This window comes from Perca fluviatilis, chromosome 4 (assembly GCF_010015445.1).
Source record: "Perca fluviatilis chromosome 4, GENO_Pfluv_1.0, whole genome shotgun sequence".
NCBI lineage: Eukaryota > Metazoa > Chordata > Actinopteri > Perciformes > Percidae > Perca > Perca fluviatilis.
In genome coordinates, this window is record NC_053115.1 from 44,581,172 (window position 1) to 44,653,260 (window position 72,089).

Here is a 72,089-nt window from a genome sequence, read left to right on the forward strand (position 1 = left end):
AAAGGTTTGCTGATTAACATCTGGAGTAACGTATACTGTATGGTCTGAACGGTCCTTCAAGTTGAAACTATTTACTTCCCTAAATGTGGGAACCCTTGTAATGGCAAAATTGCATTTAAGCATAATTCCTCATATTTTTATGTTTTATTTCTACTTTAATTCTCCCAAATGCTGAAGGAGTCTATCTCATTTCCCACATGTACATTTTGATTCTAACTTCGTGAGATGTCCAGTCTGGAACATAATGTGAGCACTGTTTGCTTGAACAGATAAAGGTACAAGGTCACCCTAAAACTACAGTTGAAACCAGAAATTTACATACACTTCAGAAAAAAACACAACTTTTATTTCTTTACTGTCGCACATTAAATCAGAGTAAACTTTTTCGGTTTTGATCAATACATATTAACATTTTTTGCATTTGTTAAATGTCAGAATCGAGCGAGGGAGAATTTTTATGTATTTTTTTTATCACTTTAATCAAAGTCAGAAGTCTACATACACTAAGTTTATTGTGTCTTTAAACAAAAAGAAAACTCCAGATGATTCCATTCTGAGCTTAAGAAGCTTCTGATAGGTTAATTGATTCCATTTGAGTTAATTAGTGGCACGCCTGTGGATGCATATAAAGGCACACCTCAACACAGAGCCTCTTTCTTTGACATCATCATCAAGAGAAATCAACCAAGACATCAGGAAAAGAATTGTGGACCTCCACAAGTGTGGCTCATCCTTAGGTGCAATTTCCAGATGCCAGAAGGTCCCACGTTCATCTGTTCAGACAATAATACGCAAGTATAAAAAACATGGGAATGTACAACCATCATACCGCTCAGGAAGGAGACGGATTCTGAGTCCCAGAGAGGAACGTTTTTTGGTGCGAAATGTGCGAATCAATCCCAGGACAACAGCAAAAGACCTTGTGAAGATGCTAGCTGAAACTGGTAAGACAGTGTCATTATCCACAGTAAACGAGTCCTGTACCACCATGAGCTGAAAGGTTACTCTGGGAGAAGAAAGCCATTACTTCAAAACCACCATAAAAAAGCCAGACTACAGTTCGCAACTGCACATGGGGACAAAAATCTTAATTTCTGGAGACATGTGCTGTGGTCTGATGAAACAAAAATTTAACTTTCGGCCATAATGATAAACGGTATATTTGGAGGAAAAAGGACGAAGCTTTGAAGCCTCAGAACACCATCCCAACTGTGAAGTATGGGGGTGGTAGTATAATGTTGGGGGGCTGCTTTGCTGCAGAAGGGACTGGTGCACGTCACAAAATGGATGGCATCATGAGAAAAGAAAATTTTGTGGATATATTGAAGCAACATCTGAAGAGATCAGCCAGGAAGTTAAAGCTTAGGCACAAATAGGTCTTCCAAATGGACAATGACCCCAAGCATACCTCCAAATAAGTTACAAAGTGGCTTAAGGACAACAAAGTCAAGGTATTGGAGTGGCCATCAGGCGAGTGCGAGCAAGAAGGCCTCCAAACCTGACCCAGGTACACCAGTTCTGTCAAGAGGAGTGAGCCAAAATTCCAGCAAACTATTGTAGAAAGCTTGTGGAAGGATACCCAAAACGTTTGGCCCAAGTCAAACAGTTTTGGGGCAATTCTACCAAATACTAAGGAAGTGTATGTATACTGCTGACTTTGATGAAAGTGATAAAAAAAATACATAAAACTTCTCCCTCACTCGATTCTGACATTTAACAAATGCAAAAAATGTTAATATGTATTGATCTAAAACAGAAAAAGTTTACTCTGATTTAATGTATGACAGTAAAGAATTACAAGTTTTTGTGTTTTTTTTTTCTGAAGTGTGTGTAAATATCTGGTTTCAACTGTATCTCTAGTTTTCTCATGCCAGTTAAGATGTAACTGGGGGGATGACAGTCAGACAGGGAGGAGGAGGTGAGATGGCTCTGAGATGGCTCTTGTATTTCTCTGATTGTCTTCATGTGTATCAGATTTCCTGTCAAAATTGTAGCGTCATAATAATCCAAGTGTGTGTGTGCTGTCACTCTGAAGATGCATATAAGCCTCTGTTCACTCATTTGAGGGACTGACTCCACACTGGGCTGCGGCCTTTTGTGAAATCATGTTGCTCACATATTTGCATATATATATATATATATATATATATATATATATATATATATATATATATACTGTATATATATAATTAGGTTCTTGTATTTTATTAAAAAAAAATATATATATATTATTATTTTTTTTTATAAAATACAAGAACCTAATCTTGGTTTTAGTCTCAGACTGTCTTATTTGTTTCACTTTACTAAACTCTGAAAACCTTTACCCCTGCTGCAAAGGAAACTTCCACTACACCCTAAAAATGATTTAAAAGGGGGGCTATGCAGTTTTGGCCATTTCTTCTCTGTTTTCTGGCTTTTTGCTGGCAGGTTTCTCGTTTCTCTATAGAGCTCCCCCTGCAGCCTCAGAATAGATATTTGACAACACTGTCGTAAAAACTGGTTGGTGTGCTTGGGTTTGTCTCAGTTCTCGTCATTCTGAAAATGCAGGTCCAATCTTTACTCGTGTCTGACTCCTCTCTCGGTCAGTCTGCAGTTTCCTCTTTCTCCGTTCCTCTACGATGCTTTCCTAGCTTTCTGCTTCTTTTTTGCCGGCTCAGCCATGATGATCGTGTGAAAACTCCATCGCTACCTTGTTGTTCTAGCTAGCCGGTTCCAATTCGTTACATCGCGAGACCTGATATCATGCCATTCTTCCTGACGCAAAGTTTCAAGGGTGGTTTTTCTGCTCACAGGTGCTAAAAGTCCTATAACCACTGTAATGATTCTGAAGCTGTTCAGTTAAGGTAAATTAAGATAAAAAAAACTGCATAGTTTCCCTTTAATGTTGAATTAAGACTTCAGGACGGATTGTTTAGAAAAGGCTAGAAAAGATGAAAGAATCCGATGAAACATGGACTCAAAGTTTGATTTACTTAGAGAAACAGACGGCATCATTAGATTTAGTTCTAAGATATCCACAGACCCGACATCAATGCACATCAACAAACAAATTAAACATTTATTTATTGAAGCAATACAACCACATCATCAGCTAACGTTTGATATGATTCTATTTATCCATATATCTATATGTGGAGAGGATGTACTTTATATAATCTGAGGATCATTCAGGCAGCCGGGAAAAAAATATCCAATATCCTAAAATGATCCATATTTAGATATAAATTCTGTTAGAATATTCTGGGTGATCCTTGTCTGGATCAACAAAAGAACATTTCCAGGATTACCTTCCTCTCCCTGTGTGTTTCTGTTCTATAACACCAACCTCTATGTTGCTTCACTAAACACTGAAAATGACTAAATGTGGACGGTTCAACAAGTGAGGTCTGCTTGGTTCTTTCAGGGAATGATTATAAAGATTTATAAAGAATATGTTTAGATCATCTCCTCTCTAACTGGGAGGTTTTATAAAGAATATGTTAGATAATTTCCTCTCTAACTGGGAGGTTTTATAAAGAATATGTTAGATAATTTCCTCTCTAACTGGGAGGTTTTATAAAGAATATGTTAGATAATTTCCTCTCTAACTGGGAGGTTTTATAAAGAATATGTTAGATCATTTCCTCTCTAACTGGGAGGTTTTATAAAGAATATGTTTAGATCATTTCCTCTCTAACTGGGAGGTTTTGGGACTAATTGGTGGGATTGCTGTAGACGAAGAGAGACACACTGGTAATAGCTAATGAGTTTTAACCATGCATCAGCTCATTTAAATAGCTCACTTTACTGTATTGTGTCAACAGTTAACTTTATTTAATATTGTATGAAGAGTTTTCTTTTGGGGGGTGCAAATGTTCCACCAAAACCAGTTCCTTCCTGAGACTATTTGGCAGAGCCACCGTCGCTGGGTCTGGAGCTTAGAGCCGCCCAAGACCGTTGGGATTGGTTTAAAGAAATGTAAACAACCCAGAGAGTTTTTCTTCTATCCCAGAATGCATCTGTGGAGATAGAGCTGGATATGTGAGGCTACCATAGACAGTATATAAGAGTGGACCAACAGATCCCATTGCTCTGGACGGAGACCAGTGAAGGCTATTAGAAGCGCTTTCCCGGTGCTGGCTGAGCGTTACTGAGCAGCCTCCAACTGAGCTTGAAGACGTAGATGTGACGTGAGCAACCTGTCTGAAAGTGTGAAGTCTTCTGGTAGCTGTGCCGAGAGAAATCTCAATCATTCCCAATCTTACAGAGACGGAGAGCGTAGGTATATGTAAGGAGATAACATAGGCACAGGCTAATTACTGATCACTAACATGCTAGTTAACATCAGTAATTAAACCTAAACAGCTAATGGAAGTCCAAACTGCCTTCTAGCTTCTCCTGTACTATACGGTAATTCCTCTACTAGTTAGCATCAAAATGGCGCCATAGGATCTACGCATTCCAGACGCTCGCTTACCCCCTTGGAGGATACGAGGAGCCTGACAACTTCCTTATGTATTCTGTTACTTTTCCCAAAATAGATAATGTTTATAATACCAAATTGCATCTAACCGTGGATTTCCACCAGATGCGGAACGGCTCTGAAATGGCGGCGGATTTCTATTTTTGACGGACGCCGGAGAACTCCGCAGCAATTCAACACCATAGACAGTATATAAGTTCAACCAACACACGGCCGATAGTGCGGGACAGGAAGTCGAGCACAGAAACAAAATAAATATCCGGTTAATTTTCAAAATAAAATACACTGTGCTCATGGCGGATCATATTTCCCTGCACTAGACCTTGAAAACACAGCTCAGAGTCGTTTCCCCTCTACTCCTCTGGATGGAAACTAACTGGTGGTGGTTTTGTGGTTCTATTCTACCTGAATTTGTGAGATCTCGTTGGGTCCTCGTGACTACAGCTGTCAGTCACGGCCGCAGCCGTTCCGCAACAAATCCGGACCCGGTGGGTATTGACGGACGGCGGAGCACGCAGCAGACACGCAGCAGAGCCGGTCCACAGCTGTTACGCATCCAGTGGAAATGAGGAGTAAGAATGTTCCTGACATCTCCAACAGAAACCATTGGTCAGCATCCCGTTAAGCTTAGAGGGAGTCAAATAAAATCAACTCGAGCTGCAGCTACAGGTTATCTTCTGGATGCATACATCAGTTATTTGGTCTCTAAAATGTCAGAAAGTTGTAAAAAATGTGGATCAGTGTTTCCTAAAAAGTCCAAGATGACATCACAACTCCAAGATCTTGAGTTTCCTGTCCCAGAAGAGAGAAGAGACTAGAACATATTCATATTTAACAAGTTGACATCATACTAGTTTACCTGTTTTATCATCAAAAATGACTCAAACTGATTCATGGATTTATCACAATAGTTGGAGATTAATTTAATAGTTGATGACTAATCCATTCATCTCTACAGCTCTAGTATTAGCTTATGATATTTATATATTTCCTGCTAGTTGACTGTTCCTAATCACTCAGCTGATCCTCAGCTTTTCACAGATTGTTAAATGTTTTTAGGAGTCGATGATGTGAAGAAGTTTGGAAGCCACTGTTGTGCAACAAAGCTGCCCTTTATGCTATTAAAGGAAATATTAAAATGTCCATCACTGGATTCTTGCCTTGAATGATTTGGCCTTTAGTAATACAGTCTCAAATCAGAAATCAGACGGCCAGACGGTACCAAGGACTTGGTACCCTCCTAGTGTCTTCTGTTTTCTGTTTATAAGCATAAAGTATAACTCCTCCCCCAGTTCTGTGTTACATCTTCTGTTCAACTTCATTCCAACCTATTACTACTATAGTTTCACACGTATTTATGGAATTCATGGTAAAAAAAACTAATTTATATCAAACATATCTAAATTTGGAGTAAAATAAGCAGAACATTTGAATTATTTTGACTAATAGTTATGATAATAGGAATGTTTGTTGATTGATTGTTACATATTTGGGCAGTTTGTAAGAAACCCATATTTCTGATATAGAACCTTTGTAAATGGGTCATGATCTGACCCGAGGACAACATGAGTTATAAAGTAAGTTGGACAGTCTGTTGTTTTATTCTTACTATCCTCAGAGCCCCTAAGCAACATTTCACCTGTTTTTGTTACTTTGTTGTATTCTTCTTATTACCTTTAACTTTGCTGGTGGACTGCCGTCGCCCCTAGCATGTGCCTATCCTGCCTATGTTACAAGCCGGCCCTGACTATCGGTTTATGGACCCATCTGTGTTATTTTTGGGCAGTTTGTTTGAAGAAACCCATATTTCTGATATAGAAACGTTGAAATGGGTCAAACTCTGAGCCAAGGACAACATGAGGGTTAATGTAAGTTGGACAGTCTTTGTTTTCTTATTCTTACTATCCTTTAATGTTGTCAGTAAGTCATGACTCCGCCTCCTCTACCCGACACAGCCCAGTCCGCAGCACGCTGGCTGGCAGCATCCGGCCATCTTGTTATTGGAGACAACCTCGACCTCCATCAGCTCCTCCAGGGTGACGTCCGGTTCGTCTCGTTCGCCGTAAGCTTCAGCCCAGGCCGGCTGGGTCGCCTCCACCGCCCAGAATGCCACAGGAACCTGCAGAACAATTAGACAAGTACTCACCAGGAACCTGCAGAACATTTAGACAAATACTCATCAGGAACCTGCAGAACATTTAGACAAATACTCATCAGGAACCTGCAGAACAATTAGACAAGTACTCATCAGGAACCTGCAGAACATTTAGACAAGTACTCATCAGGAACCTGCAGAACATTTAGACAAATACTCATCAGGAACCTGCAGAACATTTAGACAAATACTCATCAGGAACCTGCAGAACAATTAGACAAGTACTCATCAGGAACCTGCAGAACATTTAGACAAATACTCATCAGGAACCTGCAGAACAATTAGACAAATACTCATCAGGAACCTGCAGAACATTTAGACAAATACTCATCAGGAACCTGCAGAACATTTAGACAAATACTCATCAGGAACCTGCAGAACAATTAGACAAGTACTCATCAGGAACATGCAGAACAATTAGACAAGTACTCATCAGGAACCTGCAGAACATTTAGACAAGTACTCATCAGGAACCTGCAGAACAATTAGACAAGTACTCATCAGGAACCTGCAGAACATTTAGACAAATACTCATCAGGAACCTGCAGAACATTTAGACAAATACTCATCAGGAACCTGCAGAACAATTAGACAAATACTCATCAGGAACCTGCAGAACATTTAGACAAATACTCATCAGGAACCTGCAGAACATTTAGACAAATACTCATCAGGAACCTGCAGAACAATTAGACAAGTACTCATCAGGAACCTGCAGAACAATTAGACAAGTACTCATCAGGAACATGCAGAACAATTAGACAAATACTCATCAGGAACCTGCAGAACATTTAGACAAATACTCATCAGGAACCTGCAGAACAATTAGACAAATACTCATCAGGAACCTGCAGAACATTTAGACAAATACTCATCAGGAACCTGCAGAACATTTAGACAAATACTCATCAGGAACATGCAGAACAATTAGACAAGTACTCATCAGGAACCTGCAGAACAATTAGACAAGTACTCAACAGGAACCTGCAGAACATTTAGACAAGTACTCATCAGGAACCTGCAGAACATTTAGACAAATACTCATCAGGAACATGCAGAACAATTAGACAAGTACTCATCAGGAACCTGCAGAACATTTAGACAAGTACTCATCAGGAACATGCAGAACAATTAGACAAGTACTCATCAGGAACCTGCAGAACAATTAGACAAGTACTCATCAGGAACCTGCAGAACATTTAGACAAATACTCATCAGGAACCTGCAGAACAATTAGATAAGTACTCATCTGGAACCTGCAGAACATTTAGACAAGTACTCAACAGGAACCTGCAGAACATTTAGACAAGTACTCAACAGGAACAAACCCTCCACAATACAAGACACTCAGGTACGTAAGGGTATTGCCCCATGAGGAGTCCATTATCAGGAATCAATGGACGACGGGGAGGTCAGAAGTCCATTAGTCACCTGATAACCAGACCCAAACGTAATCAGCAGATTTGTGTTTTGTTTTACAGTTTTCAGTGGTGATTCAGAATGAAAATCCGCAGAATTTATCAGACTATTTTTATGCTCGGGGTGTTCACGTTTGTGCCAATTACAGGGGTATCACAGTTCTCAGCCTTCCTGGTAAAGTCTACTCCAAGGTGCTGAAAAGGAGGGTTCGGCCACTAGTCAAACTCAGATTGAAGAGGAACAATGCTAATTCCACCCTGGTTGTGGAAAAATGGAGAGCAGTTCTCGGCAGTAAGTCAAACTTGTTCCAAGGGGGTGTTGGCCTCCACCAGGTCTGCACTTATAGTCACCAATCCTGTTTTCAGACAAACACTTCCGTTGGGTACCAGACACGCCTCAACAAGCTCTATGCCCTGGTAAGAATCAATTCTACCTTCAGACAGGAACTTTGTCATGTTTAATCTAAACAGAAAGTGTTTTCTCTCTCTGGTCCTGTCTCACCCTCAGCTGCATCTCACTCAGCATGGCTTCCAGTCCTGCGATGTGATTGGTCAGATCTGGGCTCGGCTCTTCCTCTAAGGTGAGCCATGGTGCTTGGACTAAAGCCACTCGAGCTGCCACACCTACCACGCCATCAATACATCCTGGAGAGAAGAGAACAGACAGACAGACAGACAGGTGAGAGGTTAGTAAAACATATAAGATTGTCAGGATTACGGCTGCAACTAACTATTTTCACAGTTGATAAATCTGGATTAATGGATTAGTTGTTTGGTCTATAAAATGTCAGAAAATGGTGAAAAATGTCAATACTGTTGTCAAGATCAATATTAACTTTATTGTCCCACAAGGTGGGGCATTTGTCTTGGGCACTTAGCCTATGCTGCAGCCATAAACAACACAAACAACATGATACAATACAACAAACAATAATATTCTTCTATCTAAATGAAGAGAAGAGGAGGCTCTTCGAGACCTCGATGAATGTCTTTTGGCCCGCAAGGAGATCCATTAAGGACAAGTATCCTGAGTCGAACCTCAGTTTGAAGAGGAACAGTGTGGATTCAGTCCTGATCGTGGAACACTGGACCAGATCTTTACTCTCGCAAGGATCCTGGAGGGAGCCTGGGAGTATACCCATCCGGTCTACGTGTGTTTCGTGGATCGGGAGAAGGCGTATGACCGGCTCCCCAGGGAGATACTGTGGGAGGTGTTGCGGGAGTATGGGGTGAGGGGGTCTCTTCTCAGGGCCATCCAATCTCTGTACGACCAAAGTGAGAGCTGTGTCCGGGTTCTCGGCAGTAAATCAGGCTCGTTTCAGGTGAGGGTTACCAAGCAGCAGCTATATGAGCCCAGAACTCCAGTTTGGGCAGGTAGGGTTGATCATTGACTGAGTATTATAAGAATTAATAAGAGTGTGGTGTTGACCTGCTCTATATGAAAAATGCCCTGGGATAATTAATGATGCCAGATGATTCGGCGCTACCGTAATGACACTGACTTGACTTGATCAGAAAGCTTTGTAAAAAGGAGAGATTTGTCCTGAGAATTATGACAATTTATAAAATGTGATTTAGTGTCAGAAGCAGAGCCAGTAGTGTGCATTAGGGATAGCTGCTGTCAGTGTGGATGGCACATCTACTGTAAGCTGTTGTATCACAGTGTGTGAACAAGCAAACATGATCAGATTAGCTACAATACAATCACTTGTACAATCACTATGACCAAATATTACTTGTGACCCATTATGAAAGTTGTACGAAATATTCAAAGGAAAAAATAGATTATTAGAAAGTGCAATACAATGTATCTTGTTCTTTATTTAATCTGTGATTACTTATTTGCACAGAAACAGATTCTGATAGTGTTCAACATCATTGGGTTGTTGTTAAGATGTTAACTTTTCTAATAAATCTACATTGTGAGGCAACACTTGGAAATAGTGATATTTTACAAAATACACCGAATTACAAGGATTTAGAGGACAGCGCGCTATTGCAGACTTATATACTAAGGTTTTGATTAAATTTTTTTTAATATAGTCATTCGTGAAGTAAAGTGGGCCGGTCTAAGGCATGAAAATCCAGGGCTGAAAATGAGTCCCAATCCGGCCCTGCCTATGTATTGCATCTCAAGAAGGTTTTCAGTAAGGCTGGAAGTGTCTTGTGTAGGAGTATTTGTACCTGAAGGAGTGTTTGTAAAAGTGGGCCTTGAAGGATTTGCTGCACTCGTGATAATGTTACATATTCTTGAGGTGGTTGTATGATTCTTTAGAGAAGGCTTGGGGTCTTCCAGGGATCCTAGGTGAGGTTCAATCTTAATTTAGAGATTTTCTGGAGAATGTACCAGACCTTGTTTGTGTTGTTCCTTTGGTTGACAATAAATTATTTAATTTATCCTTAAACTGCGTCTGCCTGACCCTGGTGTCGCCCCAGGTTTAGTTAAGTGTTAATTCTCCTCTTTTAGACATTATAGACATAACACAGAACTTTGGGAAAATGTTAGGTATTCCTGAGGAAACCGGGGTCATTAAGGATATCTATTGGTCGTCAAAAACATTTTTGGCAACAGCAATGCTCGAGGCAATAGTGAATTAAACACTGATGCAAAGTTCTACCGTCAGTGATCCTGGTAAGTTTGACTTTTTAAATCAAATCAAGTCGTAAGGAAGGAAGGTGAAGAAATAAGGTAGGAAAAACAGTAACATATGGCTGAGCCAATCACAGAGCTCTCACAGACAGGAAGTTGAAGCCATCAGCTGACCTGTGTTGACTAGCGAGCGTCTGTCATAGCGCTGCCTCAGAGGGAACCGTCCAATCAGATCGCAGGCCTTACGGAGGTCAAACAGGAAGTTCTCTAACGCCGACAGGAAGAGAACCCACAGACGCTCTGACACCTGTCTGTCCTCCACACCTGGGAGAGCGGAGTCACAGTGAGACAGCAGACGCACCAGACGCTTGGACAGGCCTGTGGACAGACAGACAGGTGAGAAACAGGCCTGTGGACAGACAGGTGAGAGACAGACCTTCCGACAGACAGACAGGTGAGAGACAGACCTGTGGACAGACAGGTGAGAGAGAGACCTGTGGACAGACAGACAGGTGAGAGACAGACCTGCAGACAGACAAGCAGGTGAAATACAGACTTGTGGACAGACAGACAGGTGAGAAACAGGCCTGTGGACAGACAGGTGAGAGACAGACCTTCCGACAGACAGACAGGTGAGAGACAGACCTGTGGACAGACAGACAGGTGAGAGACAGACCTGTGGACAGACCGGGGAGTAGGGTTGGGTATCGTTTGGGTTTTTTCCGATACCGGTGCTAACACGATAATTGAACCTAGGGCTAAGTTAAAATAACCCATTCTCCAAACTTACATTTCCCTAACCTAATTGATATTTTACCACTGTTAAAATCCTTTCCAGTGAAATTCAGACACAGGTTAGACTGTTTGGCTGTTAGCATTTTAATCGTGTTTAATCCAGATGCTAGCTAACGGTAGCCTGGTCTATAGCGACGACGATTCATTTACAGGATTGCTCCAGTGCCACCTGACCCACCGGATATCCCTCATTTTGGGCCGGATGTCCGTGCCCTTCCTTTGTGTCTTTGTGTTGGCGTTCTAACCTCCAGTGGATTTGTGAGGACTATGGTTAACTGCTCCTCAGATCTCTGCAGGGTAAATCCAGACAGCTAGCTAGACTATCTGTCCAATCTGAGTTTTCTGTTGCACGACTAAAACTACTTTTGAACGTCCACATGTTCCACCAAAACAAGTTCCTTCCTGAGACTATTTAGCAGAGGCACCGTGGCTCTGTCCGGTCAAGATGATTGTGATTGGTTTAGAGAAATGCCAATAAACCAGAGCACATTTTTCTCCTTTCCTGGAGTCTTGTGTGGACTAGCCAGACCTGGTCTGGTAATGCAAGACTAGTGGTAGGCTATTGTTACCTGCTGCCAGGTGTAGCGTTAACTAGCGTTACATGCAGCAATGTTTCTGTTGCCTGTCCGTTTCAGAGCACCAGAGGGCAGCACAGGCAAATAAGTGGCACCGCCGAAATCTACGTTGTCATTCGGTAGATACCATTCATTTAGCAATCGCTGCCATATTGACACCTACAGGTGAGACACAGACAGACAGGTGTTTGGGTGGACGTGTCTGTACCGCTGCAGATTCGGTGTGCGAGCCCTCTTGCCTCGTCCATCTCATCTCGCAGGAAGCTGCAGTCTGCAGAGCTGCCGAGTGATGCTACCAGCTGCTGGAAACAGGAAGTGGCCCGACTGAGAGCCTCCTGAGCGCGCTCACACTCGGCCTGCTGCCGCCGCAACCCCAACTCGTCCACCGAACGACGCCACCGACTCATCATGTCATCAGGCACCTGTCAGGGAGGAGGGACAGGTAATGTTGTTTAAGGGTTCACTTTCTGAGTCTACACACATCTGCAAATAAACTGCTGACCACAGCTGCAAAGATTAAAGGAATACGCCACCGTTTGTTGAAATAGGGTTATTTACCGTCTCCTCTATATTTATATAGGTGGGCAAACGCATTTTTGTCTCAGTGCATGCATTGTCTTAGTCCGACAGTAGCTCCCAATATAGTCAATATCTGCCTAGGAAATTGTCTAGTCTTAATCTGCATTGCTATTTGTACTCGTGAATACGCAGGCCACAATAACTAATTAGGTTGCTAACATGTTAACCGGCAAAAAAGGATTCAATTCACTACGCTAAGCTAAGCTTGCGCTGGCGCTGCAGGACTAAGACAATGCATGCACTGAGACAAAAATGCGACAGGGAATAACCCTATTTCAACAAACAGTGGTATATTCCTTAAAGTAGTAGCTTAGTAGTAGTAGTAGTAGTATTACTAGTAGTAGATTAAGTAGTAGTTTAGTAGTAGTACTAGTAGTAGATTAAGTAGTAGCTTAGTAGTAGTAGTAGTAGTAGTACTAGTAGTAGATTAAGTAGTAGTAGTAGTAGTAGTAGTAGATTAAGTAGGTTTCACTACTGTTGATACACGGAACAGCCATGTTGGATTTTGAGATTGGTTAGTTAGGTTCTCTTTTTTTATTATTTAACCAGGTTAGTTTCATTGAGATATGATATCTCTTTTTCAAGAGAGACCTGGCCAAGATAGCAGAACAATTTAGTTACATATAAAAACAATGTACAATCACAAAACAAACACAAAAGAGGCAAAAACAACTCAAGTGCATTTCAATTAGCTAAAAGTGCCATTAGTTAAAACATTTGCACGTGTGGATGGACTCATGTTCTATGGTTTTAACAAAACCTTTAAAATCATTTAAGGAAATTAGAGTAGTTTGAGTGTTTTTTGTAGGTCTTCCAAGTAGAAGGTGCAGCAAACATGAAAGCCTTTTTAAACAACTCTGTCCAGGCTTGAGGTAATTACAATGAAATAGTGTTCAGGGACCATAAACCATAAGTACTCTGTGTAAAAGAAAGAAATTTGGATATGTAACATGGGAGCCTGCCTAAAATGCCCTTATATATGAAGATATAAAGGTGAGTCAGCCGGTGATTTGACAGAGAGGACAAATTCACAGTGGAGTAAAGTGTACAGTGATGAGTGAGGGGTCTGCAATTTGAAATGAACCTTAAAGCTCCATGATACACAGCATCCAACATCTGAAGACACTTTGATGGGGCATTCATGTAGAACAGTAGCCTGACGTGGTCCTACTCAGATTCTAGTCAGAATGTGAGTCTGAAACCGCTCCACTGGGCTGTGATTATGGGGCGTGTTCCAACCGAACCAGGAAAGAAAATTCCTCTGCATTAATTGGATAGACCTACAACCAATCAGAGCAACAGAACTCAACTCAACTGTCAATAGAACTCAACACTGTGTATCGTCTCCATAGCAACCACTCTTTGCACAATTCTAACTTCCAACTTTTAGACCTTTTTGAAGCTGGATATATCATTTGTTGCGTGTAAATATAAATGTGGATAACGTTAGTGATAGTGACATGCTCGCTACAGTCGCATTTCTAGAGATGAATCGGTGTTTTATTTCTCTGATTCACGGCTTCGCTTGTAACGCAGAAATAAAATGGATTAATGATAATTTTATTCATATAGTTTATATTTGACTTTACCAGCTGATTTCTCAACAAATTCAACCCAAGCGCTCTTTGGTGACGTGGTTGATTCTGTTACTGTTGATCATCTGTCCGACAATTTGATTGGTCCGAACAGATCTTGTTCGAGCATAATTGCTCCTCAACGGATCAAGTCCAGACCGAACTTCCCGACCTCGAATGTTGTGGGCGTGGCTAAGTTCAGCTGGCATCCAGGCTAGTAGAACAGATCACCATAATCAATAATAGAGAGAGATGTGGCATCAACTAGCATTTTTCTGGAAAAGAAAAGGAAAACAAGATTTGTTCCTAAAGAAAAAACCTAGCTTCAATTTCAACTTTTTTTACTTTCTCTGTCTTTCCGAGTCAGAAATCAGACTTAAGTAGCCATTTTTGTTGAAATTTCTGACTTAGAACTCGGAAATTCCAACTTCCCAGTTCAAATAAAACGCACCATTAAATGTGCCCTGCCACATGTATTTCATTACTTTGTGGTGATGTCTGAAGTTCTACCAATGCCTTGGTTACCTTGTTTCAAGCCATTCTAGCGTGGTATAGAAAGCCCGCAGAAAGATTTCTGCCAGTTCTCATTAATATTCAACAAGCTAAGCTGCTTGACTCTGATTGGCTATCAGCTAGCCAATGAGAGCCTGGCTGTCAGAATCCTTTACCCAGCCCAACTGGGCAACCTCATGAATAGTAATGAGCTCAGGCAATATGATGTCAGACTGACCAGCTTTTGTAATTGGCCTGATTTCGCCGCTTATTTCTTTTCAGTGGCTAGAGCTGACAGAGGGGGTAGCAGTTCATTTTGACATTCACAACATAACACAACCACATATGGAGCTAACATATTGAAAAAAAAATACAAGTACAAACGGTTTTGTGTGGCAGAGCACTTTTAAAGGTACACTATACAAGATTTATACCTTAATATAACAGCTTCGAAGTCATTTCGATGGTAAACAAACTCGTATCAGGGCTAATCATCCCGTTCTCAAAGCAGGGGAGGGACGCCTCTCAGAAAACCAGCAATGCAGGTTTTGTAGGTGGCGCCCCGCTAAATCGCGTGAGAATCACAAACTGCTTTACTACTGTCGGTTCTGCGAACATCCGCTACATCCGCCAGAACCTTTTGGACATCTGTGACCAGCACAACATCCAGCAGACAGAGGAGGGAGAGGAATAGCGGGGCTGCAGGTCCGGTGTTATGCTAAAGCTAGCATAGCACACAAGCCACCTCTACAGAGCCTGTATCTCTCCAATGCCAAATCCCTGGTGCATAAAATTGACGACTTGGAATTACAACCCGCTGGAAATCGCTATGTTCGTGACTGCTGTGTTTTGATTATCACTGAGACCTGGCTTCACCCGGGGATACCCGATGCTAGCATGCAGCTAGCAGGCCGCACTCTGCTCTGCTGGGACAGGACCGAGAGAAGAGGAGGGGGGCTCTGTATGTACTGTACGTGCATGAGAACTGGTGTAATAACGGGAGATAAACACTGTTCCCCTGACCTTGAGTACATGTCTGTAAGATGCTGGCCTTTCTTTCTACCGAGAGCGCTAACAGTAGTGATCGTTAGAGCTGTGTGTATTCCACGCGGCGCCAATGTAAACATGGCGCTCTCTCTCCTGCTGATCACTATAAACGAACAGCAGCGGGCCCACCCCGATGGTGTTCATATAATCGCAGGAGACTTTAATAAGGCCAACTTAAAGGGATGGTTCGGAGTAATTTCACCCTAGGGTCCTTTGCACCATGACCTCAAGCCAAACCGTTAAACCGGGCATTGAAGAACCTGTGTGAGAGTTTCTGAGAGAGATCAGAGAGTTTCAGAGGCTCTCTGCAGTCTGAGAAACTCAAACTCTTCTGTCTGGACCATCAGCAGCCAGTGTGTCTCGTCTGCAGAGATTCAGAAAAACACTCCAACCACAGATTCAGACCCATCGATGAAGCTGCCCGACAACACAAGAAGAAACTTCAGGAAACTCTGGAGCCCTTAAAAGAGAAGTTAAAGGTTTTTGAACAAGTTAAAGTGGAGTTTGATCAAACAGCAAAACACATGAAGGTCCAGGCCCGACACACAGAGAGACAGATTAAGGAGCAGTTTAAGAAGCTTCACCAGTTTCTAGAAGAAGAAGAGGTGGCTAGGATGGCTGCACTCTGGGAGGAAGAAGAGCAGAAGAGTCAGAGGATGAAGGAGAAGATGGAGGCTCTGAGCAGAGAGATAGCAGCTACAACTACAAGGCTGCAGTGGAAAGAGTCCAGCAGCGCCCCCTGCTGGATGATCCACAGCTGCTCTCAGGAGCTCTGATAGACGAGGCCAAACACCTGGGCAACCTGAGCTTCAACATCTGGAACAAGATGAAGGAGATGGTCTCCTACACTCCTCTGGTTCTGGACCCAAACACTGCTGGTACAGAACTCATCCTGTCTGAAGATCTGACCAGTGTGAGACAAGGAGGAGAGAAAGGGTTCAATGAAGGTAAATACATATCATGGTGAGCACCAGGTCCAATCACTGATCTTAAAGTGCAGAAGAAGCTCCAGAGGATCAGAGTGACTCTGGACTGGAACAGAGGAAATCTGTTGTTCTCCGATCTTGATACAAACACACACATACACACCTTCACACACACTTTCACTGAGAGGATGTTTCCATATATTGACAATGAGGATAAAGTCCCAGTGAAGATATTACCACTGCAAGTCTGTGTGACTGTACAACAGGAATAAATTAGAATTAATTAATTTTTTTATTTTATTAATTAATTAATAAATCTTAGAGAACTACAACTTACTGACTTTTGATAATTTTGGTAAATTTTCCTCAATATGCTTAATTTATAAAGTGTTACATGGCTTGGCGCCACCCCCATTGCAAGAATGTATTAAATACAGACAGACTCAAATTACTAGAGCTGTTGTAAACAATGACTGTGAGGTTCCTTTTAGAAAAACTTCTTTTAGTCATAATGCACTATCTATTAAAGGTAGTGCATTATGGAACACACTACCCCCAAATATAAGGGAATGTCCCACTCTGGCCACCTTTAAAAGCCAGGTAAAGGTGTGGCTTAGAGCTAACCAAACGTGCAATCACCTCTGATTGCATGCTGTACCGTATTAGCCCAGTAGAGTGTGCTAATGAATTGCGTCTTTGTCTTAACACTTACTAATAAATTGTCGTTTGTTTTTCTTTCATTTTGTTTTTCCCTGCTTTATATAACAAATGCCCCTATTAGAAGATATAGAGTGAGGGGCAGAGATAATCCCTGGTTAAATGAATCTATTGCAACAGCTATTAGAGAACGGAATTTGCATTCCATTTGCATGGATCAAAGCAAAAAGAAATAATAATGATAAATGTTGGTTAAGCTATATGGTATTAAGAAACAAATGCACAAGACTAATAAAAAGTACAAAAAGTGAACATTATTTTAATTTAATAAATAATAACCTTAATGACCCCCAAAAATTTTGGAAAGCAATTAAATCTTCTTCAGGTGACGTGCCACCCCCCACTATCCCTGAGGTTATAATAGCAAGCCAAGGTGAAGTAAGGGGTAAACAAAATATAGTGAATACTTTCAACAAGCACTTTATTAATTCAGGAATAGCTACTCAGTCAACACTCCCAGCCAACACCACAAATAGTGTAACCTCTATCACAGACTTGTCTAATGTAAATTTGAATAATTTCAACTTTGCTTCTATATCTGCCTCTGAAGTACGAAAGGTACTGTTAGGCCTGGACTGTAAAAAGTCTGCTGGCCCAGACCAGATTGAGCCGTATTTCTTCAAAACTGCTGCAAACTTGATTGCTGACCCTATCTCCTCCATTTTTAATCTTAGTATATACAGTGGTTCTATTCCCAAGTCATGGAAATCTGCATTTGTCCTCCCACTATTAAAAACTGGAGCCCCATCGGCTTTAGACAATTACCGGCCAATCTCCAGACTATCTGTCATGGCTAAACTGTTTGAGTCTCTTATAAATGAGCAACTAAAACATTTTTTAGCTGACAACTGTAATTTAAGTTCCACTCAGTCTGGTTTCCGACAAGGACACAGTACAATTCCGGCTGTAACCTCTGTTGCAAATGATATTGTTAATGCTTTGGATAACAAAATATCTTGTGCTGCTCTATTCATTGACTTGACTAAAGCATTCGACACTGTTGACCATCATCTTCTTCTGCAAAGATTGCAAAGCATAGGTTTTAGTAGCATTGTGCTAAATTGGTTTTCCAATTACCTGAGTGGTAGAACTCAGTGTGTGGCATTAGACAACTGTACCTCATCCATGCTAGAAGTAAAAATGGGTGTCCCCCAAGGATCAGTTTTGGGTCCTAGTTTATTTTCTATTTATATAAATAATTTAGATCTGGATTTGAATCAAACAAAGGCTCATTTTTATGCAGATGATACTATTTTGTACACCTCTGCTACATCAGTGAAGGCAGCCATTCATCATTTACAGTCGGCTTTTACTCAGGTACAAAAATCTCTGGTAGGATTAAAGTTGGTATTAAACGCTAAAAAAACAAAATTAATGTTTTTTACACGTTCACATTCTCTTATAGATTTTACTATTTCAACACAAAGTGGTACTCCAATAGAGAGAGAGAGAGTAACATCCTACAAATACCTAGGTATTTGGTTTGATGATAGATTGTCTTTTGGGGTCCATATTGAGAGCCTTTTAAAAAAACTTAGACCCAAGTTAGATTTTTATTTTAGATTAAAGAAGTGCTTTCCTTATTCAGCAAGGAAAAGGTTGGTGCAGAGCACATTCTTATCGGTGTTGGATTATGGTGACATCATTTATATGCACTCTACTTCATTTTTATTGAAACTGTACTATACCACTCAGCCTTGCGTTTCATTACAGGTGCAGCATCTAGAACTCACCACTGCATTCTGTATAAAACTGTACAATGGTCCTCCCCCTCCCTCAGAAGGAAATTCCATTTATTGATTTTCATTGCTTAAAGCACTAATGGGTAAATTACCCCTCTACATTTCAAATTTGCTTACCTTAATAGTGTTTAGAGAACAAGGTCATAAAAAAAAATACTATTAAGTACTCCATCAACAAGAACAGAACTTGGTAAAACAGCTTTTTCATCACATGCACCAAATGTCTGGAATGAACTCCAAAACACCTTAAATCTAGAATCATTTCCACCTTTCAATACTTTTAAAAACCTTTTAAAATCAACTTTGACTGAACAGTGTAATTGTTTTTAACTATGTGCCCTTTAAGTTGTATGTCTGTATAGTGTATATATAGAGATTTGTGGTGTAGTATGTGACCATTGTCCTGTCTTTTATGTGTTTTGAAACGTATTGCCGCCTGTCTTGGACAGGAATCCCTGGAAGAAGAGTTAGTGTAACTCAATGGGACTTTTCCTGGTTAAATAAAGGTTAAATAAAATAATAGGACGTCAATTGTCCAACTTCTATTTACGTTCATAAAAGTGCTTGTTTTGCCACTGACTGACTCTAATATTGTTTTTAATATTAGATTAATATTGTTAGTGTCTGACAACATCATAGAAACGATTTCTAAGGAGGTCGATCTTTCTGCTAAAGAGTAAGATCCTTTTGTAGAACATAAAAAGTCCGCGAAATTGCGTTCGCTAAACCCACCAGACTCCATGTAAATAAACAGTTATTTTAGCATCGTAAAATGGGCATCTAGAACATCTTTGACCTCTGAGGCTTGCTCTGGCTGTCTTGAGCCTGTGCGTGTAGGGTGCACGACTATTTCATTCCGGTTTTCACTATGTCAGTCACAGTGAAAACCGATGACATTTCTAGGGACAACTCCAGCCGGGGACAGGTCACCGAAACCGGGGACATCTGGTCACCCTAGCTTAGACTGCTTTTTGACACTATACGTTTTTTTTATGATTTTTTTTTTCACTAACTGATGGGTAGTGCTAGCCTGGGAAAACCCTGACAAACTTCTGGCAAATTTGAGATTAGCTCTGCAAGTCAGTCTGGCCAAGACCCCATTCAAGCCCATTTCCAATTTTTCCAAATCGAGGAAACAATCACAACCGTTGAGGTGGGCTTTACACCAATCGCAGCCGTTGAGGTGGGCTTTACACCAATCACAACCGTTGAGGTGGGCTTAAGACGATGACGATAGCGCAGCGACGGCGAGCAGCTTTTTGTTTACATTCAACATGGTGGCCACCGAAACGCAGCAACCCGTTGATGCCGCTGTTGCTGCTAAGTCACCCGGATCGTTGGTCTGATTGGTTGAAGGACTATCCAATGCGGCCAGAGGCATTTCAGTAGCGTCCGTTGGTGACGCCCCTTTGGAAATGGGCTGTGAATGAAGCTTCCCCAGACCCTTCTCAGTTACAACTGAGAAGGGTCTCGTGTCAACCAGGCTAGGGTAGTGAGTTTTTAATGTCATATTAATAGCTGACTAACCCTCAACTCTGTCTCCTGAGTTAATCTTTCCACGCAGCACAATATATAACGTTATGATGTGGGCAACAATAAACTGTTAAAATAATATTATTTCAATAATATTTTGAAACTTTAAAAGGTATGACAAATAAGAAAGCCATGCGGATTTACAATGCCTTACAACCTCTTTAATGTAAATTTCATGCGCCCCTTTTTTGTGTATGTATGTATGTATGTATGCATTTATTGTTGTTATTGTTGTTTATGTTGATGAATCTTTTAGTCGTTTATCTTATGAATTCATATGTTCACAGTGTGGTGATTTACATCCTGTAACTTCAATAAGTATAAGAGTATGAGAATAAGTTCTTCCGTGCATAGGACACCTGCTATGGCTAAGTTGATTAGCAACAGACATCGAACTATTGACATTATACTGCTATATCAAATTTAACCAACCTGACATATCAACGTCCTGGGCAGCAGCAGCCTTTCTGTTTATATCTCTATAGCCCTCATTCTATCGGACACTGATAGAATGAGTCCAACATTTTCTTTCTACTCGCTTCTGACGCTTTCAACGGTGTAGTCCGACGTCCCCTGGGGGCGCACTGCGTGTTACGGAGCTGATTTCAAGTGCCAGTGTGAAGGCGACGTAACTGATTGGTAGTGAGTGTTTAATGTCAAATAAACAGCTGACTAAAGCCCTATTCGCACGGGATAAGTATTATCTAGGGACCTCGTGTGAATTATAAATTACCCCCCCACGTCTGAGTTTCATCTGGCGCATTCGAACGGGATAAGCGAAGCCTGTGATTTTACTCGAATTTACTGACATTAAGCAACAGTAGAAACATGGGTGTGGGTAGCTCTGCTACGTGTGTTTGTGTGTGGTCAGATCTCGAGGATACACACACACACAATCTCAACCGGGTAGTCAGTCATCGTCCGAACTGCGACCTCTCCTTTTTCTTTCTCTCACTTCTTTCTCCGGGTGGTGTCAAGCAGGGTCCGGTTAGATGGATAAAACTAAACATTTCACCAGGTTAAGATCTATTAGCTCAAGCTTTACGCTTGATTTATTTGTAACATTAACCTCTAATTATGAAGTGAGCCCCCTCGCTTGATTGTGCATTATTTTTGATAAGCTATTGCTTGGAGATGTCTTGTTGTTATCTCTATATGTATGATACAAACATAAAAAATATATTTACCGCATGCTGCTATACATGTCATCCATCGCCATCTAATCATTCTTTTTGTCTTCGCACTTGTGGTGGTTTTCATCTTTCTCTTTCTGCAAATTGTATATGATGTATAGCGACATGACCCAGCACCCAAAACACTGTCAAAACACTCCAACGCACCCTCCATTCTTCGCCAAAGATGGATAAAAAGGCGCAAAAGAAGGAAATAGTTACCTTGAAAAAACAAAAAAGCCCCGCCAAATCCTGGACAAATCAGAGATGCCGATTCGCACGGGACTAATATTATCACATGACCTCCGTTTTCAGCGAAATATGGTAGGTCATTTGCGGGGGAATTATTACTTTACAAATTACAGACATGACCGATTCGCACGGGATTAAGATCACAGACAACCTCCGCAATTATTACAAATGACCGGAGGTCACCAGGTAATACTTATCCCGTGCAAATAGGGCTTAAGTCTGTCTCCTGAGTCAATCTTTCCATGCAGCTCTCCACAATATAAAATGTTATGATGTGTGCAACAATAGACTGTTAAAATAATACAACCCCATCCTCCAAACCATCAGCCTTTTCCTCAAACAGCGGTCCACTGGTGGCCTGTAAATCCAGACCCAAATCCGAAAAATTAAGGGTCTGGCATTGAGTAATGAAAATGGCCCAACTTGAGGGGCGGCACCAAGCAGGCATTTGAAAATCTCACTGCACGCAATTGGATACCACTACGACCAATCACAACAATCCACCGGGTGATGTATCCAGAGCGTATGCATATGCTTAGCTACCAGCAGAGCTAACTGGTAGACAGATTATAACCTGACTCCGCCAGATGGATTGCTTCGCATTTGCTCGGCATATCCATCTGGGAACTTTCCGGTGGAGAACTTTTGGGAAGGGGTGAAAATACTGGTTAGCTGATTGGATAAACTATCTGTCTATCACCTATGTTGGTGATAGACGGGCCAAATCAACCAATCAGATCAACGAAGCGTATGAAAATACAACCACAAGCCCCTGCTGCTGCAGGCAAAGCATAGCTCGTTAGCTCAGCAAGCAAGGGTTTGGGTAAAGGATATTTGCTGTTTGTATAACGAGAAAGCCGTTTCCGTAGCCATCTTGCGATGTTTACTAATGACTTGGACGTCGCAGCGCTGTCGTCATCTGTTTAGCTCGCCTCTGGCCCGCCTTTACAAGATACACCGATATAATTGGTGCAGCTCGGCTACAAGGGCATAGTTAATGAGCATCATTCTGAATGCCAGAGGGACTCGCTAAGCAAATTACAATTGTGCTCCCGCGAGAACTCTGGATTTCCAGGGTAACGTTTTATCAGAATATCTGTTTAAATATAAATGATGTTGTAATGTTTCCAGCTAATGTAATGGTGTCTAACTAAAGAGCGGTCCATTGGTGCCCTGCCAGAAGATTCGGTAAAATATATATAATATATATATATATATATATATATATATAATAATAAATAAAATATAATATATTAAAAATAATATATATAATATTTAAATTTAAAATTCAGAACAGCGTTTCTCAAACTGTGTGCGAGCGTTTCCAAAATCTAAGAGTGAGGAGCACAGATGTGGTGTTTTCGGATCAAGGCACCTAAAACATGAACCATGTGACCTCAAGTCTCTACCACCCTGAAAGCCAGGGGGCGCTAATGAGATTTCTTCAGACTGTGAAATCCATTTCATGCAAGAACTGTAATAAGTCACAGAAGTATTTGGGATGACAGTGTTCCCTTTGTTTAGTGTGAAGTTGTACAGGAGTCTCTAGGTTTCGGTCCTGCTGAACTAGTGTTGGGACACGAGGTGAAGGGTCCTTTAACCCAGCGGTTCTCAAACTGTTTTCAATAATGCTCCCCTTTGAATTGTGGCAACAAACTTTAAAAAAGACAACTTTGAAAAATAACGACAAAAAGATGGTAGAAAGAAGGAAGGAAGTAAGGCAACACTAGGTCGACAAGTGACAAAACATTCAAAAAAAGTCACAAACTTTAAAAAAGCAGAAAATAACTCCAACAGCAAAAAATCTCATGTACCCCCTGCAGTCCTCCAAATTACCCCTAGGGGGACACCTACCCCCGGTGTCTTTTTCCAGAGTACCCCTAGACGGACACATACCCCCTGCAGTCCTGCAGAATCAAGTGCCCCTGACTGCAGTACGCAGATCGGGGTTGGGCTAAATGTGTGGGCGGAGCCAGTGGTGTAGTCTATGTATTGTAGTATGTATGCTGTACTATATATATGAATATATTGGCCTATATATATAGGGGAATGGGGGGCATATCATAGTGGGGGGTCTGTCCTCCCCCAGGGAAGTTTTGAGCGTCAACAACTTCATTTCCTGCATTTGGATACACTTAATGCACCAATTTATGGTGTAAATATACTTTTATATTGTCTATGCGAAGAAAAAGAACACAGATGATATTCAACATATCAAAAATATAATGGAAAGTATGTTGTTGCGTGTCATTGGACATTTTAAGTGGGTTTACGGAAATCCTGGAGCTTTCTTTAGTGAGTATACTGCGTATACCTGCGTATCACGTAGACTACACCACTGGGCGGAGCTAAATGTTTGACTCCGCACGGGCGCCATCTGGTGAGCGCAGGCAGCAGTTGGGTAGGAGAAGAAGAACGGGGAAAGCAAACGTGACTCGCGCGAAAAGAGCCCCGGTCTCCGGGGGAGGCGAGACAACAACGGACAGTTGGGTTAAGGAAAACACAACAACGGAGAAAGCAAACGTTCTCTGGTCTCCGGGGTGAAAGTCCTGTGTTTTTCCCTCAGACACACATTCTTACTCCTCCGGTTGCTATTGGGCAAGTGTGCGGAGTCAAACGTTTAGCTCCACCCACGTTGAGACACTCCTCGATCTGCGTACTGCAGACCCCAAGGGGGACACATAACACCCTACAGTCTTTATAAACTATCTTTTTAACAAACTGTACGCTTATAAAGTGTACAATGCTTCGGTGGAAGTGTGGTGCTATTTTGAGCCTTGTTAGTGGTATAAATAGCGATTTGTTTTTACTTTACCCTCTGCCCCTACGACTAGCGTTGCAGGTGGTTTGTGCTAAAACTGGTCACGTTCGATTAGCATGAAAACACATCCCAGAGAACGGTCGACTCGGTACCCATGTGTTATTAACCCCTAGGTTCATTTTGCGCCGGAATTGTCCTTTAAGGAGCATCTGGTCCTGCCAGAGGAAAGAGTCAGAAGTCTTCCAGAGTTTGTTGCCAGGCTCACCGATGACCTCCACCAAGAGATTATCATATTATTGTCCCCGGTAACATCAAAGGAGACATAACAATATTAAATAAATTCATATCTAAAAGCAATGAAACGCCTCCAGTTTAGGCTACATCACAAATGATCAGCGAGACATCTGAAGGAAATACAGAAGAAGAAAGTTCACAGAGACAAAGAGTGACTCAGCATTGCATTTAGCTGTAATTTGTTATTAACTGTTGAAGTAGGAGGCCTGATGTTTGGCTGGTAGGTGGTCTGTGAGCTTGTCATATTAGATGTAAGTCGTACTGTTGGTTTCTCTAATATGGTTTCATGCTTCTAAGGAATCGTAACTGTACGACACCCAGCTTTGGACATAAACAATATGTTAATAAATGATATAATTTACATGTTTACAACCAGAGAAAGTCATCCTACCTGCTGCCGATCACTTCTTCTTCTGTCAGGCAGGTTTCTATTAACACTCTTGTTGTTCTTCTGCTCTCGGGATGCTAGGTGTTTTTAATTAACAGCTGAGCTTGTCTCCGGAGACTTGGGCTCTGCTCTGTCAGGGATTCACCTGTGCAGGTAGACTGCGTCAGGAGGTTATTCTCAGACACAGGAACCCCCCCACTGCTGCTCTTTTCCATCCCTTCTGCTCCTTCCTGTTTGTCCTAATGTTTCAAACTGTCTTCATCAGGAATATGGCCCAAAACAACACGGATGGTTCCATAAAACCATAAAATACTGACTAAATATCACTATGTTCATTGAATTCTGGGTGTTTAATTTAATTTTACAGCATTTGTCTTATATGTCTTATAATCAAAATCTGTGACAATCCATAAACAAACTTTTATCTTAACTATAAGTTAAAATAATTTTTTTTTTTACTTAAAACTAAATTAGGATTATTGACCATGAATTGCAAGAAGAGTAAAACTATATATATATATATATATAAATATAAAGATGTAACACAGAACTGGAGTGATAATTTATACTTTATGTCGGGAGCCATATTAAAATGTTAATCAGTGTGTCATATCACACACACACACACACACACACACACACACACACACACACACACACACACACACACACACACACGTGGATGACTCGAGGAACAGTTTAATAACAGACACATAACAGCATTTTACTGAGTTATTACTAACTACTGAAACAACATATAGTTCAGCTGACACAGGCGAGCGTTAGCTTAGCTCAGCATCAGGACAGGAACATGAAGGATTAACGTTTCCTCTTCAACACGTTGGTAACAGTCAAATATTGTAAAAGACATTTATCATCTGTGAAATGTTATTCCATGTCGCTATGTTTGGCTTTTCTTCTCATGAACTAATAAGTCATTTTCTCTGAGTCTTTATGGTCCCAACGGGTCAGATGTCCAGAGACGGTATCTCACAGCCGGAGGCAGCATCTACGTTTATATATATATATATATATGTATGTATATATATATATATATATATATATATATATATGTATGTATATGTGCGTATGTGTATATATCTCTATATGTATATATAGAGATATATACACATATGAATGGTTAGCATCAGCGCCACATGGAGTCTGCAGAAGACTTTAAACAACTTTAAGTAAAACTCAGAATGTTAACACATCTCCTCCCCAAAACAGAAGACAACCATTAGTTTCAACATTTCAAAAAATCTGAATATTTTGAGAAAAAAAAAATCAGATTATTTTGAGAAAAAAAGTTCAGAAGAAAAATTTAAATATCTTCAAAATAAAAGTCGGAATATTGTTAGAATAAAAGTAAAATTTCTTCACAATAACTAAATAAAATTCTGCAGTGTTTCATCCTGGATGTGTTGTTGTTGTCGTCGTCATGGCAGCAAGTGCGTGCACGCGGCGAGTTTCTCCCTCAGCGCCGTGCACAGCTCCGTGCACACGCACTGACAGAAGCCGTAGAGGACGAGCAGAAGCAGCGTGGAGGGAACCAGACTCACCATGGCAACGCCGAGACACAACCGACCAATCATCAGCAGGTAGATCCCCAGAGGAAGAGAACTGAAGTATACCTACACACAGACACACACACACACACACACACACACACACACACACACACACACACACACACACACACACACACACACACACACACAGGTTAGGGTTAAAGCCCATGTTGCAGGGTTTATTTTTTTCTAACGAATTTTTGCAATTTGCTTGTTGGTAATAAACATTTAAACTGTTACCCAACAACATCAAATACAAAACGGAATAAAATACGAAAAAGTAGTACTATTTTACAGCGGTTTGCAATGATTCTCCTTTTCCCCACAATGCATTGCATTACGTCACGTTGGGGAGACGACAGACGAAAGCCCCATCTCGATTTCTGCCATTGGTCTTGCCAAATATGGCTTTTGGTCTCGCGAGTCCAGGTGTCTTTATTATGTTTATAATAATATAATAATATTGGAGGGAAAGTGAAACACAGCTTGGACGGGGATGCTGTTCGGCTTTTCACAAGTTTAGACAGCTAGCTAACACTATGCCAACGTTTGCTAACGTTAGCCTAGCCTGCTAGGTAAATATTACGACTGCCTTCGGAGTTTCCTATATCTGCGTCCACGTTGTCAACATAAGACCTGTGGCGTTAGTGCTCCTTTTGTACCATAATTTTTTTGAATGAAATATTGAGCTTCGCTCCTCTGAGATGGGTGGGTTTTTGTTACGTTACACACAAAGCTAACTGGCTATAGTTAGCCTGTACGTACGCTAGCAGACATTAGCTAACGTTGCGTAGCCAGCCAGCAACTTCGGCAGTAGAGTTTCGGCGAGCTAACCACGACAGTATTGTCGCCCACAATCAACCTCTGCTGCTAAAAGCAGTCAACCTGCAGTGATGTTTGAAATGGAGACACATATCGTGCCTCCCTGGAGATCGTGGCCATTACGTTCAGTTATCTGGACGTTAAAGACAAAGGAAGAGTAGCCCAAGGGCGCGCGGCCTGGAGAGACGAGTCCTACCACAAGTCGGTGTGGAGGGGGTGGAAGCCAAGCTACATCTGCGGCGAGCAAACCCGTCTCTGTTCCCCAGTCTGCAGCCCAGGGGAATAAAAACGTTCTGATTCTCAGTTTAAGACCAAGTCTGATCTAGCTACGTGATTCAAGGGATGCCGCACATCGAAAGCCTGGACTGGATGTTTCCACCTCACAGACAACGGACTCGGACATGCCTTAGAAAAGCTTTTCAAGGATACAACGGTGTACAAATGCTTGTACTGTGGAGTATACTGTGAAAATGGTTCTTACGAAATTCTCAGCTAATCATAATCTGTCAAAAATGCATTTTCAAATAGATGTAGAAGTAGCAAAAAGGACAATCTGAAAAAAACAGCAACAATTTTACCTTCCAACATACTGCATTACAACGGCAACAGCAGTACTGTCTACAACATGCTCAACCAACAAAGCTCAGTCTAAAAAGTTTGTACACAACAATATAGATAAAAAGCCTGTCGATTTTAACCTATTCAGGCTAAAATATATTTGCACAGGCAGAACTAGCAGCATTGGCTCTGCACAGCACTGTTATAAAATTAACCATTTTATAGCACAAAGAGGCAACTAAACATGAACCCACACAGCAGAGAAGGCATTTACATACTGCATGACATAGAATCAGACCGAAATCGCACATGTAACAATGCAACAGCATTGTTGCTTCAGGACTACGGTCAGATCATGAGCAGCAAATGGCTACCAGCAGTAAAAGAAAATCAAAGAATGAAAACCTCCAGCCAAGCATTTGAATTATGAAAGATATAATGAAAAGTGGCCAGCAAGGCGCCAAATCTTAGACAGTGTGTCGAGTCCACGGCAGTGACAGGATCAAAGAAAACTAAAAACTAGGTCACTCACAGAGAAGTTAACTTCTTATTTAATGTGGGCACAACACAAATGCTTTTCAGCTAGAAGCCATCATCAGTATTCACCATTTCTTACTAAAATAGGAAGGTTACTAGGTTACTTAAATAATAACGAAAGAAGCATGAAACCCGTTGGACTTAATGTTACCTCTGTGAGGGCCTCCTCTCTCTCTGATTGGCTGTCAGCTCCGCTGGGGAAATGTCTGCACATGCTGCAGAAGAGCTGGTCCTTATTTCCACTGGACTCCATCCAAGAAAACTGTCCGGACCACTTTAAAGAGAAGCCACTGTTGTCGCGGTAACCTTTAACAGTGCATTGCTTAACACATCCATGGTACGTTGTCTAAACAGCCAGCTAGCTAACGTTAGCTGCTGAAGGCAACCCGGAGAGTCTGCCTGTTGTTACCATAGCAACCACATACGTTCCGAAGGCTTCCTAATTTTTTGATCCTTATTCTATGGTTTAAACAGTTTCGTTTTAATCAGAAGAGAAAACACACTAAACACACACAGCTAGTTCTGTTACTATTTCTTTTTTACATACGTTTGAATATTTTCATGAGAAAACAAAACGTATTGATCAAACTTGGCCAGTGCCGCCCTGGCCTATTACTGGCTACGCGCCTGGTGTGTGTGTGTGTGTGTGTTTTTGTGTTTTTTTGTGTTTTCTTCTTCTACAGAACTGTTCCTGAGAGAGGTTTAGTGGAGTACTGACCAGGCAGAGCGCCCCCAGCAGGCAGCGGGGGATGCTGCAGGACTTCCAGGTGCCAAACTTGTTCACTGGCAGGTTGGCGGGCAGCAAGTCGCGGCCGGTCGGCCGAAACAGACTGAGCATGCTCGGAGAGTCCTCGGTGAGCGCCATGACGGAGATCAGCATAAAGTCTGAGTCCACGCTGCCGCCTGACAGACAGAGAGAGAGATTATTAACCAATCAGGAGACAGTCTGACTCCACGCTGCCGCCTGACAGAGAGAGATTATTAACCAATGAGAAGTGAGAGGGTGTTTACCGGGGAGACTGTGGGGACTCAGCAGCATCTCTTCTCCTCTCTTGAATTGATCCTGATGGGACAGAACAGCCAGCATGTAGCGGTCGTCCTCCATCAGCCACACCTGGTAGAGACAGACAGGTTAGAGTCAGACAGGGTAGAGTCAGACAGGTTAGAGACAGACAGGTTAGAGTCAGACAGGTTAGAGACAGACAGGTTAGAGAGAGACAAAAAGCGTCATTGAAAACGGGGAATTTGCACCAGTGGTCTCTCCTCTCTGTTAGTAAAGTGATGATAAAATGTCGGAAAAAAGCGCATCAAAAATCAGTAGAATATGTGTTAACAAACCAAACTTTAGGAGAGGACGATACTGATACAGGAAGTGAACCAAAAACATTTACTTCTCACCTCGTCGTCGGGGACGCGGGTCTCATGGCGACAGAATGGACAGCTGATGATGCACGGCGAGGACTCTCCTGAAAACCAATCAGATCACAAGAGTCACATGGCACTCTGGGTGATTTCAGAATCATGTGATCAGCGATCTCATTAGCTGAATATTGTTGGAGTCCTTAAGTACAAGTTCAAGTCACATCTCTGGAGTTTTCTCTCAAATCCACCAGACTCCATGTAAATAATCAGGACTTTTAGCGTGTATAGAGCCAGCATATCTCCACCAGACTCCATGTAAATAATCAGGACTTTTAGCGTGTATAGAGCCAGCATATTTCCACCAGACTCCATGTAAATAATCAGGACTTTTAGCGTGTATAGAGCCAGCATATCTCCACCAGACTCCATGTAAATAATCAGGACTTTTAGCGTGTATAGAGCCAGCATATCTCCACCAGACTCCATGTAAATAATCAGGACTTTTAGCGTGTATAGAGCCAGCATATCTCCACCAGACTCCATGTAAATAATCAGGACTTTTAGTGTGTATAGAGCCAGCATATCTCCACCAGACTCCATGTAAATAATCAGGACTTTTTAAGCGTGTATAGAGCCAGCATATCTCCACCAGACTCCATGTAAATAATCAGGACTTTTAACGTGTATAGAGCCAGCATATCTCCACCAGACTCCATGAGTCAAATAAAATTCACCACAGTAAATAATCAGGACTTTTAGCGTGTATAGAGCCAGCATATCTCCACCAGACTCCATGTAAATAATCAGGACTTTTAGCGTGTATAGAGCCAGCATACTTCCACCAGACTCCATGTAAATAATCAGGACTTTAGCGTGTATAAGCCGCATATTCAAATGTAAATAATCAGACTTTAGCGTGTATAGAGCCAGCATATCTCCACCAGACTCCATGTAAATAATCAGGACTTTTAGCGTGTATAGAGCCAGCATATCTCCACCAGACTCCATGTAAATAATCAGGACTTTTAGCGTGTATAGAGCCAGCATATCTCCACCAGACTCCATGTAAATAATCAGGACTTTTAGGGCGCGTATAGAGCCAGCATATTTCCACCAGACTCCATGTAAATAATCAGGACTTTTAGCGTGTATAGAGCCAGCATATTTCCACCAGACTCCATGTAAATAATCAGGACTTTTTAGCGTGTATAGAGCCAGCATATCTCCACCAGACTCCATGTAAATAATCAGGACTTTTAGCGTGTATAGAGCCAGCATATTTCCACCAGACTCCATGTAAATAATCAGGACTTTTAGCGTGTATAGAGCCAGCATATCTCCACCAGACTCCATGTAAATAATCAGGACTTTTAGCGTGTATAGAGCCGCATATCTCCACCAGACTCCATGTAAATAATCAGGACTTTAAGCGTGTATAGAGCCAGCATATCTCCACCAGACTCCATGTAAATAATCAGGACTTTTGTATGTATAGAGCCAGCATATTTCCACCAGACTCCATGTAAATAATCAGGACTTTTAGCGTGTATAGAGCCAGCATATCTCCACCAGACTCCTACAGATTATATTAAATAATCAGGACTTTTAGCGTGTATAGAGCCAGCATATCTCCACCAGACTCCATGTAAATAATCAGGACTTTTAGCGTGTATAGAGCCCGCATATCTCCACCAGACTCCATGTAAATAATCAGGACTTTTAGCGTGTATAGAGCCAGCATATCTCCACCAGACTCCATGTAAATAATCAGGACTTTTAGCGTATAGAGCCAGCATATTTCCACCAGACTCCATGTAAATAATCAGGACTTTTAGCGTGTATAGAGCCAGCATATCTCCACCAGACTCCATGTAAATAATCAGGACTTTTAGCCGTATAGAGCCAGCATATCTCCACCAGACTCCATGTAAATAATCAGGACTTTTAGCGTGTATAGAGCCAGCATATCTCCACCAGACTCCATGTAAATAATCAGGACTTTTAGCGTGTATAGAGCCAGCATATCTCCACCAGACTCCATGTAAATAATCAGGACTTTTAGCGTGTATAGAGCCCGCATATTTCCACCAGACTCCATGTAAATAATCAGGACTTTTAGCGTGTAGAGCCAGCATATCTCCACCAGACTCCATGTAAATAATCAGGACTTTTAGCGTGTATAGAGCCAGCATATCTCCACCAGACTCCATGTAAATAATCAGGACTTTAGCGTGTCTAGAGCCAGCATATCTCCACCAGACTCCATGTAAATAATCAGGACTTTTTAGCGTGTATAGAGCCAGCATATCTCCACCAGACTCCATGTAAATAATCAGGACTTTTAGCGTGTATAGAGCCAGCATATTTCCACCAGACTCCATGTAAATAATCAGGACTTTTAGCGTGTCTAGAGCCAGCATATCTCCACCAGACTCCATGTAAATAATCAGGACTTTTAGCGTGTATAGAGCCAGCATATCTCCACCAGACTCCATGTAAATAATCAGGACTTTTAGCGTGTCTAGAGCCAGCATATCTCCACCAGACTCCATGTAAATAATCAGGACTTTTAGCGTGTATAGAGTCAGCATATCTCCACCAGACTCTATGTAAATAATCAGGACTTTTAGCGTGTATAGAGCCAGCATATCTCCACCAGACTCCATGTAAATAATCAGGACTTTTAAGCGTGTCTAGAGCCAGCATATCTCCACCAGACTCCATGTAAATAATCAGGACTTTTAGCGTGTATAGAGCCAGCATATCTCCACCAGACTCCATGTAAATAATCAGGACTTTTAGCGTGTCTAGAGCCAGCATATCTCCACCAGACTCCATGTAAATAATCAGGACTTTTAGCGTGTATAGAGTCAGCATATCTCCACCAGACTCCATGTAAATAATCAGGACTTTTATAGTGTATAGAGTCAGCATATCTCCACCAGACTCCATGTAAATAATCAGGACTTTTAGCGTGTTAGAGCCAGCATATCTCCACCAGACTCCTTAATGTATATAATCAGGACTTTTAGCGTGTATAGAGCCAGCATATCTCCACCAGACTCCATGTGTAAATAATCAGGACTTTTAAGCGTATAGAGCCAGCATATTTCCACCAGACTCCATGTAAATAATCAGGGTCTTTAGCGTGTATAGAGCCAGCATATTTCCACCAGACTCCATGTAAATAATCAGGACTTTTAGCGTGTATAGAGCCAGCATATCTCCACCAGACTCCATGTAAATAATCAGTACTTTTAGCGTGTATAGAGCCAGCATATTTCCACCAGACTCCATGTAAATAATCAGGACTTTTAGCGCGGTCTAGAGCCCGCAATCTTCCACCAGACTCCATGTAAATAATCAGGACTTTTAGCGTGTATAGAGCCAGCATATCTCCACCAGACTCCATGTAAATAATCAGGACTTTTAGCGTGTCTAGAGCCAGCATATCTCCACCAGACTCCATGTAAATAATCAGGACTTTTAGCGTGTATAGAGTCAGCATATCTCCACCAGACTCTATGTAAATAATCAGGACTTTTAGCGTGTATAGAGTCAGCATATCTCCACCAGACTCCATGTAAATAATCAGGACTTTTAGCGTGTATAGAGTCAGCATATCTCCACCAGACTCCATGTAAATAATCAGGACTTTTAGTGTGTATAGAGCCAGCATATCTCCACATGTAAATGGGTGAATTAAGAGTCTATTTCAACCAAACCAGAGTGGTGATTGTTGGAACAGTGGAAAGATGAACCAAGACGGCTTTTGGTAGTTTTATTTAGTTTCTGTCCACTTTGAATGAAGTGTGTTTTACGATGAGAAAAGTAGTGATTATTTACATGGAGTCTGGTAGAAAGTCTGTTTTCCCTGCCAGATGTATTTAGGGGAACTCACCCATGTTGACCATCTTCTTCAGGCAGCGGGCGCAGATGAGGTGTCGGCAGCGCAGCAGTTTGGGTTTACGGCTGCGAGCGTCGTAGCGGCTGAAGCAGATCTTACACTCCAGTTCCTCCAGAGATGGAGCCCAGGTCTGCACCTGAACGCACCATAACTACAGTTAATCAGGTCTGCACCAGAACGCCCCATAACTACAGTTAATGACCCAGATCTGCACCTGAACGCACCATAACTACAGTTAATCATGTTTGCACCTTAATGCACCATAACTACAGTTAACCAAGTCGGCACCTGAACGCTAAATAAAAAAAAAAAAAAAAATAAAAAAAAATACCTATAATATATTAATTTTTATAAAAAAAAAAAAATCTGCACCTGAACGCACCATAACTACAGTTAATCACATTTGCACCTGAATGCACCTTAACTACAGTTAATCAGGTCTGCACCTGAACGCACCATAACTAAAGTTAATCAGGTCTGCACCTGAATGCACCATAACTACAGTTAATGACCCAGCGTTGAAAGAAAGAAGGAATCTAACCTTGGTATCCATCTCTGGTCCAGGCTCCGCCCCCTTCAGCAGACTCATCCTATTGGCTGCTGTCTTCACCTGAACCAGGAAGGTGAGTTCAACTGTCAGCTGACTGGAAGACAACCAATCAGAAAGCACCGCGGGGTGAAACTAACTTTCTGACTCAGCAGCCAAGAATCTTTTTTACTGGCCAAAATATTAAATTTAATGTTGTTTCAAACCAATCTTTGTGGTTTATCCTCTGTTTTAATTGCGCTTATATTTAGATAAAAGATATATAGATGTATATATAGATATATAGAAGGCTAGCTGACTCCACAGACTGGCTCATCATCACAAGCTAAACGCTGTATTCTTCAATGATGATTGGTCGGAGTAGCAGGTACCTACCTGACTCCAGATCAGCTGAGCAGTCTGACAGTCGGAGAGGACGCCCATCTACAGAGACAGAGAGAGACAGACAGGTCAGAGAGACAGACAGGTTAGTGAGAGACAGACAGGTTTGCGAGAGAGACAGGGAGACAGACAGTGAGTATCATCTTGTACTAACCATGTACAAAAGCAGAGTACAAAGGTAGGCTATATATTTATTTTGTCTCCTCAGAAACACACTCACACACACACACACACACACACACACACTGCAGCTGTGATGTAACCGGGGAAGGGGACTCTGGGGATGCTGATGTTGCTATAGCAACAGCTCTACCTGCAGCTGAACCACCAATGAGATCAGATCAGCTGGTTCCCGGCAGACCAGACTCCATGTAACTTTATCAAGATTTAATCATGTATTCTCATGTTTACACAATATGATCTCACTTGTATTTATTTCATGTACTAATATTTACAGTATGAGTAGTATAGTGTGTAAGAAACCCAGAACTTCAGTTTTTATAAGCTGCCGACCCCAAAAACTGAGCTTTAATGAAGACCAAAGTGGAAACAGAAGTGAGGAATCAGCAGGGAGAACATGGACAGACACTAAGATAACGTGATGTCCGTTACGTGTTAGTCAGCTAAAGCATTTTGTTATCAAGTCAGATATCTAAATGTCAGTTTTATGCTATATTAGTCTATATCCTTGACGTTCCCCTACAGGGATTGCTCCGGTGCTGCAGGAAAGTCCGCTGGATGCATGTATTGTCCGTCCCCTTCCTCTGTCTCTGTGTTGGGGTTCTAACCTCCGGCTGATTTGTGAGGACTATGGTTAACTGCTCCTGAGATCTCTGCAGGGTAAATCCAGACAGCTAGCTAGACTGTCTGTCTGCCTGTCTGTCTAACTGCTCCTGAGATCTCTGCAGGGTAAATCCAGACAGCTAGCTAGACTGTCTGTCTGTCTAACTGCTCCTGAGATCTCTGCAGGGTAAATCCAGACAGCTAGCTAGACTGTCTGTCTGTCTGTCTGTCTGTCTAACTGCTCCTCAGATCTCTGCAGGGTAAATCCAGACAGCTAGCTAGACTGTCTGTCTGTCTGTCTGTCTGTCTAACTTGCTCCTCAGATCTCTGCAGGGTAAATCCAGACAGCTAGCTACGACTGTCTGTCTGTCTGTCTGTCTGTTAACTGCTCCTCAGATCTCTGCAGGGTAAATCCAGACAGCTAGCTAGACTATCTGTCTGTCTGTCTGTCTGTCTGTCTAACTGCTCCTGAGATCTCTGCAGGGTAAATCCAGACAGCTAGCTAGACTGTCTGTCTGTCTGTCTGTCTAACTGCTCCTCAGATCTCTGCAGGGTAGATCCAGACAGCTAGCTAGACTGTCTGTCTGTCTGTCTGTCTGTCTAACTGCTCCTCAGATCTCTGCAAGGTAAATCCAGACAGCTAGCTAGACTATCTGTCTGTCTGTCTGTCTGTCTGTCTGTCTGTCTAACTGCTCCTCAGATCTCTGCAGGGTAAATCCAGACAGCTAGCTAGACTGTCTGTCTGTCTGTCTAACTGCTCCTCAGATCTCTGCAGGGTAAATCCAGACAGCTAGCTAGACTATCTGTCTGTCTGTCTGTCTGTCTGTCTGTCTGTCTGTCTGTCTGTCTAACTGCTCCTCAGATCTCTGCAGGGTAAATCCAGACAGCTAGCTAGACTGTCTGTCTGTCTGTCTGTCTGTCTGTCTGTCTGTCTGTCTAACTGCTCCTCAGATCTCTGCAGGGTAAATCCAGACAGCTAGCTAGACTATCTGTCTGTCTGTCTGTCTGTCTGTCTGTCTAACTGCTCCTCAGATCTCTGCAGGGTAAATCCAGACAGCTAGCTAGACTGTCTAAATCCAGACAGCTAGCTAGACTGTCTGTCTGTCTGTCTGTCTGTCTGTCTGTCTGTCTAACTGCTCCTCAGATCTCTGCAGGGTAAATCCAGACAGCTATCTAGACTGTCTGTCTGTCTGTCTGTCTCACTGCTCCTGAGATCTCTGCAGGGTAGATCCAGACAGCTAGCTAGACTGTCTGTCTGTCTGTCTGTCTGTCTAACTGCTCCTCAGATCTCTGCAGGGTAAATCCAGACAGCTAGCTAGACTATCTGTCTGTCTGTCTGTCTGTCTGTCTGTCTGTCTAACTGCTCCTCAGATCTCTGCAGGGTAAATCCAGACAGCTAGCTAGACTGTCTGTCTGTCTGTCTGTCTAACTGCTCCTCAGATCTCTGCAGGGTAAATCCAGACAGCTAGCTAGACTGTCTGTCTGTCTGTCTGTCTGTCTGTCTAACTGCTCCTCAGATCTCTGCAGGGTAAATCCAGACAGCTAGCTAGACTATCTGTCTGTCTGTCTGTCTGTCTAACTGCTCCTCAGATCTCTGCAGGGTAAATCCAGACAGCTAGCTAGACTGTCTGTCTGTCTGTCTGTCTGTCTGTCTGTCTGTCTGTCTAACTGCTCCTCAGATCTCTGCAGGGTAAATCCAGACAGCTAGCTAGACTATCTGTCTGTCTGTCTGTCTAACTGCTCCTCAGATCTCTGCAGGGTAAATCCAGACAGCTAGCTAGACTATCTGTCTGTCTGTCTGTCTGTCTGTCTAACTGCTCCTCAGATCTCTGCAGGGTAAATCCAGACAGCTAGCTAGACTATCTGTCTGTCTGTCTGTCTAACTGCTCCTCAGATCTCTGCAGGGTAAATCCAGACAGCTAGCTAGACTATCTGTCTGTCTGTCTGTCTAACTGCTCCTCAGATCTCTGCAGGGTAAATCCAGACAGCTAGCTAGACTATCTGTCCAATCAGTTTTCTGTTGCACGACTAAAACTACTTTAGTGTATGTGTGTGTGTGCATGTGTGTGTGTGTGTGTGCGTGTGTGTGTGTGTGTGCATGTGAGTGTGTGTGTGTGTGCGTGTGTGTATGTGTGTGTACGTGTGTGTGAGTGTGTGTGTGTGCATGTGAGTGTGTGTGTGTGTGTGCATGTGAGTGTGTGTGTGAATGTGAGTGTGTGTGTGTGTGTGAGTGTGTGTGTGTGTGTGCATGTGAGTGTGTGTGTGAATGTGAGTGTGTGTGTGTGTGAGTTTTATTGAAATCTCAATATGGACTAGTGCAATATCCAATATATATATATATATATATATATATATATATATACCTGTATATATATACCTGTGTGATGCTGTAGATGCTGTGTATTAATATATATACCTGTAGATGCTGTGTATAATAGAATATAATATATATGTACCTGTATAAGTTGGAGTCTGTCAGGCTGAAGCAACACCGCGGCCGTCGCTCGTCATCAGTCTCAGTAATGGTGAGGGTCTCGCGCCTCAGCAGCTGCGGGGAAGCTAACAGGCTAGCAGGCTAACGGTTACCGTAGTTACTGTGTCCGTAGTGTCTCCGGTCCGTCGGTCTCTGTCGGTGACTCCCCGTCTGTCCTCTGTCTCTCTGCTGCTCACTGACTCACTGCAGCGCGCGCCCGGAGGCAGGAGACGGGGTTACCATGGCAACCGGGGGTCTAGAAGGGCTACAGCTAACACCAACACGACTCATTACGTTCAGATTACGTTTAGGAAAAAGATTAACGCACTCCCTGAAAGAAAGGGTTTAAATGTATATTACTGTATTTGTCTAGTTTAATTTTGCGTCACTTCCGGCCGTAGATGTAACCCTTCCAGCCATTCATTTATTTATTTCCATGGTATTTTCTTCTCTTGTGTCCCTGTTTATTAATGTCTAATCTATGTTTGTACCTTTGTATCAGAACTTCTGTACAATAAAGAATTAACTAGAAAAAACAAAATAATTAATACTTAAAACAGAGAGTTTTTGTTATAAAATGAAATCCCTGGAAATAAATAAAAGTGTGTATTATTATATTTATATAGTATGACTGTGTTTATTGAATAAACTGTTACACAGAGGGAACCATGTGTGTGAAGGTAGGAACTCTTTACTGTGTGTCCTTGTTTGGGTCGGATCGCTGCCGTACGTCACTTCCTGTGAATCTCTGATAAAGAAGAGCCTGGCGGCGGGAACTCCGCAGGTTAAATTTTTTGGGTTTGTTTGGTGAATCCGTCTGAATCGGAGCCATCAGAACCGCAAACATGGTGAGTGTTTACCGGGCGGAGTATCCGCTACCTGTGGGCTGCGGGGGTTACCAGATTTATACCGGATTTATACGGGTTGACTGTAATAATGGCGGAAGATTTGGATGAACGTCGGTTGATCGTCAGCCTCCTCGCGCCGTCTCAAACAGTTGTTAAACCCATCAGATATCCCATCAGCAATCACACAATGTTCAGTCTTTCGCTACGTTAACGAGTTTCTGTCTGTAAACACCGCGTTTAGCCCGTTAAACGGTAGCGCTGCGGTGTTGTGAGAACTTTGGTTTCATGAATGAAAACTGCCTCCATGTTTGTTTTAACTGCGCCGTTAACGTAACATTTACCGGGTAAATGTTTGTTCACACCGGAGACCAACGTTTCCGGGTGTAGCATCACTAATAGAATATAATACTGTAACCTCTTAGCTACATGCTATCGGAGCTACAAGCTAACCGATACTACGCATGCGTTGATATGAATGCATCCAGTAATAAAGTATTGACCCGTAGAGTCACTGTACTCAGGGCTAAGGCTTATATCAGTGTATATGTTAGTGTGTCTGGCCTGGCAGATACTTATCAATATGATTAGGGTTATAGGTTGTTTACAGCAGTGATAGGGGTCAGCCATCTTTAACTCCTGGAGCACGTTCAGCCAGACCAAACTAACACCCTGTTGTGTACGAGCACATGCTCAACCTGTTTAATACCATCCTGCAGTGATTTTACTCGTTTGAGGAAGACTTAAGTCTGATTTATGGTTGTGTGGAGGCTTCACACAGAGCTTTCTCCAAAGCCTACATTAGTATTATAGTATTAGAGTCTTTCTTTCTTGTGTGTGTGTCTCTCTGAGATTGGAAGTTAAAGGGTCCGTCTGATGGTCTCTGGTTCTGTGTTGGTGCTGATGTCATAGTAACACATGTCTCTGATTGGTTCCAGACGGTGGGTAAGAGCAGTAAGATGCTGCAGCATATTGACTTCAGGATGAGGTGCATCCTGCAGGACGGCCGAATCTTCATCGGCACCTTCAAGGCCTTCGACAAACACATGAACCTCATCCTGTGTGACTGTGACGAGTTCAGGAAGATCAAGTAAGTCTCATAACTCGGAGGTTAAAGGTCGTCAACGCACACATTTATTAACCCGGTAGTTTAAAGGGGATAAGCTTCGCTTCAGAACTCAAACCTCCTATGTCGCCATTTTGATGCTACAAAGCCATCACCTCCCGTTAGCATCCCATTGGCTCCCATTCATTCTGACGTCACTTTGACAGAGAATAACTTTACATCTGAAGCGTTTAAAGACTCTATTTGTCCGTTGTTTATTTCTAAAGAAACACAACAATGTATAAAAGGCTCCATTACCTTGTAGCTCACGTTATGGCTCCGTAGCAGACACTTTTATAACAATAGGCTAACGATTGGGTCATAACCACGAGACTTACTGTCACACAGTAGAGGAATTACAGTACAGGAGAAGCTCACAGGCAGTTTGGACTTCAATTATCTGTTTAGGTTTAATGACTAATGTTAACTAGCATGTTAGTGATCAGTAATTACTAATGTTAACTAGCATGTTAGTGATCAGTAATGACTAATGTTAACTAGCATGTTAGTGATCAGTAATGACTAATGTTAACTAGCATGTTAGTGATCAGTAATGACTAATGTTAACTAGCATGTTAGTGATCAGTAATTACTAATGTTAACTAGCATGTTAGTGATCAGTAATGACTAATGTTAACTAGCATGTTAGTGATCAGTAATGACTAATGTTAACTAGCATGTTAGTGATCAGTAATTAGCCTGTGCCCATGTTATCTCCTTACATATACCTACGCTCTCCGTCTCTGTAAGATTGGGAATGATTGAGATTTCTCTCGGCACAGCTACCAGAAGACTTCACACTTTCAGACAGGTTGCTCACCTCACATCTACGTTGTCTCTCTCAGTTGGAGGCTGCTCAGTAACACTCAGCCCCACCAGGAAAAGGGCTTCTAATATCCTTCACTGGTCTCCGTCCAGAGACAAGGGATCTGTTGGTCCATTCTTATATAGTCTATGGGTAGTTTGGGCAAAATCGCCCACATTTGGTTCACAACTATGTGAGTAGATTTGCGTAGACCCAATACAGTCTGCTCAAATTATTTAAAGCTGCTTTGTTTTTTTTAACACTGAGCTACAGACAAAAGGCAGACAGATCAGTATCAGGGGACACTAAAAGTTTGATCAGAGAATATAATAGGAACTTAATCAATGAACAGGAAAGAGGATAAAATGAGACTAAAACTGTTCCAGAAATCATTTGTCCAGCAGCCTCTTAATGTCGCAGTTCCGAACCTGTCGCGCGACAATGTGGCGTTAAAATGCCGTAGAGCTCGCCGGCGCGGCAGTATTTAAAGTGTGCGACCAGAGGTACGCGCAAGACAAAGCGGAAACGGGAAGCATGGACTGGTTGAGGGTAACGTGATGCCAGGACTCTCGGAGCGACTGCAGGTCTCTCTAGTAAACTTACCTGGTTAAGATGAGTTCTTTGATAGTGAATGAAGGGCTTGATCCGATGAAGTAGGTCATTGAATCGTTGTGCAGACATTCTGAAGTATTCAAAGTGCTTCTCTTCGTCTATATCCTCGTTTGTTTCACCAGGATATTGATATTTGTCTGGGTTTATTCTAAGGACCAACAGTCCACCTTCTTTTTCTTAGCAAGAAGGCTCTGAATCAGCTGTTCTTCCTCATCCATTGACTCCAATATCATCTGAGCCACTGACGTCAGTGCTGCTGCCAGTTCTGCCCTTTTTCGTCGGTAGCCTTTCCTCATTAGCGCCACCTCTGTTCAGGAGAAGACTGCAACTGGTGTCACGACCACCACGCGTCAGTATAAATGGTTACGGTGCTCCCATGATGTCACAATGTTGCGTGACAGGTCGGGAATGGCGAGTATACTGGTTGTCTGGGGTCAGCACTGAGGCATGCTGGGTAATGGTTGTGTGTTTGTGTCCTCCAGGCCGAAGAACTCCAAGCAGCCGGAGCGAGAGGAGAAGAGGGTTCTAGGTCTCGTTCTGCTGCGGGGGGAGAACCTGGTCTCCATGACGGTCGAGGGCCCGCCCCCTAAAGATGTAAGAGCCAATCAGACGGACTGAAATATTTCCTTATGAAACACTTTATCATCATATTTATACAAATATCAAACGCTTCGACTCAAACACCATGACATGGTCAGCATGACATCTTTAAATCTAAACTTCCTCATCCCTCCCTCTGTCTGTCTGTCTCGCTCACTATCGGTCTCTCACTGTCTCTCTTTCTTTGTCTCTGTCTCTCTCTCACTATCGGTCTCTCACTGTCTCTCTTTCTTTGTCTCTGCTCTCTCTCACTATCGGTCTCTCACTGTCTCTCTTTCTTTGTCTCTGTCTCTCTCTCACTATCGGTCTCTCACTGTCTCTCTTTCTTTGTCTCTGTCTGTCCCTCTTTGTCTGTCTCTCACGGTCTTTCTTTCTTTGTCTCTGTCTCTCTCTCACTATCGGTCTCTCACTGTCTCTCTTTCTTTGTCTCTGTCTTGCTCTCACTATCGGTCTCTCACTGTCTCTCTTTCTTTGTCTCTGTCTCTCTCTCACTATCGGTCTCTCACGGTCTCTCTTTCTTTGTCTCTGTCTTGCTCTCACTATCGGTCTCTCACTGTCTCTCTTTCTTTGTCTCTGTCTCTCTCTCACTATCGGTCTCTCACTGTCTCTTTCTTTGTCTCTCTCTCACTATCGGTCTCTCACTGTCTCTCTTTCTCGCTCGGTCTGTCTCTGTCTCTTTCTTTGTCTCTGTCTCTCTCTCACTATCGGTCTGTCTCTGTCTCTTTCTTTGTCTCTGTCTCTCTCTCACTATCTGTCTGTCTCTGTCTCTTTCTTTGTCTCTGTCTGTCCCTCTTTGTCTGTCTCTTTCTCTGTCTTTCTGTTGGTCTCTCTGTCTCTCTAAAAAGCAGTTTACAGAAAATGCATATATAGTACACAATCGCATATTAAACACATAGTAGGTGTCTCATAGATTATATACTGCACTCATAGGCATACAACACATTACAAAACCATTACATAACACAATATAATGACTGTACAATCCATACATGTCTCTCTCTCTTCTTTGTCTGTCTCTCAAATTCAAAGAGCCTTCATTAGTATGACCATATTCAGACAAAGTATTGCTGAAGCACATTTACATATTTTAAGATCCAGTTAATAAACTGTCTCTCTCTCTCTCTCCCCTCAGACGGGAATAGCTCGCGTCCCATTGGCCGGTGTGGCCGGAGGTCCCGGTGTGGGCCGTGCGGCTGGTCGTGGTGTCCCGGCCGGTGCTCCGATGCCTCAGGCCCCGGCCGGACTCGCCGGCCCCGTGAGAGGAGTAGGCGGGCCATCGCAGCAGGTAACCATGGCAACATTAACCGGCGCCGTGCTCGGCCGTGTGCGAGTATTCGGGTGTTAACGGCTTCCTGTCTGTCTGCAGGTGATGACTCCGCAGGGCAGAGGGACGGTTGCTGCGGCAGCAGCCGGAGCCAGCATCGCCGGCGCTCCCACCCAGTACCCTCCGGGACGCGGAGCCCCGCCCCCGATGGGCCGGGGAGCCCCACCCCCAGGTAGACATCGGATTCTGATTGGCTGTCATAGCATAGGAAAAGGGAGGCTGAACTTACTCCTTTTTAGATCTGAGTCTGTGTGCTGATTGGTTGTTTCCCTGGCCCCTCCCCCTGCAGGTATGATGGGCCCGCCTCCCGGCATGCGCCCACCAATGGGTCCTCCGATGGGGATGCCTCCGGGCAGAGGAGCCCCGATGGGGATGCCTCCCCCAGGCATGAGGCCGCCTCCGCCCGGCATGAGAGGTAACACCATGACACGTTCAGGGACTTTAAATAAAAACAGACAGGCGTCCTCCCTCAGGAAAATGTCACGTTTCCCCCGTACATTTAGTCTCTTTGGGGTTGTTTGGAGTCTCTGGTGCCAGTTTGATTAATCATGTGACCTTCTCTTTTTCAGGACCACCTCCTCCCGGGATGAGACCGCCCCCCCGGCCCTGAGGAAGTCCCTGCCCCCTCACACTCACCTGCTGTATAGATATTTCTTTTTTTTTTGGTTTTTTTTAAAATCTTGTTTGTTTTTTAATAAAGTTTCTCCAGGATGGTTTAAATTCTGCTTTCTGTTTCTGTCTCTATGGTAACCAGTTCAATAAAAGTCTGGACCAATCAGAGCTCAGATGAACTCTGATATTCAAGTCAACTAGTGTTAATTTTGTCACCTATATTTTTTTTTTATTTAGACTTGTGCCATTTGTCCTTGTTGGATTTAGTCATTCACATAACTTTGTTTTGTTAGTCTAGTTTTAGTCAACATATTTTAGTCTTTTAAATTATTTCTGATAACCTTTTTCAGTCAAATAGTGTTTCACACATCTCAGATACTGGTCAAATGTTCTAAACCACTTACTGAATGATTTTTGGTGAATGCAGCTTTGTTAAATGTGTCTGGTTTTCTGATTTTAAGAGACACATTCACAGATGATTAACTTGTTCTGAAGAGTATTTTATTTTGAACAAACATAATTCAAAAGCTGAACTGACTTGACAAGTTACAATGTTTATGCCTTCTCATTTTTCTGTTCAGAGCAGAAATAAAGAATAGACCTAGTGTACTGTAGGCCTAAAATATAATCTATTAACATTCAGTAAGTCACTTGTTGGCACAAAGGAACAGTTGTCTGCTTTGTTAGGGATTCAACCATAGACTTAATATACAGGGTCAGGACCATAGACTTAATATTATACAGGGTCAGGACCATAGACTTAATATTATACAGGGTCAGGACCATAGACTTAATATTATACAGGGTCAGGACCATAGACTGTTATTATTATACAGGGTCAGGACCATAGACTTTTATATAAGGGAATAATTAAATATACAGGGTCAGACATAGATTTATTATACAGGGTCAGGACCATAGACTTAATATTATACAGGAGATAGATAATTATAAGGCGACCATAGACTGTTAATATTATACAGGGTCAGGACCATAAACTGTTAATATTATACAGGGTCAGGACCATAGACTGTTAATATTATACAGGGTCAGGACCATAGACTGTTAATATTATACAGGGTCAGGACCATAGACTGTTAATATTATACAGGGTCAGACATAGATATAATAAAGAAAATATATAAGGTCAGGACCATAGACTGTTAATATTATACAGGGTCAGGACCATAGATTTAATATTATACAGGGTCAGGACCATAGACTGTTAATATTATACAGGGTCAGACCATAGACGTTAATATTATACAGGGTCAGGACCATAGACTGTTATTATACAGGGTCAGGACCATAGACTTAATATTATACAGGGTCAGGACCATAGACTTAATATTATACAGGGTCAGGACCATAGACTGTTAATATTATACAGGGTCAGGACCATAGACTTAATATTATACAGGGTCAGGACCATAGACTGTTAATATTATACAGGGTCAGGACCATAGACTGTTAATATTATACAGGGTCAGGACCATAGACTGTTAATATTATACAGGGTCAGGACCATAGACTTAATATTATACAGGGTCAGGACCATAGACTGTTAATATTATACAGGGTCAGGACCATAGACTGTTAATATTATACAGGGTCAGGACCATAGACTTATTATTATACAGGGTCAGGACCATAGACTGTTAATATTATACAGGGTCAGGACCATAGACTGTTAATATTATACAGGGTCAGGACCATAGACTTAATATTATACAGGGTCAGGACCATAGACTGTTAATATTATACAGGGTCAGGACCATAGACTGTTAATATTATACAGGGTCAGGACCATAGACTGTTAATATTATACAGGGTCAGGACCATAGACTGTTATTATACAGGGTCAGGACCATAGACTGTTATTATACAGGGTCAGGACCATAGACTGTTAATATACAGGGTCAGGACCATAGACTTAATATTATACAGGGTCAGGACCATAGACTGTTAATATTATACAGGGTCAGGACCATAGACTTAATATTATACAGGGTCAGGACCATAGACTGTTAATATTATACAGGGTCAGGACCATAGACTGTTAATATTATACAGGGTCAGGACCATAGACTTAATATTATACAGGGTCAGGACCATAGACTGTTATTATACAGCCTATGGATTAGACTAGGTCAGGACCATAGACTGTTATTATACAGGGTCAGGACCATAGACTTAATATTATACAGGGTCAGGACCATAGACTGTTAATATTATACAGGGTCAGGACCATAGACTGTTAATATTATACAGGGTCAGGACCATAGACTGTTATTATACAGGGTCAGACCATAGACTTAATATTATACAGGGTCAGGACCATAGACTTAATATTATACAGGGTCAGGACCATAGACTGTTAATATTATACAGGGTCAGGACCATAGACTTAATATTATACAGGGTCAGGACCATAGACTGTTAATATTATACAGGGTCAGGACCATAGACTGTTAATATTATACAGGGTCAGGACCATAGACTGTTAATATTATACAGGGTCAGGACCATAGACTTAATATTATACAGGGTCAGGACCATAGACTGTTAATATTATACAGGGTCAGGACCATAGACTGTTAATATTATACAGGGTCAGGACCATAGACTTAATATTATACAGGGTCAGGACCATAGACTGTTAATATTATACAGGGTCAGGACCATAGACTGTTAATATTATACAGGGTCAGGACCATAGACTTAATATTATACAGGGTCAGGACCATAGACTGTTAATATTATACAGGGTCAGGACCATAGACTGTTAATATTATACAGGGTCAGGACCATAGACTGTTAATATTATACAGGGTCAGGACCATAGACTGTTATTATACAGGGTCAGGACCATAGACTGTTATTATACAGGGTCAGACCATAGACTGTTAATATACAGGGTCAGGACCATAGACTTAATATTATACAGGGTCAGGACCATAGACTGTTATTATACAGGGTCAGACCATAGACTGTTAATATTATACAGGGTCAGGACCATAGACTGTTAATATTATACAGGGTCAGGACCATAGACTGTTATTATACAGGGTCAGGACCATAGACTGTTAATATTATACAGGGTCAGGACCATAGACTGTTAATATTATACAGGGTCAGGACCATAGACTGTTAATATTATACAGGGTCAGGACCATAGACTGTTAATATTATACAGGGTCAGGACCATAGACTGTTAATATTATACAGGGTCAGGACCATAGACTTAATATTATACAGGGTCAGGACCATAGACTGTTAATATTATACAGGGTCAGGACCATAGACTGTTATTATATTACAGGGTAGGACCATAGACTGTTATTATACAGGGTCAGGACCATAGACTGTTAATATTATACAGGATCAAGACCATAGACTGTTATTATACAGGGTCAGGACCATAGACTGTTATTATACAGGGTCAGGACCATAGACTGTTAATATAATACAGGATCAAGACCATAGACTGTTATTATATAGGGTCAGACCATAGACTGTTATTATACAGGGTCAGGACCATAGACTGTTATTATACAGGGTCAGACCATAGACTGTTATTATTATACAGGGTCAGGACCATAGACTTAATATTATACAGGGTCAGGACCATAGACTGTTATTATACAGGGTCAGAGACATAGACTGTTATTATACAGGGTCAGGACCATAGACTGTTATTATTATACAGGGTCAGGACCATAGACTTAATATTATACAGGGTCAGGACCATAGACTGTTAATATTATACAGGGTCAGGACCATAGACTGTTAATATTATACAGGGTCAGGACCATAGACTGTTATTATACAGGGTCAGGACCATAGACTGTTATTATACAGGGTCAGGACCATAGACTGTTATTATACAGGGTCAGGACCATAGACTGTTAATATTATACAGGGTCAGGACCATAGACTGTTATTATACAGGGTCAGGACCATAGACTGTTAATATTATACAGGGTCAGGACCATAGACTTAATATTATTATACAGGTCAGGACCATAGACTGTTATTATACAGGGTCGGACCATAGACTGTTATTATACAGGGTCAGGACCATAGACTGTTATTATACAGGGTCAGGACCATAGACTGTTAATATTATACAGGGTCAGGACCATAGACTTAATATTATACAGGGTCAGGACCATAGACTGTTATTATACAGGGTCAGGACCATAGACTGTTATTATTATACAGGGTCAGGACCATAGACTTAATATTATACAGGGTCAGGACCATAGACTGTTAATATTATACAGGGTCAGGACCATAGACTGTTATTATTATACAGGGTCAGGACCATAGACTGTTATTATTATACAGGGTCCGGACCATAGACTGTTATTATACAGGGTCAGGACCATAGACTGTTATTATTATACAGGGTCCGGACCATAGACTGTTAATATTATACAGGGTCAGGACCATAGACTGTTATTATACAGGGTCAGGACCATAGACTTAATATTATACAGGGTCAGGACCATAGACTGTTATTATACAGGGTCAGGACCATAGACTGTTAATATTATACAGGGTTAGGACCATAGACTGTTAATATTATACAGGGTCAGGACCATAGACTGTTATTATACAGGGTCAGGACCATAGACTTAATATTATACAGGGTCAGGACCATAGACTTAATATTATACACGGGTCAGGACCATAGACTGTTAATATTATACAGGGTCAGGACCATAGACTGTTAATATTATACAGGGTCAGGACCATAGACTGTTAATATTATACAGGGTCCGGACCATAGACTGTTAATATTATACAGGGTCAGGACCATAGACTGTTATACAGGGTCAGGACCATAGACTGTTATTATACAGGGTCAGGACCATAGACTGTTATTATACAGGGTCAGGACCATAGACTGTTATTATACAGGGTCAGGACCATAGACTGTTATTATTATACAGGGTCAGGACCATAGACTGTTAATATTATACAGGGTCAGGACCATAGACTGTTATTATACAGGGTCCGGACCATAGACTGTTATTATACAGGGTCAGGACCATAGACTTAATATTATACAGGGTCAGGACCAGAGATGGGAGTAAGTCACACATGGGCAAGTCCCAAGCAAGTCTCAAGTCTTAACCTTCAAGTCTCAAGCAAGTCCAAGTCATTTTTTGTGACAATCAAGCAAGTCAAGTCAAGTCATAGCTTTGGTCAAGCAAGTCACAAGTCAAGTCATACCAAAGTTTCCATTTTTAAACGAGCTAAAGACAGTGATTATGAACTGCTGGAGTTTTATTTGCATTTTTTACTCAAAAGACATTGCGTCCACATACATTGAAGAGTTTAAATTAACACATAAAAAAAATCACAGCCTAAAACTGATATTAGGCCAACAATAAATCAACATTGTTCAATATGCCTCAACCATGACATTAAATCATGAAATTCCTTCAAACAATTAAAGTATAATGGTTCCTAAGTCAAATAATATTCTTCAAACATGGCTCACTTTTATGACAGAAACACATCCTTTAACCTTTCCTTCTCTTAAAGAACAAAACATATTCTTTAGGAGGAGCTTGAATCCCACCACATTTGCTTATCACATGGAATGGAAAGTATATGGTGATATTTGACAGTGTATTTGTGGAGTGAATGTGTGCGTGTTTGAGAAAGAGAGAGTGAAAAGTTATTAATATTGGTGAGTGAATGTGCTGTGAGAGTGCAGAGTGTGTTGTATGTGTGCCTAGCTTTAATTATTCACATACTTATGTCTGCATGTGTGTGTGTTCATGAGAGAGAGAGAGAGAGGGAGATAGAGCAGTTTGTTGTGTGCCTAGTTTTATTCGGCTCAACAAAGAGGGAGGGTGTGCTTATTCATGGCCAAAAACTGAAGGGACTTCAGTCCATCGCAAACGTCCAAATAGTGGTTCAGCTGAATATGGGGACTGGAACCCGAATCTCTCCGATTTAAGTGTCTGATGAAATTCGACGTCGGAAATAAGTAGCTGCAGCTGGGCTCCTGCTGCTGTATGCATTTACTGGAAGTCTGATGACCTGCTCATGGGTAGCTTGTTGTGCAGTAAATCAAAGAGCCTTAGTCAGTTGTCATTATGTGTTATTGTCCTGATCAGGCCCCAAACCTACAGGCTTTGACCTTGACTAAATTAATAGTTTTACTGCAGACCTTGCAAACTGCCATATGTTTTCTCTTTGCCTGGTCAGATGTGTAATCTTTATAGCCAAACTTTATTATTTTCTGTGCAGAGGGATAGGCGCCGATTTATGTTTTCCTCCGTGGGTGCTCACACGCGCACACCCTTTACAAAAAAAGTGTTTGCATTTCAGAACCTACGGACAGCGCAACAAACACACACACCGTAATAAAGCCAGGACAGCGCCACCTCTCACAAATACAGATAGGATTGGAGATGGAAAGTTTAACTGGCGAACGTAACCGATCAGCTTCGTGGGAAATTAAGAATCAATGCCACCGACATAACCAATCACACTTACGACAGACGCTCCACAACTGCAGTGTTTAATTTTAAATAAACGTAAAATGAACTGGCAGTCTGGCACTCGTGGGCGGTCAGTATTTTCCGGTGGGAGCACCCACGGTATCGGCCTATGAGGGATCCATGACGTTAGGCTACTAGCCATAGCCAGTGTTGTTTACTGACGGTCTGCCTCCCGCCACCGTCCATCATATCAACGGTTCCGCTGCGCGCGCAGCACCTAAAATCGTAAAATGAACTCCTCCTCAATATCAGAAGGGAAAAATATATTTATTAAACAGAAAATCAAGTCATTTCAAGTCATTTGACTCAAAGTCTAAGTCAAGTCTCAAGTCATGAATATCAATTCAAAGTCAAGTCGAAGTCTTTTATGAATGTTAATCCAAGCAAGTTTCAAGTCCTAAAATTTGCGACTCGAGTCTAACCCGAAGTCAAGTCATGTGATTCGAGTCCCCCATGTCTGGTCAGGACCATAGACTGTTATTATACAGCCTATGGATTAGACTTAGGTCAGGACCATAGACTGTTATTATACAGGGTCGGACCATAGACTGTTATTATTATACAGGGTCAGAACCATAGACTGTTATTATTATACAGGGTCAGACCATAGATTGTTATACAGGGTCAGGACCATAGACTGTTATTATACAGGGTCAGGACCATAGACTGTTATTATACATGGTCAGGACCATAGACTGTTACGGGTCCGACCATGACTGCTGGCTATTGGTGGGTCAGAACCATAGACTGTTGGTATTATACAGGGTCAGGACCATAGACTTAATATTATTATACAGGGTCAGGACCATAGGACTGTTAATATTATACAGGGTCAGACCATAGACTGTTAATATTAAGGCTGGTGGGTCAGGACCATAGACTTTAATATTATATTGCGGGTCAGGACCATAGATCTAGAATATTATGCTGGTGGTCAGGAATATAGACTGCTGCGTTATTATACAGGGTCGTGTCCAGGACTGTTATTATTATACAGGGCCTGACCATGTAGGACTGTTGGCTATGCCAGGTCAGGACCATAGACCGTGTTATTATACAGGGTCAGGACCATGACTGCCATTATACAGGGCTTCCACCATAGACTCTGGTTAATATTATACAGGGTCAGACCATAGACTGTTATTATTATACAGGTCAGGACCATAGACTGTTAATATTATACAGGGTCAGGACCAGACTGTTATTATTATACAGGGTCAGGAACCATAGACCGTTATTATTATACAGGGTCAGTCAGTAATCCATAGATCAAGCGGCTATACAGGGTCAGGACCATAGACTGTTATTTACTGTTATTATACAGGGTCAGAACCATAGACTGTTAATATTGGGTCAGGACCATAGACTTAATATTATACAGGGTCAGACCATAGACTGTTATTATACAGGGTCAGGACCATAGACTGTTAATATTATACAGGGTCAGGACCATAGACTGTTTATATTATACAGGGTCAGACCATAGACTGTTATTATACAGGGTCAGGACCATAGACTGTTAATATTATACAGGGTCAGGACCATAGACTGTTAATATTATACAGGGGGTCAGGACCATAGACTGTTAATATTATACAGGGTCAGGACCATAGACTGTTAATATTATACAGGGGTCAGGACCATAGACTGTTAATATTATACAGGGTCAGGAACATAGACTTAATATTATAAGGGTACAGGACCATAGACTGTTAATATTATACAGGGTCAGGACCATAGACTGTTATTATACAGGGTCAGGACCATAGACTGTTATTATACAGGGTCAGGACCATAGACTGTTAATATTATACAGGATCAAGACCATAGACTGTTATTATACAGGGTCAGACCATAGACTGTTATTATACAGGGTCAGGACCATAGACTGTTAATATTATACAGGATCAAGACCATAGACTGTTATTATACAGGGTCAGGACCATAGACTGTTATTATACAGGGTCAGGACCATAGACTGTTATTATACAGGGTCAGGACCATAGACTGTTATTATTAATATCAGGGTCAGGACCATAGACTTAATATTATACAGGGTCAGGACCATAGACTGTTATTATACAGGGTCAGGACCATAGACTGTTATTATACAGGGTCAGGACCATAGACTGTTATTATACAGGGTCAGGACCATAGACTGTTAATATTATACAGGGTCAGGACCATAGACTTAATATTATACAGGGTCAGAATCCATAGACTGTTAATATTATACAGGGTCAGGACCATAGACCATTAATATTATACAGGGTCAGACCATAGACTGTTAATATTATACAGGGTCAGAACATAGACTTAATATTATACAGGGTCAGGACCATAGACTGTTAATATTATACAGGGTCAGGACCATAGACTGTTAATATTATACAGGGTCAGACCATAGACTTAATATTATACAGGGTCAGGACCATAGACTGTTAATATTATACAGGGTCAGGACCATAGACTGTTAATATTATACAGGGTCAGGACCATAGACTGTTATTATACAGGGTCAGGACCATAGACTTAATATTATACAGGGTCAGGACCATAGACTTAATATTATACAGGGTCAGGACCATAGACTGTTAATATTATACAGGGTCAGACCATAGACTTAATATTATACAGGGTCAGACCATAGACTGTTAATATTATACAGGGTCAGGACCATAGACTGTTAATATTATACAGGGTCAGGACCATAGACTGTTAATATTATACAGGGTCAGGACCATAGACTTAATATTATGCAGGGTCAGGACCATAGACTGTTAATATTATACAGGGTCAGGACCATAGACTGTTAATATTATACAGGGTCAGGACCATAGACTTAATATTATACAGGGTCAGGACCATAGACTGTTAATATTATACAGGGTCCGGAACCATAGACTGTTATTATTATACAGGGTCAGGACCATAGACTTAATATTATACAGGGTCAGGACCATAGACTGTAATATTATACAGGGTCCGGACCATAGACTGCTAATATTATACAGGGTCAGGACCATAGACTGTTAATATTATACAGGGTCAGACCATAGACTGTTATTATACAGGGTCAGGACCATAGACTGTTATTATACAGGGTCAGGACCATAGACTGTTAATATATTAGGGTCAGGACCATAGACTTAATATTATACAGGGTCAGGACCATAGACTGTTAATATTATACAGGGTCAGGACCATAGACTTAATATTATACAGGGTCAGGACCATAGACTGTTAATATTATACAGGGTCAGGACCATAGACTGTTAATATTATACAGGGTCAGGACCATAGACTTAATATTATACAGGGTCAGGCCGTAGACTGTTAATATTATACAGGGTCAGACCATAGACTTAATATTATACAGGGTCAGGACCATAGACTGTTAATATTATACAGGGTCAGGACCATAGACTGTTAATATTATACAGGGTCAGGACCATAGACTGTTAATATATAGGGTCAGACCATAGACTTAATATTATACAGGGTCAGGACCATAGACTTAATATTATACAGTGTCAGGACCATAGACTGTTAATATTATACAGGGTCAGGACCATAGACTTAATATTATACAAGGGTCAGGACCATAGACTGTTATTATTATACAGGGTCAGGACCATAGACTGTTAATATTATACAGGGTCAGGACCATAGACTGTTAATATTATACAGGGTCAGGGACCATAGACTTAATATTATACAGGGTCAGGACCATAGACTGTTAACATTATACAGGGTCAGGACCATAGACTGTTAATATTATACAGGGTCAGGACCATAGACTTTAATATTATACAGGGTCAGGACCATAGACTGTTAATATTATACAGGGTCAGGACCATAGACTGTTAATATTATACAGGGTCAGGACCATAGACTTAATATTATACAGGGTCAGACCATAGACTGTTAATATTATACAGGGTCAGGACCATAGACTGTTAATATTATACAGGGTCAGGACCATAGACTGTTAATATTATACAGGGTCAGGACCATAGACTGTTATTATTGCGGGTCAGGACCATAGACTGTTATTATTCGGGTCAGGACCATAGACTGTTAATATACAGGGTCAGGACCATAGACTTAATATTATACAGGGTCAGGACCATAGACTGTTATTATACAGGGTCAGGACCATAGACTGTTAATATTATACAGGGTCAGGACCATAGACTGTTAATATTATACAGGGTCAGGACCATAGACTGTTATTATACAGGTCAGGACCATAGACTGTTAATATTATACAGGGTCAGACCATAGACTGTTAATATTATACAGGGTCAGGACCATAGACTGTTAATATTATACAGGGTCAGGACCATAGACTGTTAATATTATACAGGGTCAGGACCATAGACTGTTAATATTATACAGGGTCAGGCCATAGACTTAATATTATACAGGGTCAGGACCATAGACTGTTAATATTATAAAGGTGTCAGACCATAGACTGTTAATAAGGGTGATACAACTGTTATTATACAGGGTCAGGACCATAGACTGTTATTATACAGGGTCAGGACCATAGACTGTTAATATTATACAGGGTCAAGACCATAGACTGTTATTAAGGGTCAGGACCATAGACTGTTATATACAGGGTCAGGACCATAGACTGTTATTATACAGGGTCAGGACCATAGACTGTTATTATTATCTGGGTCAGACCATAGACTTAATATTATACAGGGTCAGGACCATAGACGTTATTATACAGGGTCAGACCATAGACTGTTATTATACAGGGTCAGGACCATAGACTGTTATTATTATACAGGGTCAGGACCATAGACTTAATATTATACAGGGTCAGGACCATAGACTGTTAATATTATACAGGGTCAGGACCATAGACTGTTAATATTATACGGGTCAGGACCATAGACTGTTATTATACAGGGTCAGGACCATAGACTGTTATTATACAGGGTCAGGACCATAGACTGTTATTATACAGGGTCAGGACCATAGACTGTTAATATTATACAGGGTCAGGACCATAGACTGTTATTATACAGGGTCAGGACCATAGACTGTTAATATTATGCAGGGGTCAAAAAGACTTAATATTATACAGGGCAGACCATAGACTGTTATTATAGGGTCGGACCATAGACTGTTATTATACAGGGTCAGGACCATAGACTGTTATTATACAGGGTCAGGACCATAGACTGTTAATATTATACAGGGTCAGGACCATAGACTTTAATATTATACAGGGTCAGGACCATAGACTGTTATTATACAGGGTCAGGACCATAGACTGTTATTATTATACAGGGTCAGGACCATAGACTTAATATTATACAGGGTCAGAACCATAGACTGTTAATATTATACAGGGTCAAGGACCATAGACTGTTATTATTATACAGGGTCAGGACCATAGACTGTTATTATTATACAGGGTCCGGACCATAGACTGTTATTATACAGGGTCAGGACCATAGACTGTTATTATTATACAGGGTCCGGACCATAGACTGTTAATATTATACAGGGTCAGGACCATAGACTGTTATTATACAGGGTCAGACCATAGACTTAATATTATACAGGGTCAGGACCATAGACTGTTATTATACAGGGTCAGGACCATAGACTGTTAATATTATACAGGGTTAGGACCATAGACTGTTAATATTATACAGGGTCCGGCCATAGACTGTTATTATACAGGGTCAGGACCATAGACTTAATATTATACAGGGTCAGGACCATAGACTTAATATTATACAGGGTCAGGACCATAGACTGTTAATATTATACAGGTCAGAACCATAGACTGTTAATATTATACAGGGTCAGGACCATAGACTGTTAATATTATACGGGTCCGGACCATAGACTGTTAATATTATACAGGGTCAGGACCATAGACTGTTATCGGGTCGGACCATAGACTGTTATTATACAGGGTCAGGACCTCTATTATACAGGGTCAGGACCATAGACTGTTATTATACAGGGTCAGGACCATAGACTGTTATTATTGAACGGGGTCAGGACCATAGACTGTTAATATTATACAGGGTCAGGACCATAGACTGTTATTATACAGGGTCCGACATGACTATTATTATACAGGGTCAGGACCATAGACTTAATATTATACAGGGTCAGGACCAGAGATGGGAGTAAGTCACACGTGGGCAAGTCCCAAGCAAGTCTCAAGTCTTAACCTTCAAGTCTCAAGCAAGTCCAAGTCATTTTTGTGACAATCGCCAAGTCAAGTCAAGTCATAGCTTTGGTCAAGCAAGTCACAAGTCAAGTCATACCAAAGTTTCCATTTTTAAACGAAGCTAAAGACAGTGATTATGAACTGCTGGAGTTTTATTTGCATTTTTTACTCAAAAGACATTGCGTCCACATACATTGAAGAGTTTAAATTAACACATAAAAAAAATCACAGCCTAAAACTGATATTAGGCCAACAATAAATCAACATTGTTCAATATGCCTCAACCATGACATTAAATCATGAAATTCCTTCAAACAATTAAAGTATAATGGTTCCTAAGTCAAATAATATTCTTCAAACATGGCTCACTTTTATGACAGAAACACATCCTTTAACCTTTCCTTCTCTTAAAGAACAAAACATATTCTTTAGGAGGAGCTGAATCCCACCACATTTGCTTATCACATGGAATGGAAAGTATATGGTGATATTTGACAGTGTATTTGTGAGTGAATGTGTGCGTGTTTGAGAAAGAGAGAGTGAAAAGTTATTAATATTGGTGAGTGAATGTGCGTGTGAGAGAGTGCAGAGTGTGTTGTATGTGTGCCTAGCTTTAATTATTCACATACTTATGTCTGCATGTGTGTGTGTTCATGAGAGAGAGAGAGAGAGAGGGAGAGAGAGCAGTTTGTGTTGTGTGCCTAGTTTTATTCGCTCAACAAAGAGGGGAGGGTGTGCTTATTCATGGCCAAAAACTGAAGGGACTTCAGTCCATCACAAACGTCCAAATAGTGGTTCAGCTGAATATGGGGACTGGAACCCGAATCTCTCCCGATTTTAAGTGTCTGATGAAATTCGACGTCGGAAATAAGTAGCTGCAGCTGGGCTCCTGCTGCTGTATGCATTTACTGGAAGTCTGATGACCTGCTCATGGGTAGCTTGTTGTGCAGTAAATCAAAGAGCCTTAGTCAGTTGTCATTATGTGTTATTGTCCTGATCAGGCCCCAAACCTACAGGCTTTGACCTTGACTAAATTAATAGTTTTACTGCAGACCTTGCAAACTGCCATATGTTTTCTCTTTGCCTGGTCAGATGTGTAATCTTTATAGCCAAACTTTATTATTTTCTGTGCAGAGGGATAGGCGCCGATTTATGTTTTCCTCCGTGGGTGCTCACACGCGCACACCCTTTACAAAAAAGTGTTTGCATTTCAGAACCTACGGACAGCCGCACAACAACACACCGTAATAAAGCCAGGACAGCGCCACCTCTCACAAATACAGATAGGATTGGAGATGGAAAGTTTAACTGGCACGTAACCGCGATCAGCTTCGTGGGAAATTAAGAATCAATGCCACCGACATAACCAATCACACTACGACAGACGCTCCACAACTGCAGTGTTTAATTTTAAATAAACGTAAAATGAACTGGCAGTCTGGCACTCGTGGGCGGTCAGTATTTTCCGGTGGGAGCACCCACGGTATCGGCGCCCATGAGAGGGATCCATGACGTTAGGCTACTAGCCATAGCCAGTGTTGTTTACTGACGGTCTGCCGCCACGCGCCGCGTCATCATATCAACGGTTCCTGCGCATGCAATAGCACTAAAATCGTAAAATGAACTCCTCCTCAATATCAGAAGGGAAAAATATATTTATTAAACAGAAAATCAAGTCATTTCAAGTCATTTGACTCAAGTCTAAGTCAAGTCTCAAGTCATGAATATCAATTCAAAGTCAAGTCGAGTCTTTTATGAATGTTAATCAAGCAAGTTTCAAGTCCTAAAATTTGCGACTCGAGTCTAACTCGAGTCAAGTCATGTGATTCGAGTCCCCCATGTCTGGTCAGGACCATAGACTGTTATTATACAGCCTATGGATTAGACTAGGTCAGGACCATAGACTGTTATTATACAGGGTCCGGACCATAGACTGTTATTATTATACAGGGTCAGAACCATAGACTGTTATTATTATACAGGGTCAGGACCATAGACTGTTATACAGGGTCAGGACCATAGACTGTTATTATACAGGGTCAGGACCATAGACTGTTATTATACATGGTCAGGACCATAGACTGTTATTATACAGGGTCCGGACCATAGACTGTTATTATACAGGGTCAGAACCATAGACTGTTAATATTATACAGGGTCAGGACCATAGACTTAATATTATACAGGGTCAGGACCATAGACTGTTAATATTATACAGGGTCAGGACCATAGACTGTTAATATTATACAGGGTCAGGACCATAGACTTAATATTATACAGGGTCAGGACCATAGACTTAATATTATACAGGGTCAGGACCATAGACTGTTATTATTATACAGGGTCAGAACCATAGACTGTTATTATTATACAGGGTCAGGACCATAGACTGTTATTATACAGGGTCAGGACCATAGACTGTTATTATACAGGGTCAGGACCATAGACTGTTATTATACAGGGTCAGGACCATAGACTGTTAATATTATACAGGGTCAGGACCATAGACTGTTATTATTATACAGGGTCAGGACCATAGACTGTTAATATTATACAGGGTCAGGACCATAGACTGTTAATATTATACAGGGTCAGAACCATAGACTGTTTATTATACAGGGTCAGGACCATAGACTGTTATTATAGGGGTCAGGACCATAGACTGTTATTATACAGGGTCAGGACCATAGACTGTTATTATACAGGGTCAGTAGTTAATATTATCAGGGCGGACCATAGACTGTTATTATTATACAGGGTCAGGACCATAGACTTAATATTATACAGGGTCAGGACCATAGACTGTTAATATTATACAGGGTCAGGACCATAGACTTGTTATTATACAGGGTCAGGACCATAGACTTAATATTATACAGGGTCAGGACCATAGACTGTTAATATTATACAGGGTCAGGACCATAGACTATTATTATACAGGGTCAGACCATAGACTTAATATTATACAGGGTCAGGACCATAGACTGTTATTATATACAGGGTCAGGACCATAGACTTAATATTATACAGGTCAGGACCATAGACTGTTATTATTATAGTAACAAAAAGAAAAAATGTTATATTATACAGGGTCAGGACCATAGACTTTAATATTATACAGGGTCAGGACCATAGACTGTTATTATTATACAGGGTCAGGACCATAGACTTAATATTATACAGGGTCAGGACCATAGACTTAATATTATACAGCCTATGGATTAGACTAGGTCAGGACCATAGACTGTTATTATACAGGGTCAGGACCATAGACTGTTATTATACGGGTCAGGACCATAGACTGTTAATATTATACAGGGTCAGGACCATAGACTGTTATTATACAGGGTCAGGACCATAGACTGTTATTATACAGGGTCTGGACCATAGACTGTTATTATACAGGGTCAGGACCATAGACGACCATAGACTGTTAATATTATACAGGGTCAGGACCATAGACTGTTAATATTATACAGGGTCAGGACCATAGACGACCATAGACTGTTAATATTATACAGGGTCAGGACCATAGACTGTTAATATTATACAGGGTCAGGACCATAGACTGTTATTATACAGCCTATGGATTAGACTAGGTCAGGACCATAGACTGTTATTATACAGGGTCCGGACCATAGACTGTTAATATTATACAGGGTCAGGACCATAGACTTAATATTATACAGGGTCAGGACCATAGACTGTTATTATTATACAGGGTCCGGACCATAGACTGTTAATATTATACAGGGTCAGGACCATAGACTTAATATTATACGGGTCCGGACCATAGACTGTTAATATTATACAGGGTCGGGACCATAGACTGTTAATATTATACAGGGTCGGACCATAGACTGTTAATATTATACAGGGTCAGACCATAGACTGTTAATATTATACGGGGTCAGGATAATAGACTGTTAATATTATGCGGTCAGGACCATAGACTGTTAATATTATACAGGGTCAGGACCATAGACTGTTATTATACAGCCTGGATTAGACTAGGTCAGGACCATAGACTGTTATAAATTTGCCGGACCATAGACTGTTATTATACAGCCTATGGATTAGACTAGGTCGGACCATAGACTGTTATTATACAGCCTATGGATCAGACTAGGTCAGGACCATAGACTGTTATTATACAGGGTCCGGACCATAGACTGTTATTATACAGCCTATGGATCAGACTAGGTCAGGACCATAGACTTAATATTATACAGGGTCAGGACCATAGACTGTTATTATTATACAGGGTCCGAACCATAGACTGTTATTATTATACAGGGTCAGGACCATAGACTTAATATTATACAGGGTCCGGACCATAGACTGTAATATTATACAGGGTCCGGACCATAGACTGTTAATATTATACAGGGTCAGGACCATAGACTGTTAATATTATACAGGGTCAGGACCATAGACTGTTAATATTATACAGGGTCAGGACCATAGACTATTATTATTATACAGGGTCAGGACCATAGGCTGTATAATATTATACAGCCTATGGATTAGACTAGGTCAGGACCATAGACTGTTATTATACAGGGTCCGGACCATAGACTGTTAATATTATACAGGGTCAGGACCATAGACTGTTAATATTATACAGCCTATGGATTAGACTAGGTCAGGACCATAGACTGTTATTATACAGCCTATGGATTAGACTAGGTCAGGACCATAGACTGTTATTATACAGGGTCCGGACCATAGACTGTTATTATTATACAGGGTCAGGACCATAGACTGTTATTATACAGGGTCCGGACCATAGACTGTTATTATACAGGGTCCGGACCATAGACTGTTATTATTATACAGGGTCCGGACCATAGACTGTTATTATACAGGGTCCGGACCATAGACTGTTATTATTATACAGGGTCAGGACCATAGACTTAATATTATACAGGGTCAGGACCATAGACTGTAATATTATACAGGGTCAGGACCATAGACTGTTATTATACAGGGTCAGGACCATAGACTGTTAATATTATACCGGGTCAGGACCATAGACTGTTATTATACGGGTCAGGACCATAGACTGTTAATATTATACAGGGTCAGGACCATAGACTTAATATTATACAGGGTCAGGACCATAGACTTAATATTATACAGGGTCCGGACCATAGACTGTTATTATTATGCAGGGTCAGGACCATAGACTTAATATTATACAGGGTCAGACCATAGACTGATAAGATTCATATGGGTCAAACCATAGACTTAATATTATACAGGGTCAGGACATAGACTTAATATTATACAGGATCAAGACCATAGACTGTTAATATTATACAGGGTCAGGACCATAGACTGTTATTATACAGGGTCAGGACCATAGACTGTTAATATTATACAGGGTCAGGACCATAGACTTAATATTATACAGGGTCAGGACCATAGACTGTTATTATACAGGGTCAGGACCATAGACTGTTAATATTATACAGGGCGGACCATAGACTTAATATTATATATGGGTCAGGACCATAGACTGTTAATATTATAGAGGGTCAGGACCATAGACTATTATTATACCGCCTATGGATTAGACTAGGTCAGACCATAGACTGTTATTATAATCGGGTCGGACCATAGACTGTTATTATACCGCCTATGGATTAGACTAGGTCAGGACCATAGACTGTTAATATTATACAAGGGTCAGGACCATAGACTGTTATATACTGCAGCCTATGGATTAGACTAGGTCCGGACCATAGACTGTTATTATACAGCCTATGGATTAGACTAGGTCGGACCATAGACTGTTATTATACAGGGGTCCGGACCATAGACTGTTATTATTATACAGGGGTCAGGACCATAGACTGTTAATATTATACAGGGTCAGGACCATAGACTGTTATTATTATACAGGGTCAGGACCATAGACTGTTATTATACAGGGTCAGGACCATAGACTATTATTATACAGGGTCAGGACCATAGACTGTTAATATTATACAGGGTCAGGACCATAGACTTAATATTATACAGGATCAAGACCATAGACTGTTAATATTATACAGGGTCAGGACCATAGACTTAATATTATACAGGGTCAGGACCATAGACTTAATATTATACAGGGTCAGGCCATAGACTGTTATTATTATACGGGTCAGGACCATAGACTTAATATTATGCAGGGCAGGACCATAGACTGTTAATATTATACAGGGTCAGGACCATAGACTTAATATTATACAGGGTCGACCATAGACTTAATATTATACAGGATCAAGACCATAGACTGTTAATATTATACAGGGTCGACCATAGACTGTTATTATACAGGGTCAGGACCATAGACTGTTAATATTATACGGGGTCAGAACCATAGACTTAATATTATACAGGGTCAGGACCATAGACTGTTATTATACAGGGTCAGGACCATAGACTGTTATTATTATACAGGGTCAGGACCATAGACTTAATATTATACAGGGTCAGGACCATAGACTGTTATTATTATACAGGGTCAGGACCATAGACTTAATATTATACAGGGTCAGGACCATAGACTGTTATTATTATACAGGGTCAGGACCATAGACTGTTATTATACAGGGTCAGGACCATAGACTATTATTATACAGGGTCAGGACCATAGACTGTTAATATTATACAGGGTCAGGACCATAGACTTAATATTATACAGGGTCAGGACCATAGACTTAATATTATACAGGGTCAGGACCATAGACTGTTAATATTATACAGGGTCAGGACCATAGACTTAATATTATACAGGGTCAGGACCATAGACTTAATATTATACAGGATCAAGACCATAGACTGTTAATATTATACAGGGTCAGGACCATAGACTGTTATTATACAGGGTCAGGACCATAGACTGTTAATATTATACAGGGTCAGGACCATAGACTTAATATTATACAGGGTCAGGACCATAGACTGTTATTATACAGCCTATGGATTAGACTAGGTCAGGACCATAGACTGTTATTATACAGGGTCAGGACCATAGACTGTTAATATTATACAGGGTCAGGACCATAGACTTAATATTATACAGGGTCAGGACCATAGACTGTTATTATACAGCCTATGGATTAGACTAGGTCAGGACCATAGACTGTTATTATACAGGGTCAGGACCATAGACTGTTATTATACAGCCTATGGATTAGACTAGGTCAGGACCATAGACTGTTATTATACAGCCTATGGATTAGACTAGGTCAGGACCATAGACTGTTATTATACAGCCTATGGATTAGACTAGGTCAGGACCATAGACTGTTATTATACAGCCTATGGATTAGACTAGGTCAGACCATAGACTGTTATTATACAGGGTCAGGACCATAGACTGTTAATATTATACAGGGTCAGGACCATAGACTTAATATTATACAGGGTCAGGACCATAGACTTAATATTATACAGGATCAAGACCATAGACTGTTAATATTATACAGGGTCAGGACCATAGACTTAATATTATACAGGGTCAGGACCATAGACTGTTAATATTATACAGGGTCAGGACCATATACTTAATATTATACAGGGTCAGGACCATAGACTTAATATTATACAGGATCAAGACCATAGACTGTTAATATTATACAGGGTCAGGACCATAGACTGTTATTATACAGGGTCAGGACCATAGACTGTTAATATTATACAGGGTCAGGACCATAGACTTAATATTATACAGGGTCAGGACCATAGACTGTTATTATACAGGGTCAGGACCATAGACTGTTATTATTATACAGGGTCAGGACCATAGACTTAATATTATACAGGGTCAGGACCATAGACTGTTAATATTATACAGGGTCAGGACCATAGACTGTTATTATTATACAGGGTCAGGACCATAGACTGTTATTATACAGGGTCAGGACCATAGACTATTATTATACAGGGTCAGGACCATAGACTGTTAATATTATACAGGGTCAGGACCATAGACTTAATATTATACAGGGTCAGGACCATAGACTGTTAATATTATACAGGGTCAGGACCATAGACTTAATATTATACAGGGTCAGGACCATAGACTTAATATTATACAGGATCAAGACCATAGACTGTTAATATTATACAGGGTCAGGACCATAGACTGTTATTATACAGGGTCAGGACCATAGACTGTTAATATTATACGGGGCAGACCATAGACTTAATATTATATCAGAATCAGACTGTTATTAATTACAGCCTATGGATTAGACTAGGTCAGGACCATAGACTGTTATTATACAGGTAGACCATAGACTGTTAATATTATACAGTCAGACCATAGACTTAATATTATACAGGGTCAGACCATAGACTGTTATTGTAAAGCCTATGGATTAGACTAGGTCAGACCATAACTGTATTAATATGGGCAGGACCATAGACTGTTAATATTATACAGGGAGGACCATAGACTTAATATATGCGGGTCAGACCATAGACTGTTATTATATTATAAGGGTCAGGACCATAGACTGTTAATATTATTACAGGTCCAACCATAGACTTAATATTATACAGGGTCAGGACCATAGACTTATATATATTATACAGGGTCAGGACCATAGACTGTTAATATTATACAGGGTCAGGACCATAGACTGTTAATATTATACAGGGTCAGGACCATAGACTGTTAATATTATACAGGGTCAGGACCATAACTTAATATTATAACAGGGTCAGGACCATAGACTTAATATTATACAGGATCAAGAAACATAGACTGTTAATATTATACAGGGTCAGGACCATAGACTTAATATTATACAGGGTCAGGACCATAGACTGTTAATATTATACAGGGTCAGGACCATAGACTTAATATTATACAGGGTCAGGACCATAGACTGTTATTATACAGCCTATGGATTAGACTAGGTCAAGTTCTCCTGGATCGTGAAACAGCCCCCAGGTCCCTGATCTCCTCTATGATTTAGAATAATGAAATGTTTCCCCTGACTGAGTTTTTATGTTAGGAACAGAGACTGTATATTAACAGTCTATGGTTGGGAATTTGTAAATAAAGCATTAAAAAAAAACATCACATGTGCGGGGGTCATGTGAGCTGCAGTCATGTGACTTTCTGAGATCATTTTTCCTTCTGAGATTTTAAAATCGGCAGCTCCGGTCCTTTGACATACTGTCAATGCTCCGGTCCCACCGCGGAGTGACAGACAGGTCAACAAGAGACAGACAGACAGGTGAACAAGAGACAAACAGACAGGAGACAGACAGGTGAGAGATTTTCTGAATCTTTTTACTTTGTTTCTGTGTGTTAGCAGCTAGCAGCTAGCCTGAGCAAACCCACTTCCGGGTTCTAAACATGAGCATAAACTGGTCTCAGCGGGTTTAAAATTAAACTTTAAAGGTTTTAGACTTCCTGTTGTTTAAGTATAGTGTTTGTCTTAAACTGTAAGCTCTCTGTAGTTGAACCAGTGACGTATTAAACCGTTGTTGTCTGCCGGACTCGGTTCAGTAATAGAATATAATAGAAATCTCTCCTCTGGGCTGAAGCTCTTTGTTAATTAAAGGCATGTTGAACTCCTTCTGAATCGGAATCTTTCCGGGATGAATTCGGCTCATAGAAAATCAACCACAAACAACTAGGTAGTGGTGGGCAGATAGAGGCTTCGTGAAACAAATTAAAACAGCTGAAGCAAATGTGCCAAATCGGGTCGAGGCTTCGAAACAATCCGATACCGTCTCAGCGAGGACACCCAGTGGTCACTGGCAGGTGGTGATCGGAAACAACCTTGACAACGAGCCATTAAAACAAAAATAAAATTATTATTGTATTTTTCTAATATGTGAAGCTTGTAAGGCTTGTAGGCTCCTCACTGTGCATAATGTTATTTTGGTCATGAAAAATGAATTAATAAAAGAAATTAAGCCACAATGTCTCACTTTTTTTTATAGATTTGTATTCAAAAATATTAATTTCTCTGCTGTGGGAGGACTTAGCCTACTTCTTTTTTTACAGATAATTTCTCCAGCCTTTGAAAAAATCCTCACAAAGGGACACTTGTTGCTGGCATGCAAAGATATTTTTTTAGCAAGGACATACAAATGAGGAAAGATTACTGCTCTCTCTTTCCAGTAAGTTAGGGGATCAGGAGTTCTGGGCAAAAACGCAGAGTTGAGGTATTTTTTCACTTCCACTGTGGTATCAGCTGTAGCATTGTGTATCATCTTGGTTTCACGGATACGATCATCAAAACGTTCCCATAAACGTCAGCAGTTAATGGGAAATTTAAGGGGAACTTAAAACTGTCCGATTCAGCAGGGAAACATAATTTACGTTGCTAAGTGACTGATCCTCCGTTGTTGTTTTTTTAACCTTTTTTTCTGTATTGAATGAGTGTTAGTCATTAAGGTAAATTATTAATTATGTCTAAAACACACTTTTAGATTTGTGAAAGCTTTATTGTCACAATAAAGGGAGATTTCACAGTTGACCACATGTAGACCACATTAGACCAGGTCCAGATCCAAAAACACAGTATTTAGACTTGTCAAATCAGGACTAAATTATGCCAGAGTGGCTAAAGGGTGTTAAAAACACAGTTTCAGATTTGTGAAAGGTTATCCCAGAGAGGCTACAGGATCAGGACCTGGTCCAATGTGGTCTACATATGAAAAAAAACAGTAGAATCTCCCTTTATTGCATTTTCACAAATAGAATAAAGCTTTCACAAATCTGAAACTGTGTTTTTAACATTCTTTAGCCTCTCTGGGATAATTTACTCCAGATTTGACAAGTCTAGGTATTGTGGTTTTGGATCTGGACCTGGTCCAATGTGGTCTACATATGCAAAAAAACAGTAAAATCTCCCTTTATTGTGTTCTCTTAAAGACAAGGTTGAGGTGACAAACGGGTTGAAAATTGTATATGGTGTGTGGATTGTGTGAATAGGGTGCGTTTAATACAAGATCTGGCAACTGATCAACATTAGACAAACATATTGGTCTGATTATTTATGAAGGAGTTTGGGCCATGCTGCAAATTACGGGAGTTCCCGGGAGAAATAAACCGGGAAGGGTCCGGGAGATAGGGCTAGAAAAACGGGAGTGTTGGCAGCTCTGCCACCTTGTCTGACTTTTTATTACCATGACTTTTTTTAATCACTTTTATGACATACAATATTATTGATTTTTTTTTTTTTTTTTTTAATACTTTTTTTTTCAACATAGTATACTATGACTCTTTTCGACATATAACATTTTTATCACTTTTTTGACATACTATATTATAGCGTTTTCATCACTTTTTTCGACATAGTATACTATGACTTTTGTGACATAGCCTACTAAACTATGACTTTTTTCGACATATACCGTGACTTTTATTGACGTACTATATTGTGACTTTTTATGACTTTTTTCGATATATTGTGACTTTTTTTATGACTTCTTTTGATATACTATATTACAGAACCTCCAGAAAAACGCGATTATGCGATCGCATAATTCAATGCATAGGCCTAATCAGCCAAAGTCCGCATATTCATGCGCCCGATTATTCAAATATGCTTGGGCGCTTACTTCAAAATTCAGCGATAAATTATCACGGTGCTTGCATGATTTCATAATCCCCGCATTTTCGTTGCAAAAAAGTCACATATATCTTAGCAGAAAGGTGAAAAAAAGTTTGCATTTACTTCACACAAGAGCAGCCATTTTCCCCTGTTGCCATGGGAACGTTATGAAGTGACGTAATTACGTGACGTGAACATCATCAAAAAGCAGGTGTTGGAGGTTGATACTTTGAGTCTCTTAAGTTGGTATCCAATAAGAAAGCTATCTTAATATCTGATGTCTACTCAAATTTCTTTGTTTAAGTGCTCCTGCTGTCTATATTATTAACGATTTTTGAAAGTCTGTCTCTTTTGTATCTTTTATTTCCCTCTGTTTAGACTATTACTTTTATTGTTACTTTAATATTTGTATATATTTTTGTATCTTATTTGTTTACTTATTGCAATGACTGAATATCTGTAAACTATTTTTGGAAATTAAGTTTAAAAAAAGCAGGGTGTTGGTGGGGGTGGAATCACTTTTTCTTCGCTTTTTCATTAAACCGCAGTTTTTGCAAGTTCCTGCAATTTCATCGCATAAAATTGCATAAATATCCCGCATAATCCATCGCATTTTTTAAGAAAACATGCCGCATAATCAAGGATTTTTGCCCGCAACAATCACAAAAAAACTCAGTTTTTCTGGAAGGACTGATATTATTGCTTCTTTACGCTTTTTTCGACATACTATACTATGACTTTTCCGACATACTATATTAGGATCTTTTTATCACTTTATTCAACATCCCACAATCCCACATTATAAAGCTGACTCGGACAGTTTTAAGTTCCCCTTTTTAAATTTCCTCTTAACTGCTGAATCAGAAGCTGCGAATCGGATGCCAACTTCAGCGTCGTCCACAAACACTACTTCCGTCACACACAGCCTCATTATTGTAACGTTAGTGAATCTGCGGTTATGCTCGCCAAACTTAATCCAAGATTACAGGATTTTAACAATATTGTAACGTGTATTTTCTCACTCGGTCATTATCCCCTTCATCTAATCTATGGAGTATTAGACTCACTAAGTTAGTCTGACAGAGAAACTGCTCCCGTTCTAACCGAATATTTCCTCTGCACGCCAAACTCTATTCAACAATACCCACATTTAATATTGATTTCTTCCCTGTGTGAAAAGGATCACTGTATAAATCCAGACTGAGACATATTATGAATCAGTAACTTCTTGTGATTAATTCGGCTCACAGACAACCAGTTGTTAACATATTCCTGTTGTTCTGTTTTGTGTCCCTGTAGCGCCCCCTGCTGTCTGAAGGAACCAGAGAGGATTTAATGAGACTGAAACCAGCTGGAGAGGTGAATAAACTCTGATGTGTCTGTCAGTCTGCTGCCTGTGTTCTCCACCAAACTTAATTAAAAATACCTCATTTTAACCTTTTATTCTCTAACCGTGGATTTAAAAAAAGATGAGAAAGGAGATTAGAATCAGAAAGGAGTTTATTGCCTTAGTGATTAGTGCATATACAAATATATTAAACATGAATAAGAAATACATTTTAAAAACAGAAACAAATATAGGCAGAATTTTCCATTTTTAGTTTAGTCATTTTTAGACACATTAATGACATTAATTCTCCAAAATGATTTCAAAGTGCTTCTTTTTTTTAAATTTTAATTGAAAAACGGGGGAGGAACCCTAAACGCTCTAGGTCTTTTACAAAGCTCTAGGTCTTTTACAAAGCTACAATAACAGCTGTTTAAGTGGTTTTAAGCACTTTTCGGCATATGTGACACCGTACATTATGTCACATTATGAATTAAAAGTTAACATTTGAGTTGTGAAGAGACAGATTTAATTTATATTTTTATGTGCTCTCGTGATTAAAGATCCAGTGTGTAACGTGTTTAGTTGTTCATTCTCTAAATCTGTGTTGCCTGTTCGCAAACTTGTCCTTTTTTATGAGTATTTACCTCCACCATCAATTCCAAGTATTCCTTTTGGCTGGAAATTTAACATTAACTGGGGTAGATGCTCCATATTCATGCTCCATCTTCAAATACGTTAGGTGTGTGTGTGTGTGTGTGTGTGTGTGTGTGTGTGTGTGTGTGTGTGTGTGTGTTTGTGTGTGTGTTTGTGTGTGTGTGTGTGTGTGTGTGTGTGTGTGGTTGTGTGGTTGTGTGTGTGTGTAAGTAAGTCACAGCTGCTGCTAATGGGTATCGTAGCTTCCCGGCCCCCTGCGAGAGAGTTGACTCCTCGTTTAGTTAATGTTTTCCTCCTCCGGCCGCGAGAAGACGAGACATTCTGTTGATGAGGTCACTTCCTGTTGTGTTCCAGATGCAGCGGCTGGTGTTGTGTGTCTTCCTGTCCTCCCTCCTGGGCGGGGACGGAGGCACTGGCGTTGCAGCGTCTCCGGCTGCAGACGAGGTGACCTACCTGCCCGGTCTGCAGAAACAGCCCAGTTTCCAACATTACTCGGGGTACCTGAACGTAGCCGACGGAAAACACCTGCACTACTGGTCAGTCCCTCAGACTCCCTAACCCCAACTACCCTGTGTGTTGTGTTCAGGGTCATGTTACCCTGCGTGTTGTGTTCAGGGTCATGTTACCCTGCGTGTTGTGTTCAGGGTCATGTTACCCTGCGTGTTGTGTTTGTGTTAACCAGTGTGTTGTGTTCAGGGTCATGTTACCCTGCGTGTTGTGTTTGTGTTAACCAGTGTGTTGTGTTCAGAGTCATGTTACCCTGCGTGTTGTGTTCAGGGTCATGTTACCCTGCGTATTGTGTTTGTGTTAACCAGTGTGTTGTGTTCAGGTGTGTTACCCTGTGTGTTGTGTTCAGGGTCATGTTACCCTGCATGTTGTGTTTGTGTTAACCAGTGTGTTGTGTTCAGGGTCATGTTACCCTGCGTGTTGTGTTCAGGGTCATGTTACCCTGCGTGTTGTGTTTGTGTTACCCTGCGTGTTGTGTTCAGGGTCATGTTACCCTGCGTGTTGTGTTCAGGGTCATGTTACCCTGCGTGTTGTGTTCAGGGTCATGTTACCCTGCGTGTTGTGTTTGTGTTAACCAGTGTGTTGTGTTCAGGTTCGTGCAGTCCCAGCAGACGCCGGCCTCTGACCCGGTGGTGCTGTGGCTGAACGGCGGCCCCGGCTGCAGCTCTCTGGACGGACTGCTGACGGAGCACGGACCCTTCCTGGTAGGTCGCCTCGCTGTGATGTCACTGTGATGTCACAGGGACACCTGCTGACCTCTGACCTGTTGTTTCAGATCCAGGACGACGGATTGTCGCTGCAGTACAACCCGTACTCCTGGAACAAGGTCAGTTACTCCAGATGCCTCATTGGTTAAAGGGAAACTCTATTTCCTCCACGTGGACCCTTTTTCCATGTTTCTGAGTCTGAGTGAGTGATGGAAACAACCATCTTTCATCACCAAAATCACCATCACCAAACCCACCAGACTC

At 41.1% G+C, this 72,089-nt stretch overlaps 4 protein-coding genes across 8 annotated transcripts in view; 2 read left to right on the plus strand and 2 right to left on the minus strand.

The window, feature by feature from the left end:
- Positions 1 to 6,404: 6,404 nt before the first annotated feature.
- Positions 6,405 to 12,402, minus strand: zgc:109913 (regulator of G-protein signaling 9-binding protein). Its single transcript, XM_039796699.1, has 4 exons — positions 12,204 to 12,402; positions 10,800 to 11,003; positions 8,538 to 8,680; positions 6,405 to 6,581 (listed from the first exon to the last, which is right to left on the minus strand). The coding sequence occupies exons 1-4, from the start codon at positions 12,400 to 12,402 to the stop codon at positions 6,405 to 6,407; spliced, it is 723 nt and encodes a 240-aa protein (XP_039652633.1).
- A 13,749-nt stretch (positions 12,403 to 26,151) lies between these two features.
- On the minus strand, positions 26,152 to 38,654 carry LOC120556792 (E3 ubiquitin-protein ligase RNF182). Of its 5 annotated transcripts, none has more exons than XM_039796517.1 (9): positions 38,527 to 38,654; positions 35,152 to 35,199; positions 34,771 to 34,839; positions 34,224 to 34,365; positions 30,359 to 30,426; positions 29,972 to 30,074; positions 29,679 to 29,863; positions 29,112 to 29,234; positions 26,152 to 27,106 (listed from the first exon to the last, which is right to left on the minus strand). In XM_039796517.1, the coding sequence occupies exons 2-9, from the start codon at positions 35,197 to 35,199 to the stop codon at positions 26,912 to 26,914; spliced, it is 933 nt and encodes a 310-aa protein (XP_039652451.1). In that variant the 5' UTR covers positions 38,527 to 38,654; the 3' UTR covers positions 26,152 to 26,911. The 5 variants fall into 5 exon arrangements, with proteins under 5 accessions (XP_039652451.1, XP_039652454.1, XP_039652450.1 ...); XM_039796520.1 differs by having other exon boundaries at positions 34,771 to 34,873; XM_039796516.1 differs by having other exon boundaries at positions 38,397 to 38,654.
- Positions 38,655 to 39,110: 456 nt separating this feature from the next.
- On the plus strand, positions 39,111 to 44,429 carry snrpb (small nuclear ribonucleoprotein polypeptides B and B1). Its single transcript, XM_039799169.1, has 7 exons — positions 39,111 to 39,261; positions 40,197 to 40,348; positions 42,263 to 42,374; positions 43,513 to 43,665; positions 43,747 to 43,876; positions 43,994 to 44,119; positions 44,274 to 44,429. The coding sequence occupies exons 1-7, from the start codon at positions 39,259 to 39,261 to the stop codon at positions 44,312 to 44,314; spliced, it is 717 nt and encodes a 238-aa protein (XP_039655103.1). The 5' UTR covers positions 39,111 to 39,258; the 3' UTR covers positions 44,315 to 44,429.
- A 21,729-nt stretch (positions 44,430 to 66,158) lies between these two features.
- Positions 66,159 to 72,089, plus strand: part of ctsa (cathepsin A) — a 16,872-nt gene continuing 10,941 nt past the window's right edge. Inside the window, exons 1-5 of the mRNA XM_039798361.1 lie at positions 66,159 to 66,327; positions 69,927 to 69,986; positions 70,966 to 71,147; positions 71,711 to 71,822; positions 71,894 to 71,944. Of these exons, the coding sequence (XP_039654295.1) occupies positions 69,963 to 69,986; positions 70,966 to 71,147; positions 71,711 to 71,822; positions 71,894 to 71,944 (369 nt within the window). The 5' untranslated portion in view covers positions 66,159 to 66,327; positions 69,927 to 69,962. The remainder of the gene's footprint in view (positions 66,328 to 69,926; positions 69,987 to 70,965; positions 71,148 to 71,710; positions 71,823 to 71,893; positions 71,945 to 72,089) is intronic.

Bases quoted from the DNA above. Each gene is read 5' to 3' on its own strand.
- zgc:109913 (XM_039796699.1), bottom strand. From the start codon at position 12,402: ATGAGTCGGTGGCGTCGTTCGGTGGACGAGTTGGGGTTGCGGCGGCAG. The intron at 11,004-12,203 runs GTACAGACACGT...GTCTGTCCACAG, and splicing joins CGCACACCGAATCTGCAGCG to GCCTGTCCAAGCGTCTGGTG. The intron at 6,582-8,537 runs GTGAGACAGGAC...ATTGTTCTGCAG, and splicing joins TGAGTGAGATGCAGCTGAGG to GTTCCTGTGGCATTCTGGGC.
- LOC120556792 (XM_039796517.1), bottom strand. From the start codon at position 35,199: ATGGGCGTCCTCTCCGACTGTCAGACTGCTCAGCTGATCTGGAGTCAG. The intron at 29,864-29,971 runs GTAAACACCCTC...TCTGTCTGTCAG, and splicing joins GAGTCCCCACAGTCTCCCCG to GCGGCAGCGTGGACTCAGAC. The intron at 27,107-29,111 runs GTAACATTAAGT...GTCTGTGTGTAG, and splicing joins GAGAGGAGGCCCTCACAGAG to GTATACTTCAGTTCTCTTCC.
- snrpb (XM_039799169.1), top strand. The intron at 42,375-43,512 runs GTAAGAGCCAAT...CTCTCCCCTCAG, and splicing joins AGGGCCCGCCCCCTAAAGAT to ACGGGAATAGCTCGCGTCCC. The intron at 43,877-43,993 runs GTAGACATCGGA...CTCCCCCTGCAG, and splicing joins CCGGGGAGCCCCACCCCCAG to GTATGATGGGCCCGCCTCCC.